The 70,291-nt window shown below is 43.1% G+C and overlaps 3 protein-coding genes and 1 non-coding gene across 11 annotated transcripts in view; 3 read left to right on the top strand and 1 right to left on the bottom strand.

The window, feature by feature from the left end:
* The window catches only part of RPRD2 (regulation of nuclear pre-mRNA domain containing 2), a 92,432-nt gene extending 63,405 nt beyond the window's left edge, over positions 1 to 29,027 (top strand). For 2 of the 6 annotated variants that reach the window (XM_041755114.1, XM_041755113.1), the window contains 6 exons: positions 382 to 557; positions 12,219 to 12,501; positions 14,655 to 14,915; positions 17,629 to 17,829; positions 22,358 to 22,777; positions 23,680 to 23,908. In XM_041755114.1, coding sequence (XP_041611048.1) covers positions 382 to 557; positions 12,219 to 12,501; positions 14,655 to 14,915; positions 17,629 to 17,829; positions 22,358 to 22,777; positions 23,680 to 23,768 — 1,430 coding nt within the window. In that variant the 3' untranslated portion in view covers positions 23,769 to 23,908. Of the gene's footprint in view, positions 1 to 381; positions 558 to 12,218; positions 12,502 to 14,654; positions 14,916 to 17,628; positions 17,830 to 22,357 lie in introns of all 6 variants that reach the window. The other 4 variants (XM_041755112.1, XM_041755111.1, XM_041755110.1 and 1 more) reach the window with 2 other exon arrangements.
* A 4,996-nt stretch (positions 29,028 to 34,023) lies between these two features.
* Positions 34,024 to 48,003, top strand: TARS2 (threonyl-tRNA synthetase 2, mitochondrial). 3 transcript variants are annotated; one of them, XM_041755752.1, is made up of 18 exons: positions 34,024 to 34,153; positions 34,455 to 34,651; positions 34,961 to 35,084; positions 36,562 to 36,686; positions 37,621 to 37,738; positions 37,852 to 37,916; positions 38,181 to 38,259; positions 39,296 to 39,442; positions 39,601 to 39,699; positions 39,973 to 40,184; positions 40,671 to 40,833; positions 41,056 to 41,193; positions 41,367 to 41,444; positions 43,098 to 43,198; positions 43,414 to 43,515; positions 43,668 to 43,740; positions 44,316 to 44,430; positions 47,633 to 48,003. In XM_041755752.1, the coding sequence occupies exons 1-18, from the start codon at positions 34,088 to 34,090 to the stop codon at positions 47,779 to 47,781; spliced, it is 2,151 nt and encodes a 716-aa protein (XP_041611686.1). In that variant the 5' UTR covers positions 34,024 to 34,087; the 3' UTR covers positions 47,782 to 48,003. The 3 variants fall into 3 exon arrangements, 2 of the variants coding, with proteins under 2 accessions (XP_041611686.1, XP_041611685.1); XM_041755751.1 differs by having other exon boundaries at positions 34,053 to 34,162; XR_005987893.1 differs by lacking the exon at positions 47,633 to 48,003 and having other exon boundaries at positions 34,053 to 34,162; positions 43,418 to 43,515; positions 44,316 to 44,384.
* A 774-nt stretch (positions 48,004 to 48,777) lies between these two features.
* ECM1 (extracellular matrix protein 1) lies at positions 48,778 to 54,232 on the top strand. The gene is given in 11 exon segments (XM_041755753.1): positions 48,778 to 48,912; positions 50,079 to 50,141; positions 50,215 to 50,316; positions 50,479 to 50,559; positions 50,656 to 50,733; positions 51,396 to 51,718; positions 51,988 to 52,362; positions 52,872 to 53,092; positions 53,258 to 53,345; positions 53,757 to 53,934; positions 53,937 to 54,232. Coding segments are annotated over 11 exon segments (1,629 nt in total). The 5' UTR covers positions 48,778 to 48,842; the 3' UTR covers positions 53,987 to 54,232.
* Positions 54,233 to 68,461: 14,229 nt separating this feature from the next.
* Positions 68,462 to 68,568, bottom strand: LOC121492226. The gene has a single exon (XR_005988138.1). It is a non-coding gene; the product is annotated as a U6 spliceosomal RNA (small nuclear RNA).
* Between the last annotated feature and the right edge of the window lie 1,723 nt (positions 68,569 to 70,291).

Below are 70,291 nucleotides of genomic sequence, written 5' to 3'. Positions count from 1 at the left end.
TCTGAACCTCCCATTTTCTCACATTCAACCGTGAATCTAAGGGAACAGAATAGAACCTCATCCTGTTACTCCTAATTAGCAGTTCAATATCCAATTTGTGAAGAAAACCAGTTAATAGACTTTCTTTTAGTTGAACTTGGTTTTCTTTACCTTAATGATAAACTTCATGATATACTATTGGCTGTACCCTAGCAGATTCACATGAATTGTTTTAATAATCTGTTTTGTGGGTTTTATAACTTGGAGAATCTCCTTTAAGGTGAAACTGAGACTAAGGTAGCAAGAACAGGTTCACAGATTATGTAAAAGGGGTTTTCTTTAAAACATTAAATTTTTTTACATTTTGTTTTATCCTAAAATGAATATTTCCTCTTATTTTAGATAAGACAGGTGGAAAGAAGTTCTCCAAAGAATTTGAAGAGGCAAGTTCCAAGCTTGAGGAATTTGTGAATGGATTAGATAAGCAGGTGAAAAATGGGCCTTCACTAACAGAAGCATTGGAAAATGCTGGAATTTTCTATGAAGCACAGTACAAAGAAGTAAAAGTGGTGGCCAATGTAAGTGATAATTGAACCTATCTTATATCAATTACTTACTATAAATCAGTGACTGTTTATATGATTTATCTAACTCAGTGAGGACATGGATGAAAAAATTACTTTTAAAGGTAAGTAGCCTTGTACAAGGTAATAGAGCCAGCAAGTGGAAGAGTCTGAATTAAGACCTGGCTCTTTTTGACACTAAAGCTCATGGGTACCATGACCATTAATCTATACTAAAGCCTTATGTCATAGCATTTCAAAGTGAGGGTGCCTGGTTATTGTTACAGGATATGGGAATTGGGCAGAAGTATACATACTTTACTGTCTTACCAGAAAACTTAATGGAAACATTGTTACTAGTAGCCTCAGAAAGAAACTGTTTTATAACGAAATTTTTTATAGTTTTATTTATTTTTCTAGAGAAGGAGTGGGTGGGAGAGGGGTAGAGAGAGGGAGAGAGAGAATCTTAAGCAGGACACTTAACCAATTGAGCTGCCCAGGCACTCTGAATTTTTTTATAATAGTTTTAATCACTGTGTATGGTCATAAAAGCAGATGGTAGAGTAGATCCCACCAGCCCCACTTCCTAGAAGCAATCCATTTTAACTCCTTTTGGGGGGGGGGGGGGCATTTGCCTCCGTGTTTGGTTTGGTTTGGTTTGGTTTTTAAGATTTTACTTATTTGGGATGCCTGGGTGGCTCAGCAGTTGAGCGTCTGCCTTTGGCTCAGGGCGTGATCCCACTTCGGGGATCAAGTCCCACATCAGGCTCCCTGTGAGGAGCCTGCTTCTCCCTCTGCATGTCTTTGCCTCTCTCTGTCTCTTTCATGAATAAATAAATAAAATCTTAAGGAAAATAAAAAGGATTTTATTTATTTATTTGAGAGAGGGTATGCACACCAGGAGGAGGAGAGGGAGAAGCAAACTCCCTGCTGAGCGAGGATTCCAGTGTGGGGCTCAATCCCAGGATTCTGGGATCAAGACCTGAGCTGAAGACAGATGCCTTAACTGAGTGAACCACCCAGATGCCCTAGCCTTCATATTTCTGAATAATATGCCTTATATTTCTTTCTTGATTTATCCTATTTAAGAAATATCTACTGACTTCTTGGTATGACAAATGAGGACTTAATTTCTACTCCACTGCCTTCCTTCTCCTCCCAATAGCCTTATGTAACTATTTTAAATCTGTTGATTACTATATTTGATATTTTTTGACCACTAACTCTAGACTCTTCACTTTATGAAATGAGGTTATTTACATCTTTCTCCTTTACTATTAGTTTTCATCTATCCCTTCAATTTCCCAACTTCAGTAAACTGTACTTTTACATCATCAAAGTTGACAATATTTATATTTTACTCTATAATCATAATTAAATGTTACTTCCTGCTTTAAAGGCTGAAAATTTGGGGTGCCTGGGTGGTTCAGCAGTTGAGCATCTGCCTTTGGCTCAGGGCGTGATCCCTGGGGCTTGGGATCGAGTCCCACATCAGGCTCCTCACGGGGAGCATGCTTCTCCCTCTGCCTATGACTCTGCTTCTCTCTGTGTGTCTCTCTGACTAAATAAATCTTTTAAAAAATAATAAAGGCTGAAAATTTATAAACAAAGCTTATGGTACAACTGTGTAAACATTGAACACCATACAGTCTATGATAGCTGTGGTTTTATTAGACAATTTTTTATTTTTTCCTAGAATTTTTTTTGCCTTTTCATAGCCTTTTGTGTCTAGATCTCACTCTAGGACTGCTGTTTACTGGTATTGAGTTGAGCTCTCTCTTTTAGAGTCTAGGTCTTCTTTAATTGGTTTTCTTTCTTGTTTTGATGGAGCACATCCTCAGTTAATTTCCCCATAGAGAGGGCTTATGGGAGAGATAAATTTTCCGGGTCCTTGGATCTCAAAATCTTTTTATTCTGTTTTCACATTTGCTTTTGTAGTTTAGTTGGTTGAAAATCACTTTCCCTCAGCTTAAAAGGCATTACTTCATTGTCTTTAATATTATTATTTTTTTGAGTTTCTTTTTTTTTTTTTAAGATTTTATTATTTATTCATGAGAGACAGAGAGAGAGAGGCAGGCAGAGAGAGAGAAGCAGGCTCCATGCAGGTAGCCTGACATGGGACTAGATCCTGGGTCTCCAGGATCACACCCTGGGCTGAAGGTGGCACTAAACCGCTGAGCCACCCAGGCTGCCCTGTCTTTAATATTATTGATGTGAAATCTTTGCAAGATCATTTATAGGTGACTTTTTTTTTCTGCCTGGGAGCTTTTAGGGACCCCATTATAGTGTCCTGAAATTTTTACGATGATGTACCTATATATGAGGTTTTGTTTTTCATTTATTATGGATTACTTGGAGGGCTTTCTGTCTAAAGGTTCTTCAGTTGTGGAATAATTTCTTTCTCTTTTATGTTCTCATGTTTTCTCAACTTTGATCTTTTTGTACTGCTTTCTGGAAGATCTTAAGTGTTTCCTCCTCCCCCACCCTCACCCCCATTATCTCCATCTTTGGCTTTTATAATTCTGGCTTTCATCAAAAATCAGATAATGGGGGCCCCTGGGTGGCTTAGTTGGTTAGGAGTCTGCCTTAGGCTCAGGTCACGATCCCAGGGTCCTGGAATCAAGCTCCATATCAGGCTCCCTTCTCAGTGGAAACCTGCTTCTTCCTCTCCCTCTGCCATTCCCCCTACTTGTGCTCCCTGACTCGCTGTCAAATAAATAAAGTCTTTTTAAGAATTACATAATATCTGTGTCCACTCATATTTAAGAATGAGGTATGAAAAAATTGAGAAGCTGTCTGTACATAGGTAGGTATTATTTACTTTTGGGTTTGACTAGTAAAGTCTGTGTAGGTGAGGAACTAGCATTATTTGGGGCAGGAGGGAGCCCTAAAAGAAGGCTGGAGTCTTCTTACCAGACTATTTTAACTCTTTAGAAAAGTCACAGTTTTTGCCCAAGGCATAGTGCCTTGGCTGCCAAGTGTGGAGATTGCAAGGGAAGTAGTATTGTTTGGTAGAGACGCTTTTAATTAATTTTCCTGATTTCAAACCCACCACTCATTCCACCCTTCTATATTCATCATGCCTTAGATGAGAGCTGCTCAGGGATTCTGCAAGTCAGATCAGCTGCTTTCTTAGGTGTAGCTCCCCCTCTGTACATTCCTAACCTCATTTTCCTTTCCCCTGCTTCATCCCTTCTTTTTCACTCTTCCAACCTCCTTTTGTCTTCTAAAAATTCATAGAAACATTTTTCCTGGGTATGCTTCTGGTTATTTGTTTATTCCTTTGTTGTTGTTGTTTTTAAAAAGATTTATTTATTTATTTATTTATTTATTTATTTATTTATTTATTTATGATAGAGAGAGAGGGGCAGAGACACAGGAGGAGGGAGAAGCAGGCTCCATACTGGGAGCCCGACGTGGGACTTGATCCCGGGACTCCAAGATCGTGCCCTGGGCCAAAGGCAAGCGCTAAACCGCTGAGCCACCCAGGGATCCCGTTTATCCCTTTGTTTTTGTTTTTATTTTATTTTAAATTTTTTTAAAGATTTTATTTATTTATTCATGATAGACATAGAGAGAGAGAAAGAGAGGCAGAGAGAGACACAGGCAGAGGGAGAAGCAGGCTTCATGCCAGGAGCCCGACGTGGGACTCGATCCCTGGACTCCAGGATCGTGCCCTGGGCCAAAGGCAGGCACCAAACCGCTGAACCACCCAGGGATCCCCATGTTTTTGTTTTTAACTATTCGTTTTATAAGAGTCCCGGCGGGGGGAGAGACAGTGAATGGGAGTGGTCAGTTCACCATTTTGACCCAGAAGACCATTTAATAATTTTTGAATACTGACCTGTGATCTCTTAATTAGGAAATCATTTAGGCTACTTTAGAGGATCTTCAACAAATGGCTGGGATAGGTTTATCCAGCAAGGATTTGTTAACTACACATAATTGCAATTCTGTATGATAAATGCTATAATAGAGGTACCTGTAAGATGCTATGTGAATAGATTGAATAGGTGCTTTAATTTGGGAGTCAAGATGGAGGATATGGGGAAAAATTTCTCAGAGGAACTAAATACTGAAATTACAGTAATTAGCTAAATGAAAGGCCATATTCTCGGCGATCCCTGGGTTGCTCAGTGGTTTGGCACCTGCCTTCGACCCAGGGCATGATCCTGGAGTCCCGGGATCAAGTCCCACGTCAGGCTTCCTGCATGGAGCCTGCTTCTCCCTCTGCCTGTGTCTTTACCTGCCTCTCTCTCTCTCTCTCTCTGTCATGAATAAATAAATAAAAATTTTTAATTAAAAAAAAATGAAAGGCCATATTCTCTGAAGAGTAGAGTTGAAAACATGCAAACATAAGAGTATGGCAAAATTGGTGGACCTGAGAGTAATTTTTTATAGCTGGGCATGTATGCAGAAGTAATAAATAAAACTAGAGCATTGCTTAGGAACATCGTTCTGAATGGTGTGTATTCATTCTAAGGTCTTGGAATTTCGGGCAGCCCAGGTGATTCAGTGATTTAGTGCTGCCTTCAGCCCAGGGCATGATTCTGGAGACCTGTGATCGAGTCCCGCATCAGGCTGCTTCTCCCTCTGCCTATGTTTCTGCCTCTCTGTGTGTGTGTGTCTCTCATGAATAAATAAATAAAATCTTTTTTTTTTTTTTTTATTTTTTTTTATTTTTTTTTTTAAATAAATAAAATCTTAAAAAAAATAAGGTCTTAGAATTTTACCCTGAAAGCAGTGAGAAGCAGTTGTAGGATTTTAACTTTGCTAATGATGTGATCAAGTTTGCATTCTCCTGATTCTAAAATCAGGAGAACAGAATGGAGAATAGGAGAGTATTAGAAGCAGGGAGACAAGTTAGGAGGTTATTGAAGTAATCCAGATTGATTTATGTTGAAAAGCTGAAACCTCTATGCAGTATTTTCGAAAAGATTTTTTATCACAATCCAGAATAAGGGAAGATTTTACATGGAAACTGAGAACTGTACACACATGCATGTACATATATACCGCAGAAGTTTTCATAAAACAAGATTTAACCCTTTTTTTTTTGATTTAACCCTTTTTTGTTCAGTACATTGAGAGAGTCTTCTATTTCCTGTACTCTAATTTCTTAAGATGGCTATTTAGATAATTGATTTCAGCTTTTAAAAAATGTATGCATTATTTAATACAATAAATTTCCCTCTAAGCTGCATCCCATAATTTTTTTTAATTGTAAATTTTAATTCTAGTATAGTTAATATACAGTTTTTTATTCATTTCAGGTGAACAATATAGTGATTCAACATTTCTGTATTACTCAGTGCTCATCATGAGAAGTGTACTCTTTAATTTCTTTCGCCTATCTCACTCATTCCCCTCCACCACCACTACCACCTCACCTCTGCTGTTTGTTCTCTATAGTTAAGAGTGGGGGGGGGGGAGCTGGCTGGAGACTTTGACTCTTGATCTCAGGGCTATGAATTCAAGCCCCATGTTGGGCATGGAGCCTACCTAAAAGAAATTTTTTTACATATCTGTCTTTTAAAAACAGCATGCAGTTGGATCCTCTTTTTGTTTTGTTTTTTAATCCTGTTTTTTTTATTGTTGTGTTTTAATTTTTATAATGTAATTACATCTTACCATCTTTACCTTTTCATTGGAGTGTTTATGGCATTTATTGATATGCTTGAATTTAATTCTATCATCTTGAGACTAGTTTTCTATTTATCCTATTGTCCTTTGCTTCCTTTTGAAACCTTTTCTCCTCCTTCTTTGATTAATCAAGTGTTTAGGTTTGATTTTATCTTTCTTTTGCTTTCTCTCTTTCCCTTATTTTCTCTCTCTCCTTCCTGCTCTCCTTTCCTCCCTGTTCACCTCTCACTCTCAGTAGTTGCCCTAGGGACTATAATATACATCCCGAACATTTCCTTAAGTGAGATTATCTTAATTTAATATTAACTTATTATTATATCTTAAATTAATATTCTGTTATTTCATATGCAGTTGAAGACCCTTAAAATAATAGCATTTCCTTCCCCCCAAGTCTTTGTGCTTTATTTACATATATTTTATAGTTTATAATTTTTTAAACAGTACACTTTTTTTAAGATTTTATTTATTAAAAAAATTATTTATTTATTCATGAGAGACAGGGAGAGAAGCAGACACATAGACAGAGGGAGAAGCAGGCTCCATGCAGAAAGCCCGATATGGGACTCAGTCCTGGGTCTCCAGCATCAGGCCCTGGGCTGAAGTGGCGCTAAACTCCTGAGCCACCTGGGCCGCCCCATTTTTGGTGTTCTTCATTCCATTTTACAGACCCATTTTCCATCTGGGATCATTTCCCTCTAGCATTTTTTGTTATAGAGTAAGACTTCTGATGAATTTCTTACATTTTGTTTATCTGACAATGTTTTTAATATTTATTTCTGAGAAATATTTTTCTTTCGATTAGAATCCTAAATTGGTCATTTTTTCTTTTATTACCTAAAAATGTTAATCTGTCTGGCTTCCCTTGTAATGGGAATTCAACTGTGCCTGGATGTATTCTTTGTAGTTACCCTACTTCGGGGTTCACTGAGCATTTTGGATCTTAAAGTTTGGTACCTTTCATATAATTGTGGACTATTATATTTTAAAATATTTCTTCTCTTCTCTGTTCTCTCTTCTCTTTCTAGGATTTAATTACATACCTCATGTGGTATTAGATTTCTGCTATTTTATTCATTCTTTTTTTCCCTCCAGACTAATTTTTTTTTAAGATTTATTTAGGACAGCCCAGGCGGCTCTGGTTTAGCACCGCCTTCAGCCCAGGGTGTGATCCTGGAGACCCAGGATCGAGTCCCACATCAGGCTCCCTGCTTGGAGCCTGCTTCTCCCTCTTCCTGGGTCTCTGCCTCTCTCTTTCTCTGTGTCTCTCATGAATAAATTAAAATCTTTAAAATAAATAAATAAATATTTATTTGTTTGTTTGTTTGTTTGTTTATTCATGAGGCACAGAGAGGCAGAGACCCAGGTAGAGGAAGAAGCAGGCTTCCTGCAAGTAGCCCAATGTGGGACTTAAACCTAGATCCCGGGATCACGACCTGGGCTGAAGGCAGGCTACCCAACTGCTAAGCCACCTAGGCGTCCCTTTTTTTGTTCCCCCCACTTTTTTTTAAAGATTTATTTAATTATTCATGAGAGACACACACAGAGAGAGAGAGAGGCAGAGACACAGGTAGAGGGAGACATCCAGACTAATTTTTGGCTAATTTGTACTTATCAATCTTCAGGTTCAAATATTCTTTCTTCTACTGAGCCAAGTGTGCTTCCTTGTCTTTGGTTTTCAGTAGTTATGCAGTGATATGTCTAACATGATCTTCTTTGTATTCATCTGGTTTGGAGTTTGCAGAACTTTTTGAATCAATGATGTATTTGTTTACTAGGGCTGTTGTAACAAAGTGTCTCAGACTGGGTAGCTTAAACATTAGTTTGTTGTCTGTCTCATAATTCTAGGAGCTAGAAGTCCAAGATCCAGGTATTAGCATGGTTGATTCTCCTCCCCCCTCCTCTTCCCCTCCCCCCTCCTCTTCCCCCTCCCCCTCCCCCCTCCTCCTCCTCCTCCTTTTTTTAAAGATTTTATTTATTTGAGAGAGAGAAAGAGGAAGCATGAGTGAGGGGCAGGATACAGAGGAAGAAGGAGGGGTATAAGTAGACTCAGTCTCAGAACCCCTAGATCCTGAGCTGAAGTCAGATGCCCAACTGACTGAGCCACCCAGGCACCACAGCATGGTTGATTCTTTCTGAGGACTATGAGGGAAGGTTCTATTCCTGGCTTCACAGCTTGACTTGTGGATGGCCATTTTCTCCCAGTATCTATTCACATTATCTTTTCTTAGTGTGTTTCTGTACCCAGATTTCCTCTTTCTCTAAGGATATTGGTCATTTTGGCTCAGGGTCCATCCTAATGACCTCCTTTTAACTTGATTACCTCTGTAAAAACTGGTCATATTCTGAGGTTATATAGAGTTAGCACTTGGACATACGACTCTGAAAGGTCATAAGAAATTCCTTTGTTTTTCACAATTTTGGGGAAATTCTCAACTGTTACCTGTTCAAATATTATTTCTATTTCATTCTCTCTCCTCTCCTCCTGGAACTCTATTAATATATATATTAGATCTCATTACTGAGTTCCAGGTGTCTTTTTCTGTTCCTTTCTCTATTTTCCATCCTTTTTCTCTTAGTGCTTCCTCCTAGATATTTTCTGTTAACCAATCTTCTAATTCATTAATTCTCTCTTTTTCTAGACCTTATCTGTTGTTAAACCCATGATTTAATTTCTCAAAGAAATAAAAAAAAAAAAGAAATCATCTGAGTATTAGATATACTCATTGATGTTGGGATGTCACAGGTGCCAGACCATATCAATATACAGAGCTAAGAAATAGATATATGTATATACATTTTAATCTATATGTTAATGCACATACACATTTACATCTATATTAATTTCTGTATCTATGTATATATTGAAAACCATGAGTTCATGCTGTTCTCTCCAATCCCAGTCCAACACACAGGATTCATTCGGGTTTTTTCCCTTTCCCTGTTTGTAATTGCTTTTTCTAACAATGCAAAACCTTGTTCCTCTTTCTTTTCTTTTCTTTTTTTAAGGTTTTTTTATTTATTTAATCGGGGGGGGGGGCGCGGAGGCAGAGACACAGGCAGAGGGAGAAGCAGGCTCCATGCAGGGAGCCTGACGTGGGAGTATCACGCCCTGGGCTGTAGGTGGCGCTAAACCGCTGAGCCACCTGGGCTGCCTAACCTTGTTCCTCTTATCTTCAACATAATCACTTATCTGATCAGTCCCTGTGTGTAGCCAGACTCCTAGCACTTCCTTTCCTCATCTACCTCTGGGTTTTCTTTCTTTGTATCTTGCTTAGGCTTCAACATCCCATGCAATGCCTTCCTGCCATGCATATATTTCCTTCACCCCATTTTGGCTCCATTATCTTGCTCTAGGCTACCAAGTCTTAATGAATTTCGGAGTGAACTGTTCAAGAAGGGATTTTTCTCTATTTTCTTGAACATGTGAAATGTAACTATTTGGTTTTTGTCAGTTAATTCCAATACTGGCTTCACTTGTTACAAGTCTGTTTCCAATGTCTTTTCTTTTAGGTCATTTGACCCTGTCTCTTGATGTGCTGGCTAATTTTGTATCGAGTGCTAACATTGTATATGAAAGTGTTTATAGAGTCTCTGGATGATTTAAAAACTCTTTCCTTTAGAGTGCAGATACTGTGAGAGCTGATAATGTTAATCCAATCTGAAACTGAACTGACTTGGGCTGAATTGTATGTACCCTGAGCATGAGTTTGTCTTCTGGTTCTTCCCAGCTTCTAGAACATAAGAGTTTTCCAAGACTGAGAGGCTGGGGTGAGAGAAGAGAGTACCTCTCTTCTACTGCATGATTTGAACTCTAATCCTTGTCTCCTTAGTACATGAGACTGTGTTAAACTACTCTTTTCAGAAGTTTTCTGCATAACTTCTTAATTCCCTCTTCAGAATTCAAGAAATACCTTGAAGGGATAAAGTAACATGTTGAGCCATTTCTGTCCTCTCTCTTTCACCAGAATCTTGGCCTTTCAGGTCTCTAATTTCTATCTCTATAGACCAGCAAGACTGTTAAAAAGTTCTCCTTTTTCTTCATATTTAGTAGTGGCCCTCTGCCTTGTCCTTTACCTGAATTCTCAGATTCTTACCTGGCTTCCCTAAATCAGCGGAACCCTGAGAGAAAAGGCAGCTGCAGAATGTCAGCTTAGCTTTTTTTTCTCATGGTTTCTCCCTGTTGTAGGATTTGCCACTTAAATTTTGGTTGCATCAGCACTACCTAGCACATTGAAGCACACGCGTGCACGTGTGTGTGTGTGTGTGTGTGTGCGTGCACGCACACGCAAGTATGTATGTCTATATACCTGGCTTTCCTAGTTGTTCTTGGTGGGAGCATTGCTCTACCTCAGGCTACTCAAGTATATCCAGAAATAACAGCTCAACTCTAGTATATTCTTTTCTGTTCCATTCTTTTTTCTTTTTTTAAGATTTTATTTATTTATTCGAGAGAGGCAGAGACACGGGCAGAGGAAGAAGCAGGCTCCATGCAGGGAGCCCAACGTGGGACTCGATCCTGGGTCTCCAGGATCACGCCTCGGGCTGAAGTCCTTCCTAAACCGCTGAGCCACCTAGGCTGCCCTGTTCATTCCTTTTTTAAAATAATGTTTCTCAGTTGATTAAGTGTCTGCCTTTGTCTCAAGGTCCTGATCCCAAGGGTCTGGGATCGAGTCCTGCATTGGGCTCCCTGCTCAGCAGGGAGTCTGCTGCTCCCTCTCCCTCAACCCCTCCCACCTACTTTTGCTTTCTGTCTCTTGCTCCCTCCCTCTTTCTCAAATGAATAGATAAAATCTTTAAAAATAAATAGGGACGCCTGGGTGGCTCAGCAGTTGGGTGTCTGCCTTTGGTTCAGGGCATGATCCCAGTTCTGGGCTCGAGTCCCACATCGGGCTCCCTTGTGAGGAGCCTGCTTCTCCCTCTGCCTGTGTCTTTCATGAATAAATAAAATCTTTAAAATAATAATAATAATAATTTTAAAATAATAAAATAAATAATGTTTCTTATTCATCCACCCAAAATGATTTCACAATCTAATGGTCCAAGACTCTTAACCAAAAGAAAAAGACACACAGTTTTAAGGTATTGACACTAAGATAATCAGATCAATAGGATTTAAGCCAAATGGTGAAGAGTAACATCAGCAATGGTATGTCATATTGATTATATGTAACCTTGATATGCCGTGATAACAATAGCACTTTACCTCTGTGGTCTTCCTCCCAAAAACCTATAACCCCAATCTAATCATGAAAAAACATCAGTCAAATCTCAAATTTGAGGAGCAGTCTATAAAATACCCGACCAGTACCAGCAAGGTTATTAAAAACAAGGAAAATCTAACAAGCTCACAAACAAGAGGGACCTAAGAAGACATGACTATTAAATGTACTGTGGTATTCCACATGGGATCCTGAAATAGAAAAAGAACATTGGATAATACGGAGGAAATCTGCATGAAGAATATGGACTTTAGTTAATAATTTTCAAAATTGGTTCACTAATTGTGACAAATGTATCATATTAATGTTAGAGTTTATAAAAGGGATAATCAGGAACTCTGTATAATCTTCACAGTAATTTTTTATATATAAAACTGTTCTAAAATCAAAAGTTTATTTCTTTTTAAAAATCCATACTATTTGACTCCCCAGACTGTACCTTATTTATGGATTTGTTTTTTGTCTGTATGCTTGCTCCTTGCCATGTCTCCAGTACCTAGAAGATGGGCCAAAACATTTAGGCTCTCATTAAATAGTGGGCTAGTTAGATTGGTAGAAGAGAGCCAAGGAGGATTAAGGATCTAAGTTTCTAACTTGGGCAACTTCATGGATGGTAATACTTCATTCAGAAAGTACAAAAAGCAGAGATTGGAAACTATTCCATGCTTGACAGATATGATATTTTTTTGTTTTGTACCAGAGATTATAGTTACCAGAGATTATAGTTAATAATAAAGAGAGAACCTGGTCAAAGTCAGAATGGTAGCATCTTGGTCCTTTTCTTAGAGAAATAACTCTTCTTTTCCTCTTTCAGGCATATAAGACCTTCGCTAATCGAGTGAACAATTTAAAGAAAAAGCTGGATCAATTGAAGTCAACCCTTCCTGATCCTGAAGAATCACCAGTCCCTTCCCCAAGCATGGATGCTCCTTCTCCAACTGGTTCTGAGTCTCCTTTTCAGGGAATGGGAGGTGAGGAATCCCAATCACCAGCCATGGAGAGTGAGAAATCTGCCACACCTGAGCCTGTCACAGATAATCGTGATGTAGAAGACATGGAACTCTCAGATGTGGAAGATGATGGGTCAAAAATCATTGGTATGTCATTATGTGATTAATAGGCAACTTACTCCTTATTTTGCTTTCCCACCAATGAATCTATCACAGGCTGGTATTAAAAGATAGTTCAGGGATGCCTGGGTGGCTCAGAGGTTGAGTTCAGCCCAGGGCATGATCCTGGAGTCCCTGGTATCAAGTCCCACATCGGGCTCCCTGCATGGAGCCTGCTTCTCTTTCTGCCTATGTCTCTGCCTCTCTCTCTCTGTCTCTCTCATGAATAAATAAATAAAATGTTTAAAAAAAAATCAATCCTTATAAGATTAGAAGAGCAAGGTATCATTATCCTGGTTCAGGATTTGGTATGCCACATGGGCTGAGAATCATTGCTCAAGATTTTGCTCTATTCAGTATGGTAGCCACTAGCTACATGTGACTATTGAACATTTGAAATATGGCTTATCCAACTTGAGATGTGCTCTAATTTAAAAAAATATAGAGGAGGGGCACCTGGGTGGCTCAGTTGGTTAAGCCTCTGCCTTCTACTGAGAGTCGTGAGATCGAGCCCCCACATGAGGCTCCCTGCTCACCAGGGAGTCTGCTTCTTCCTCTCCCTCTGCCTATCCCCCCACTCATGTGTTTTCTCTCTCTCTCTCTCAAATAAAATATTTTCAAAAATAAAAATACACAGTGGATTCTAGAAACTTAGTATCCAAAAAAAGTAAAAATATCTCAGTTATTTTTGTATTTGTAACATATTGAAGTGAAAATATTTGGGGGATCCCTGGGTGGTGCAGCGGTTTAGCACCTGCCTTTGGCCCAGGGCGCAATCTTGGAGACCCGGGATCGAATCCCACATCGGGCTCCCAGTGCATGGAGACTGCTTCTCCCTCTGCCTATGTCTCCACCTCTCTCTCTCTCTCAATGTGTGACTATCATAAATTAATAAAAATTAAAAAAAAAAAGAAAGAAAAAGAAAATATTTGGGACATAATTTTTTTTTAATATGGCCACTAGAAAATTTAAATTTATGTGTGTGGCTTGAATTACATTTCTGTTGAACAGCACTGTTCTGGAGAGAGGGGCACTTATACTGGAATTCCTTACCTCTGTCACTCTTGACCTTCAAGATTCCAAAGCCACAGTATTAAAAGGAATATATTGCAGAGACAATTTATTGCAGTTTCAAGTTAATGCTTATAATTGTATCCCACAATTAGGTCAATTTCGGGAAGTCAAAGGAAAATACAGTAAAGTATGTACAGTTCCTATGTCTTAGAAGGCTTTCAGATTAATGAAAAGACAGGATAATTTATGACTATAAATATCATTACTAAAAGAATACAAATGTGTACCAAATAATATGATCCCAGAAATGTCTAAATTTAATACACAGACAGTAAGAAAATGCAAAGAAATCTTTGAAAAGATAAAAAATGAATTTGGAAATTTTATTTATTTATTTTTAAAGAATTTATTTATTCATGAGAGACACACAGAGAGGCAGAGACACAGGCAGAGGGAAAAGCAGGTTCCACTCAGGGAGCCTGACGTGGGACTCAATCCCGGGTCTCCAGGATCACACCCTGGGCTGCAGGCTGCGCTAAACCGCTGCGCCACCGGGGTTGCCCCTGGAAAATTTATTTAAAGCAGGTATTAAGGGGTGCCTGGGTGGCACAGTTAAGTTTGACTGCTTTCAGCTCAGGTCATGATATAGCCCCAGAGAGTCTGCTGCTTCTTCTCCCTCTGCTCCTCCCCCCTGTTCATGCTCTGTCTCTCTCAAAGAATTAGATAAAATCTTTTTAAAAAAATTAATAGGGACGCCTGGGTGGCTCAGTGATTGTCTGCCTTTGGCTCAGGGTATGATCCTGGAGTCCTTGGATCCAGTCCCACATTGGGCTTCCTGCATGGAGCTTGCTTCTCCCTCTCCCTCTGCCTGTGTCTCTGTCTCTGTCTCTCTCTATCTCTCATGAATAAATAAAATCTTTTTAATAAGTTAATTAATTAATTAATTCAATATTGAAGGTGAGAAGGAACATAAAGAGTATGACTTATTTAAAATATCATGAAGTGAATGATTTTTCTTGAAAGCATAGTGCTTTATACCCCCAAATCAGGAAATATTAGGAAATCTGTCATCCTGGAAACAGAGTGTGGAAAGCAATAATGTAGTATCACTTCTTTTCTTTAAACAGTAGAGGACAGGAAAGAAAAACCTGTGGAGAAGTCAGCTGTATCTACTTCTATACCTACAAAGCCAACAGAAAGTATCTCAAAGGCCTCTTCATGTACCCCAGTAGCTGTGACCATGACAGCAACCCCATCTCTTCCAAAGCCTGTGAATACTTCTCTCCTGTCCTCTTCTCCAGCATTGGCTTTGCCAAACCTGGCTAATGTGGATCTGGCAAAGATCAGTTCCATCCTTAGCAGCCTAACATCAGTCATGAAAAATACTGGTAAGTAAGCCCCATAAAGAGAATAAAAAGCTTATTTCCATCTTTCTCATTGAACCATCAGTCTGGTTTTTTTGTTGTTGATTTTTTTTTTCTTAAAAGTATTTTTTCAAATCAAAATCAAACCAATAACAATAAAAAATAATAAAAAAATAAATAAAATAAAAAAACAAAAAACAATACATGATCGTTGTAGAAAAATTGAGAATAAAATAAATATCTGCAGTCCTGCTACCCCCAAAGGATACTACTTGTGCCTACTACGTGTGTGTGTGTGTGTGTGTGTGTGTGTGTGTGTAAGGGGGGGTTGATTAAATATTTGTAATTTTCTTTCAATAATTGAAGTATTTAAGTATACTATATATGAATTTATTTAAGCCTTTATTACTGGGCATCTGGTATGTTTCCAGTTTTCACTATTATAAAGAACATTGAACAACCTTGATGCTAAAACTTTATGCACAATCTTTCCTAAATGGTTGAGTATATAGGGCTTTTTTTCTCCCCATTCATGAAAATTTTTTTTTTAATTTTTATTTATTTATGATAGTCACACAGAGAGAGAGAGAGAGAGAGAGAGAGAGGGAGAGACATAGGCAGAGGGAGAAGCAGGCTCCATGCACCGGGAGCCCGACGTGGGATTCGATCCCGGGTCTCCAGGATCGCGCTCTGGGCCAGAGGCAGGCACTAAACCGCTGCGCCACCCAGGGATCCCTCATGAAAATTTTAATGAAAATATACAAAAATAGAGCACCTCCATGTACTCCTCACTCATCTTCAACAGTAGAAAACACATAACCAGTCCTATTTTACTCTGCCTTACCCAATCTTAATTATTTGGAAGAAAATCCCTATAATTTCATTTTTTATAAAAGCTTAAATATAATTTTCTAAAAGATAGAGACAAAATCATGTAGGTTTTTAATCTTTTTGTGTTATAACTAAAATGATCACCAAAAAAAGTACCACTTTATGTACCAAACACATGAAAGTTCTCATTGTTCCTCACCTCTGCAGCGCTATTTTGTCTTATTTTAATACTTTGTCAACTTCACTCTTAAAAAGTCATTTATTTGGAGATGCCTGGTTGGCTCAGTCGGTAGAGCATGCAAATCTTTTTTTTTTTTTAAACACGTAATCTCTACACCCAACATGGGGGAGATCAAGAGTAACATGCTCCATAACTCAGCCAGCCATGCGCCCCAAGCATGCAACTCTTGATCTCAGAGTCGTGAGTTCGAACTCCTTGTTGGGTATAGGGATTACTTTTAAAAGTCAGGCGCCCTGGGATCCCTGGGTGGCGCAGCGGTTTGGTGCCTGTCTTTGGCCCAGGGCGCCATCCTGGAGACCTGGGATCGAATCCCCGTCGGGCTCCCGGTGCATGGAGCCTGCTTCTCCCTCTGCCTATGTCTCTGCCTCTCTCTCTCTCTCTGTATGACTATCATAAATAAAATAAGTAAAATATAAAATAAAATAAATAAAATAAAATAAAAAAATAAAATAAAATAAAATAAAGTAAAATAAAATAAAATAAAATAAAATAAAATAAAATAAAATAAAATAAAATAAAATAAAAAGTCAGGCGCCCGGGTGGCTCAGTCGGTTGAGTGTCCTCTTGATTTCAGATCAGGTCATGATCTCAGGGTTGTAAGATTGAGCCCCATGTCAGGCTCCTCGCTGAGCATGGAACTTGCTTAAGATTCTCTCTTGTCCCTTCTCCAAACATCATTTGTTTTAATTTCTCTCTCTTTGATTAAGATGTTAAACTTTTTTTTTCATTTATCATTTAGTTTTCCTTGTGAAATACTTTCTCATATTCTTGATCATTCAAAAATTATTTTCTCAAAAAAATATTTTCTCATCTTTTTATATACCCTTTTTTTCTAAATTAAAAATTAACCCAGAAAAAATTTTTTAAAAAAATTTTAACCCAGTGTTTTAAAATATAAAGATGTAGGGGCGCCTGGCTGGCTCAGTCCCTGGAGGATGCAGCTCTTGATCTCGAGGTTGAGAGTTTAAGCCCCATGTTGGGTGTGGAACCTACTTTAAAAAAATTAAAATGTAAAGGTGTAAAGGAAGTTGCTTATATAATCTCATTTTAGGGCAGCCCTGGTGGCTCAGCGATTTAGCGCCTGCCTTCAGCCCAGGGTGTGATCCTGGAGATCAAGTCCCACGTCAGGCTCCCTGCATGGAGCCTGCTTCTCCCTCTGCCTGTGTCTCTGCCTCTCTCTCTCTCTCTCTCTCTCTCTCTCTGTCTCTCATGAATAAATAAATAAAATCTTTAAAAAAATAATAATAATCTCATTTTAAAGGTCATTTCAAAAGCAAACAACTTATTAATCACTTAGAATTATGCAGTGACTGAGTTACACAGGTGTAATGGCTCTGATCATAATCAGCCATTAAGATTTATTGAACTCCTATAGGCCTCTGAAGTATAGGTTCTTGGTATAGAAAAAAGAAAAGGTTCCTTTAGTCTCTTTCTACTGACTTTTTTAAAACGAATATGTATGAAAAGAGCTTGTTTATTTTAAGGGTGTTCCAAGTCAACAGGAGCAGATTTTAATTAATTTTCAGTTTTTCCTTTGTACAAGCCATGATATGCCTTATTTGTGGATCTGTCACAGAAGCATTCCTGTTTGAGTGAGTGGAAAGTATCACAAATTCAATGGTCATTTTGAGTCGAATTTTCTTGAGTTATTCTTTCTGCCACCAGGGGTCAGTCCTGCATCAAGACCTTCTCCAGGAACTCCAACAAGTCCCAGCAACCTCAGCAGTGGCCTGAAAACACCTGCACCTGCCCCAACAACATCTCACAACCCTCTGGCAAATATCCTCTCTAAGGTGGAGATCACCCCAGAGAGCATTCTGTCTGCTCTTTCTAAAACCCAGACACAGTCGGCCCCAGCGCTGCAAGGTAAACTGACATGGGCCAGAGGGACTGGAGTTGTGAATGCTTGGCTTAACCCTGGATTCCATTTCTGAAAAATCCAAAGCCATGAAATGTATAATACAGTTCGCTTATTATCTTCTTTATATTTATCATGGCATTGATAGAATTAGAAAATGTCAAAGCTGAAAGAGAATACTGTCTAGTCTAATCCCCTCTTTTTCAGGTGAGTAGATTGAGGCTAGTGAGGTGATGTGATCTGCTTAAGGTCACACATTTATCTATTCAGTGATGAGCTGAGACTAAAAGCCAGGTTTTTTTTTTTTTTTTTTTTTAATTTTTATTTATTTATGATAGTCACAGAGAGAGAGAGAGGCAGAGACACAGGCAGAGGGAGAAGCAGGCTCCATGCACCGGGAGCCCGACGTGGGATTCGATCCCGGGTCTCCAGGATCGCGCCCTGGGCCAAAGGCAGGCGCCAAACCGCTGCGCCACCCAGGAATCCCAAAGCCAGGTTTTTTGATTGGTGTCCAGTGTTCTTTGACCTACAGCATGACCCCTCACCCCCATGCCCAGGGGTTGCATTTATGTGAGCTCTTATGGAGCTATGTTGAGATTTACATTTTTAGTGTTAACCAAATCTAAAGAAAGTTTAAAAAGGTCACTCTACTATCAAAAATCTTATGAGATGGGTGCCTGTGTGGTGTAATCTGTTAAGTGTCCCACTCTTGGTTTTGATCATGACTTGATCTCAGGGAAGTGAGATCAAGCCCTGTGTCGGGCTCTGCACTTAGCACAGACTCTACTTAAGACTGTCTTTCCCTCTTCCCTCCACCCTTTTTTCTCTCCCTCTCTCCCTCCTCTTTCCCCCTCTCTCCCTCCCTCCTTTCTCTCTCTCAAATAAATGTAAAAAAATATTAAAAGGCATGACTTTCCTTTTTTATATCCTAATGTTTATAAAATTATAGAGGCCTGTATTATAGGTACAGCACATCTTTTTTGTGTTCACCTACCTATAGTATCTACCTTATTTGAACCTCTCTATTCACCTTTGCTAATTATGTACTTTGTGTCTAAAACTGTCTGCTTCTAACATTTTTTTCATTAAGTTTATCTGCTCTCTCTTCTCAGACCCTACAAATACCGACATAATCTTTATTTAGCACCTAAGTATAATTACGTAATGAATTTCATATAGCAGAGCAGTATATATATACATGTATACACATATGTATATATGTATATACATATATATGTATGCATGCATATATATGTATTGTGTGTGTGTGTGTGTATAGCCATTTAACTCTCTATAGAGGTTCTCATCCAGGAGCCTCCAGGGGACATTTGTCACTATCTGAACACATCTTTTGTCACAGCTGGGGTGGGGGTGGGAGTACTACTGCATCTAGTAGGTAGAGGCCAGAGATGCTATGAAACATCCTGCATTACACAGAACAGCCCCCACAACAAGAATAATCCAGCCCAGAGTGCCAGTAGTGCTAAGGTTGAAACACTCTGCTTTATATGAATATAAAACATAGCCATTCTGTAAATGGATCACACTAGATTATAGTGAACTTTGCCTTTAGATATTGGAGAATTCTGTTACACAGAATTAAATACTATTAACTAGTAATCCACAGCTGCCATATATTGGCACTAGCAATAAAGGATTAATGATATACTACAGCATAGCTAATAGTATGAATTTTAGAGTTAATTAGTCTGAGGGATTGGCATGGTTCTGATTCTCCTTTCAAGGCCCTCTTCTGTCACCATCCTGCAGTTAAGGTAAAAATGTTGAACTCATTTGTTTTTATTAGCCTCTTACATAGATATAATAATATTTACAGCTTTTCCTTTCAGTAGATTATTGTACCAGTGTTATGTGGACTTTCTCATCAGGCAATCAGGCAACATTTGAACAGAACTAGGTGTGTTCTGACAGAATGTGTTTCTGGAGACCCCAGAAAACCACCTCTGTGGAGTAACAGCGTAGTTCATCACCTTTCATTTCCTTGTGGAAAGTAGAATTCTTGACTTTTAAAAGAATTTGTCCGGCAGCTTAAATAGATGCATTCTTAAAAGACTATAAAAGGGATCTCTTACAATCTGATTGTGTCACCCACAGCTATTATTCACAGATATTTAACACAAAAGAATGACTTCAATTGGCAAAAGGTCCATAGAGTATGGCCTGTAAGATTGAAGAAAAGTAATATTTAGTAGTAAGAGACTATCTCACCTATTACCAGAAATCTGAGAGTGTCTATCTTTACAAGATTTCATCCCACAATATCCGAAAGATAAGCTAAAATATCTTTTAAAAATCACATGACATCATATATCACATTCTAGTGCTTGAGGACTTCTGTTTTTGGTATGAACAGTGGCTACTAAGAATTAAATGAAACTGTTAGTGGTGGAAAGTTATATAGCCAGAGAACTTTTTGGAAATGAAATGTGGATTTTATTTTTTTGGGGGTAATTGAAATAAACGATATTTCAATTATTCAGATATTAGTGAATATCTAATCATGCACTTATTATCTAGAAGTAGTTGGCAGTTAAAAATATTCCCAGGTTGGGGGCGACCAGGTGGGTGCAGTCAGTTGAGTGTCTGACTCTTGGTTTTGGCTCAGATGGTGATCTCAGAGTCGTGAGATCAAGCCCTGTGTCAGCCTCCTCACTTAGCACACACTCTCCCTCTCCCCCTTCCCCTCCTTTTTTTCTCTCTAAAATAAACAAATAAATATTAAAAAAAAAAAAAAAACTGTTCCAAGGATGGAATGATCTCAGAATTCTTCAGAGCTTGAGTCTCTTAGTAAATATCGGATTAAAATTAAAATGTTGAAGTGTTTCTTTGTTTATTAAAGTATCCTATGAAATACTATTTTCTTTGACCATAACATTATGAAGGAATAGTTTTAGTATATGACTAAAAGCTATAAATTTTGGTGAAGTATGCACAAAAAGTTTTCATTTATAACCAGAAATTGGGTGAATTTTCCAAAATACGAATTTTCGGATCCCTGGGTGACGCAGTGGTTTGGCGCTTGCCTTTGGCCCAGGGCGGGATCCTGGAGACCCGGGATCGAATCCCACATCAGGCTCCCGGTGCATGGAGCCTGCTTCTCCCTCTGCCTGTGTCTCTGCCTCTCTCTCTCTCTCTGTGACTATCATAAATAAATTAAAAAATTTAAAAAAAATTAAAAAAAAAAAAAGGGATCCCTGGGTGGCGCAGCGGTTTGGTGCCTGCCTTTGGCCCAGGGCGCGATCCTGGAGACCCAGGATCGAATCCCACATCAGGCTCCCGGTGCATGGAGCCTGCTTCTTCCTCCGCCTGTGTCTCTGCCTCTCTCTCTCTCTCTCTCTGTGACTATCATAAATAAAAAAATAAAAAAATAAAAAAAAAAAAAACGAATTTTCCAAAACACTTTGTCAAGTATTTTTGTAAAAAATTTTCTACAGGAGCAGTTTGCTTTGATGGGACTTCATCCTTTGCCCCAAAGAATTCTTTCTCAGAGCTTCTGAGGTTTTGTCTTATCAGTGAGTAGGGTTGAATCTCATCAGTGTCAACCTGGGTAGATGAATAATTTGTGAATTTTCTAAGCTATTAGGTGGTCTAGCTTTATAATTCTTTGTAGTGTGTGTTTGTATGTTTACTATTGCTACATTTTACAACCAAAAATGATAGGTAAAAGCATTGTTTCCCCAAAATCTAGCAAGAGATACTTGAAAAAAAAATGACCCTATTGAAATAAATTTCAGGGGCAGCCCGGTGGTGCAGCAGTTTAGCGCTGCCTGCAGCCCAGGGTGTAATCCTGGAGACCTGGGATCGAGTCCCACGTCGGGATCTCTGCATGGAACCTGCTTCTCCCTCTGCCTGTGTCTCTGCCTCTCTCTCTCTCTCTCTCTCTCTCTCTCTCTCTCTCTCTGTGTGTGTGTGTGTGTGTGTGTGTCTCATGAATAAATAAAATCTTTTAAAAAGACATTTAAAAAAAAGGAAATAAATTTCAGTGATGCGTATTCTCTCCACACACACACCCCCCGGTCTCTCCCTCTCTCCCTCAACAGTGCCCATTAACTTATTAGAGATAATTGCAGAGGCTGGAAAGGAAGGATTGGACAGAATATCTATTTGCACTTAGAGAAACAGTTCCACAGATCAAACATTAAGAAATACTGGCTTAAAGTGTTATTTTAAGGATAATTTTGCCTCCTTTCTTTTCCTGCCTTGTCTTGTTTAAACCATGAATGATTCTGACACGAAAATCTCCCCTTTCCTGTTGCCTTTATTGTGCCACGTTGAACTTATTTAATGGCTGTACTACAAACATTTCAATAATTTGCTCTCTTTATATTGAGAAATAGGTCCAGTATTTTCTATGACAGTTCACCATTGGTTGATTGGTCTAGATTCCCGTTGGCCTCATATTTTAATGTCTGTCTGGTTCCCACTGGAATGAATGGGAATATCCAATCAGCCTACATTGTTTTTATTATAAGGTAGGCAGTTGTTCTTTTTAACTCCTCTAATCTGTTTCTACAGGCCTGTCATCTTTACTTCAGAGTGTTACTGGGAACCCAGTCCCAGCCAGTGAAGCTGCATCCCAGAGCACTTCTGCTTCCCCTGCCAACACCACGGTCTCTAGTGTAAAAGGAAGAAATTTGCCCTCCAATACCCAATCCTTTATTCCCAAAAGCTTCAGCTATTCTCCTAATTCATCAACTTCTGAAGTCTCTTCAACATCAGCCAGCAAGGCCTCAATTGGGCAAAGCCCAGGGCTTCCAAGCACTACTTTTAAGCTACCATCCAACTCGATGGGGTTTACAGGAACCCACAGTGCTAACCCTGCTGCCGCACCTACTGAAGTTGCCATATGCCAATCTTCAGAGATCTCCAAGCCAAAGCTGGAGTCCGAGTCCACCTCTCCAAGCCTGGAAATGAAGATCCACAACTTCTTAAAAGGTAATCCTGGTTTCAGTGGCTTAAACTTAAACATCCCAATTCTGAGCAGCTTGGGGTCCAGTGCCCCAGCAGAAAGCCACCCCTCAGACTTCCAACGTGGCCCTACTAGCACGTCAATCGACAACATTGATGGAACCCCTGTGCGGGATGAAAGGAGTGGGACACCCACCCAGGATGAGATGATGGACAAGCCCACATCCAGCAGTGTAGACACCATGTCCCTGCTTTCTAAGATCATTAGCCCTGGTTCCTCAACACCCAGCAGTACAAGATCACCACCCCCTGGGAGAGAGGAAAGCTACCCCCGGGAACTCTCCAATTCTGTACCTACATATCGACCTTTTGGCTTGGGCAGTGAATCACCCTATAAGCAGCCTTCTGATGGAATGGAGAGACCATCTTCCCTGATGGACTCTTCACAGGAAAAATTCTATCCAGATACTTCTTTCCAGGAAGATGAGGATTACCGAGATTTTGAGTATTCAGGGCCTCCACCCTCTGCCATGATGAACCTAGAGAAGAAACCAGCCAAGTCTATCCTGAAGTCAAGCAAGCTTTCTGATGCCACCGAATACCAGCCAATCCTCTCCAGTTATAGCCACAGGGCCCAAGAATTTGGGGTAAAGTCTGCCTTCCCTCCATCTGTAAGGGCCCTCCTGGACTCTAGTGAGAATTGTGACCATCTCTCCTCTTCCCCTGGGCTATTTGGTGCCTTCAGCATAAGAGGGAGTGAACCGGGGGCTGACCGGTCGCCATCACCGAGTAAGAATGATTCATTTTTCACCCCTGACTCCAACCACAATAGCTTGTCTCAGTCTACCACTGGGCATCTCGGTTTGCCACAGAAGCAGTACCCAGACCCTCCTCACCCAGTCCCACATCGTTCCCTTTTCTCTCCGCAGAATACCCTTGCCGCTCCCACGGGCCACCCACCCACACCAGGCGTGGAGAAAGTCCTGGCCCCCACCATTTCCACCACGTCGACGATTGAGTTTAAGAATATGCTTAAAAACGCCTCCCGAAAACCCTCAGATGATAAGCATTTTGGCCAGGCCCCCAGCAAGGGCACTTCAAGTGACGGTAGCGGTCTCTCAAACCTCACCCAGCCCAGCTTGACAGCCACTGATCAGCAGCAACAAGAAGAGCACTACCGCATAGAAACCCGAGTCTCGTCCTCCTGCTTAGACTTGCCTGATAGCACCGAAGAGAAGGGGGCCCCTATAGAAACCTTGGGTTATCATAATGCAGCCAATAGGAGGATGTCAGGGGAGCCCATACAGACCGTAGAGTCCGTCCGAGTTCCTGGGAAGGGAAATAGAGGACACGGGCGCGAGGCTTCAAGGGTGGGTTGGTTTGATCTGAGCTCCTCAGGCAGCTCCTTTGACAATGGCCCCTCAAGTGCCTCTGAGTTGGCATCCCTTGGGGGTGGGGGCAGCGGAGGCCTCACTGGCTTTAAAGCAGCACCATACAAGGAACGGGCATCCCAATTTCAGGAAAGTGTCGGCAGCTTCCGTTCCAACAGTTTCAACTCAACATTTGAGCATCATCTCCCCCCATCCCCCTTGGAACATGGGACACCCTTCCAGAGAGAGCCAGTGGGGCCGTCATCTGCCCCACCTGCCCCTCCTAAGGATCATGGTGGTATCTTCTCTCGAGATGCACCCACTCATCTACCCACTGTGGATCTTTCGAATCCCTTCACAAAGGAGGCGGCCCTGGCCCATGCCGCCCCACCCCCTCCTCCTGGAGAACACAGCGGAGTTCCTTTCCCCACCCCACCCCCTCCTCCACCCCCTGGGGAACTTAGCAGCAGTGGTGGGAGTGGTGTTCCCTTTTCTACTCCACCTCCTCCTCCACCCCCTGTTGACCACTCTGGGGTTGTACCCTTCCCAGCCCCACCACTGGCAGAGCACGGAGTGGCGGGAGCTGTGGCAGTATTTCCCAAGGACCATAGTTCCCTCCTTCAAGGGACCCTGGCTGAGCATTTTGGGGTGCTCCCAGGACCCAGGGACCATGGGGGCCCCACCCAACGGGACCTCAACGGCCCTGGTCTTAGCCGTGTACGAGAGAGCCTCAGCCTACCCTCCCATTCTCTGGAACACCTGGGCCCAGCCCATGGAGGAGGAGGTGGGGGAGGCAGCAACAACAGCAGTGGCCCCCACTTGGGTCCCTCACACAGAGACGCTATCAACCGGAGTGGTATGATTTTGCGGAATCCCCGGCCAGACTTTCGGCCTAGGGAACCTTTTCTCAGCAGAGACCCGTTCCACAGTCTAAAGAGACCCAGGCCACCTTTTGCTAGGGGCCCTCCGTTCTTTGCACCAAAACGCCCATTCTTCCCTCCCAGGTACTGATGGAAACCAAGGGAAAAGCATTTTGAACACTCTAGAGAGCATTGGAAGTAGGAGTTTGGTTTATTGTTGTTTTGTTTTCCTACCTTTGATTTTTTTTTTTTTTTAATGACAAAGGGCCTCCCTTCCAAATTAAAAAGTCATACATGCTTACATTTCACTATTCCATTCAGTCCTCCCTCCCACTGCACTTACCAACCTTCCCCAAGCTACTTGTATTTTAAAGGGATGGGGGGCGGGCAAAGAAACACAACCAAAGCCACTTCATTGGCTGGGGGTTTGAGGGGTGGGGGTGGGGGGACAAATCTTATTTTGCCCCATTTATTGAAGAGTATTACTACATTTGAAATAAAATTTCCATCAGTACAGAGAATAACATGTGCAATGTTGGGATGTTATTTTGGGCTTGGCTTATCAAGTAGCCAATAGAAGGATTCCTGTCCCCTTCTCTTTCCCATTAAGTAACTACTGTGACCAGTGTGGCTCCTTTTCCTGTATGCTCTGTGCCCTGCTGACAAGCCAAAAGATGTTGCAAGGGAGGATAGGTGGGAAACCATAGACCTGTCAAGTTTGTTTTGTTTTTAAAGACATATTGAAATTGGATTCTTTACCTTTCTCCTAAAATCCTAATTAAAAAAAAAAAAAATCAGCCTCTTCTTCTAAAGAACCATCAGTGTGACTAACTTTGTGAGATACAGATTTCATTCTATCCTGGTAAAAATTATTCCTCTTTATCCTTGGCATGAAAGAGCGGTGGCTGGATATAATCTCCAGGTTAAAATAAGGTGTAACTCCAATACAGAGTTACAGAAAGGAACCATCAACCGTGTGATGTGACCTGCCCATCCCTCATAAATGAGAATGGGAAACTCTGAGTTAGTTTGACATGTCTTGCACCAAGCTCTTGCTTCCTGCTTTTTTTTTTTTTTTTTTTTTTTGTGAATGACTTTTTCCCTCTCAGTTTTCATTTCTGCTTTCGCCAGAAAGAAAGCCATGTAAGTTGACAACTGATACAGAGGCACAACTGAAATTATTCTTAAATTTTTTATTAATGTAATAAGTAGACATTTTTATCATGGTGCCTCCCTAATGTGATATTTGTTGGTGATTTTTACAAAGGTTAACTACTAGGGGAAAGGAACTATTGGTCTGTATCTTTCCTCCTTGCCCTAGTCCTGGATTTACTCCTGTTCTTGTTATTTCAAAGGAGGAGGTTCAATAGCCTCTTCCAGTGCTTTACACCTCTTTAGGTGTGTCTTAATGACAAGTGGGTATTACTATGCATTTCTTTACAGAGAACCAGGAGGGCCTGAGAAACCCAGACTACCCCATTCTACAGCTAGCAATCTGTCACATTTTAAGGCTCAAGGCTTATCCTCACCTTCCACTCCCAATAGGAAATAATGTTTCTGCCCTTAGTCATTTTACACGAGAAGGATGTGCTTTCCTTCTCCCCAAACAGAAAGGCTTCTTTGTATTTCTACAACTAAAACTGGGAAAAAAGACAATCAGTATGCTTTTAGTGTCTGTTAACTTTAAGAACACTGAAAAGCAAAGATTGCTTTACTATTATTTTGTATTATTTACTGTCTTACCCCAGGGTATACACACTGGTAATCTCCAACTAGATAAATAAAACCGTATTGGTGTTTTTTTTTAGGGAATCCTAGCAAGTTTCATATTTTCTTCCAAGGGAGCATAGAACTAACTGTAGGAAGTATGAGAATTGTTTTGGATTCCTCTAGTGAAATATTTAAAGATGGGGGAGAGTGGACAATACAGCAACAGAAGATGATTCTTTGTGTCAGAATAAACCTGGTTTCAGAGAGCAGCTTAAACCAGTTGTGGGTCCTAGTTTGGGAGTTTTTGTGTAATTTATTCCATGTTATTTATTTGGGCTTGCCATGTGTTCTGTGGTTAGGAGGCTGCAAGTCCTTCATCTTCCTGATGGCATTTCTGGTCTTAAGTCAACTGTTCTGTCTTTGACCCTCTCCAGCCTCTCTGCCCTGTAGCTCTCCCCACAAAAATGCATGATACCATGACTTTATGTGTGGGATGGGGTATATAGTGTAGCAAAGCAAAGAAACAATATAGTTATCTTGAGTCCTGAGACATTTGTTTAGGGGAAAGTGTGATTGAGAATAAGGGTAAAGGTTGGGGGAGGGGAGGGGAGTTCTAATTGACTCAAAACTGAAACTTTTTTTGCAGAAATTAAGTGGGATGTTTTTCATTCTAGAATAAAAGAATGTGAATTCCTTCTGCTGCTCTTGTTTAAGCTAAAAGTAGTGTTTACTTGAAAAGGCTCTCTATTTGATTTTATCAGAAAATGTGGGATGTCAGGAAAGTGGCTTCCTAAATGTTGAGGCAGGGTAATTGTCCTCAAAAGCATGATGACTAATACATGGAAAGGAAGACCTTGTACAGTTTAAAAGATGGACTTTAAAGGGTTGGTGTTTTTTTGCAAGGTGTTTTGTTTTTTAAGCTACAAAATCCTCATTGAGTTTGTTTCGGGATGGAAGTGAGGATTTGTATGTGACTGTCAGCTGTTAACTTTAAGTCTGTCTACAGCAGTAAATGAAGACGACAATGTATATATGTGATATAGTGAAACAAAAAAGACAATTCTGGTATTCATAACATGAAACAAAGGGGTTTTATCCTTTCTGTGTCTGTGATTTAAAACTCCATGCCCATGCTCTGACTTTTGTATTTCAACCTGAATTTAAAAATGTAATAAATAAGATTTTTTTAAAGAAAGCATAATATAGTGTGTCTTGGCAAGGACATGATATATATGAAAGCAGAATATGCAGAGTTGTTACTAAGGTCCTTGGTGCTCACTGTAAAATCACAGACAGAGAATTGGTCGGGGGGTCGTGAATACACTGGTACCACTTAAAGCTCAGTGATACTATCAGAAATCAAGTCCTTAAGTATTGTATAAGAGTTTACTCTTAAGTCAGCTTAGATGAGAGCCCTCTCTCCCTGCTCCCTTTTCCCCTCCCAAAAGGTGAGCATAAATAGAATTTGGTTTGATGCCAGGGAAGGTAAAATGATCAGAGAGTAGGACTTTGATCCTTTCCGATCCCAGGAATACAATGTTTGTGATATATATATGGTACAGCTAACCTATCTAGATAATGTGAATATGCTAAACTTCCTAATTGCAGAATATTCACTATCAAGCCTGGAGTTACCGGTTCATGCAGAATTAAGCTTCAGCTGTTAATTGTTTTGAAGCCGCTGTAAATTACTGCTTTTTCCCCCTTTTCCTCCCTTCCCCCCTTTTTTGAATGGGCGGGAATGCCTGTTAAGATTAAAATTAGATATGTTGGATGATACTCTCGACGTGTTCAGTGTGGAAAACAAAACAAGTACATGCTTTAGAGGCAACAACAATGAAATCCTTTTGAAATGTGTATTAATATCATTTAATAAAATAACTAGTTCTGAAGGTTTGACATTTTTCTTTGAGATTTGGGGCTTTGACCAAGGGCTCCTGGCTTCTGTGGTGAGTGCAACTAGAACGGAACTTCTCCGGAAGCTGAAACTGCTGCTTTGCGGAGCGGGGCTATGGTTGGAAAATTTAAATTTTCTACGGCAAAGACCCTACTACATGACTGTCCAGGGCTGAAGGTGAAACCAACAACAGGATGCAGAAAGAAAGCCTGGATAGATCTCTGAAGATCTGATTGTATTGGCTTTTTGATCTAAGTGCAAGAGGTATCATGGGGACCATGTGTGCCTGCACATTTCTGAGGCACACAGATACCACAGACCACCCTTGTCCCTTCTTTGTGACCTTGCCTCTCTCCCAGCCATTCTTCCTTTTTTCTTTTTTATCTTTGTCCCCAATACTATGTTTTTGTTCTCCAGTTTAATAAAGTATGGTTTCCTTTGTTGTGTGGTTGGCTTCCCCCCACACACACACACATTGATCTCATCCAGGTGTCCCCTTTGACTTCAGCATTCAGTGTTCCTGAAGGCAATTTGAGCCTCTCAGATCTCCATGACCTTGTGGGTTTTCTGTTTGATCCTTTGTGTAACTCACTTTTGGAAAGGGATGGTGGGTGGGGTGAAATCATGTTCAAGAAGTGGTTGATAATGAAGCGGGATAATACTGTATGGATAATTATTTGTGTATGTCTTCAAAAAGTTGTACAATTGCCAGCAAAGAAGTATTTTTAAAGCAAGCATAGAAGGGGCGCCTGGGTGACTCAGTGAAGTGTCCAACTCTTGATTTTGGCTCAGGTCATGATCTTCAGGGTTTTGAGATTGAGCCGCACATCGGGATCCACACTGGATGTAGAGCCTGCTTAAGATTCTCTGCCCACCTCCCTCAAAAAAAAAAAAAAAAGATTAAAAGCACGCATAGAGTTGGCAGGAGCGGTGGTAGTAAGGGGTTCCTTCTGGTCAATTCTTTGCCCACATCTACCCGTCTTGCTGTATGTTGGCAATCTGTCATACGTAAGCCACACTTAACCCCTCTCTTGCCCCATCCCTTTTTCATACCCCAGTGAGGTTTAATAAATGGAATGTTGGTGTTAAGGGATAAAGAGTCACCACGTCTAGAGCCCACCTGGGTCAGTGGCAGGGTAGAAGGCTTTAAATAGCAGCCTTCGTTACATGAAGCTACATGCGTGTGTCACCAGACACTTAGGAAATAGCCTAGGAACACACCCAATATATAGGGTGTACAATTGTACTGGCTGCTTCTGGAATCTGGCTCACCCTTTTTCTTGTCCCCACTTGGAACCTTGACTTGCCCAACTGATTTCTTTCTCCATCTCCAAGGAAGCCACAGCTTTTAGACTTCTATAGTGGTCTTTCTGGGCGTGTTGAAAATGCCTAATTTCATCCCCCTAAATTGTCTTATTTAAGCCAATCTTACATAAGAGGGATGAGTTACCCCTCATGTATGTAGACAGTAACAAACACCATCCAAATGGGTGTTGGAGTATTGGGGCGTTTCTCATACTTGCTTATGAGTAACTGTATAGATGAGTCCCATCCCCTGCTGTTCACAATTGCTGAGTAATAACTCATTAAGTCTTCATAGACAAAGCCACAAGAGATTCACCTGAAAGTGAGATAGCAGCTCTTAAGTAAACATCCTATTCTCCCTTCCCCCTTGTACAAGTAAGGAGAAACACACACTCTTTAAAGGAAAGAAGCAAAGTGCAAGTTACATCTGGCTGTTAGGGGGAGAGGAAAACATTTTATGCTTAGGAGTCTGCAGGAAAGCCGGTAAGAAGCCTGGGATCTATTTAGGAATTGATACTGCAATTACTTTATCGCACTTTATCGTATACCTTTATTTCTTTTTTTCTCTCTCCCTTTGTTCATACTGTAACAAGAGTCAAAAGTTGAAAATACAGATGTGGGTGGAGGGACTAGTGAGCAGTGGCCAACAGAAAACACAAGTGCAGGCTGCAGGTTTCTGTTTGATTCAAAAGTGTCCTGGCTAAACCAGTCGGCCCTGGGTCTGTTGGGGTCATAGCAAATTCGATGTTCCAGCAACTTTACTTCCTCATCCCCACTCTGTCCCCTTTATTTTTGTGAATTACTCAAATCCTTTGCTGCATAATTTGTGGGAAAAATGAGCTCAGATAACTTGAAACATTCTACATTTTCCTAGCTGTATTTTGGCTGCAGTGGGTAGAAAGAAACAGATGCAGCATCCAGTTCCTTGTTTCTTCCCTGGCTAGGAATCCTTTACACTTAAGATCCTCTATCTTCCAGATAGCCAATCATTGTCATGGGCACTAGAGATTAGTAAAGGATTAATCTGAAACTTTGATTATTGGGTAATGGGCCTTAGTTGTACATTGCTTTATAGAAGTGTATCTAAGACCTTTCACATTACTTTGTGCTTGCCTTTTTATCTCATCAACCTAAGCTGACATCCCTGCACTGGCGCCAGACAAATAGAGTTGTTTTGGAGAAGGGAAGGTGTAGTAGAGATTCTAGATAAGCCAAAGGCTCATCCCTGTGCCTTGGTAGGAAGCTTCCCCCTCCTTTTTTATCAGCAAGTGTGGCTGGACTTACTGTTTTTGGCATCTTTTTGTTTGTTTGTTTTTGGCATCTTAAAGCAAAGTTAAAAGCTTGGCCCCATCCTACATCTCATCACTAAGGAATTTGTGTGTTGGGGGCGGCGGTTGTTTTTTGCTTTTAAATAAATCTAACCTCTCTACACCACCTACTGCACTTTTAGCCACTTGGCTAGTTCTCTGGGCTTCAAAATTATTTAGTGACAATGACATAAACCTTTATATATTCGACTCTCTTACGTTTCCTTTTTTTTTTTTTTTTTTTACACCTCTGGTATCTTTTCTACTTCTTGGGTGCAGGGAAATTTTGCGAAGAGCTAAGATAGACTTGGAGGTATATGCCAATGACAAGAGGAATTGGACTTTACCTTCAATGGAGAATATTCTTACATATAGTTTAGGAATACAAAAATAATACTTGTTCAACCAAAGCTTTAGCTAATTTGTGATGCTGATTCTAAGAGTAAAGCTGAGAATTTTTAAAAATGTGACCAGTGGTCTTGGATACCCTTAATTGAGGATTGCCTTTTCTCTGGACTCTGAAATCTGCTGGCATTATTTTCTCATACTTACTTTTCCTTAACTTTGATTAGAGAAAATCTAGTTAGATGCTTTTCTTGGCTTATCTTCTCCCTGTATATTTAAGGCCTCTTTGGCCCTCCAAGTGGCGTACCCTGCAGAAAAAGAGCTCTGCGATGCATTAGGACTATTCCAGTTGCTGAAAGGTGGCATGACATAACGCAGGTTTTGGATTCAGATGGGCTAGAGCTAGGGCTAGGATTTGACTTCTCTGAGGATCATTTTCCATGTTTTAAAGGGAGCATAGGAGGAGCATTTGTCAGGGTTGTTCTTGAAGTCAAATATGATAGGTGTAGCACTTGGCACATAGTAGGTGTTCAGTGATATTCTGGGTGGAAGGTAAGAGCAATTTTAGGGATAGACATTTCCCAGACAGACTAATGGGTTAAAATTCCTGAGGCTGACACATGGTAGTCAGAAGTCAGAAATTGTAAAAGAACTGGTGATTAATGAATAGGCTGTAGCTAGCTTGCTATTCCTTGATGGCTGGCTGGCTTGTTGCTACAAAAAGAATAAAATAACTCCTAACATTCCTTCCTCCACTGCAACACAAGTTACATAGGTGATGATGTTAGTCATTGATTGATGGGCATCCTATGAGCCCTCAGTTCAGGACATTGCACACAGTAAGTCAGTACATGTTTGAGGGATGAGTACAGGGAGCCGCCATGATTGTGTAGCCTATTTATTCTACCATCTTTCTACTATCCTAAAAGAGGACAGTGATTAAAGAATGTATGTGTCAAATGTATCCTTTGGAGTTTTAGGTCAATACAGTTATTGATACATTCTTAATTCAATAATTATTGAGAACCTATCACTTTGTTACCTGCAATATAACATTCCCATTCTTTTGGGTGCAAAGCCATCGGAAAAGTTCTGCCTGTTGTTACACTTTCTGAATGTCATTTTAAATCCTGTCTGCCTTTTTCCAACCCTCCAGACCACCCCTCCCACACACAAGTAATCTTCCTCTTCCACAGTCTTGTCTATTTCTTTTTGTATTACAGGGTGTCAGCAGATGGAACCAGATCCAGAGTGGTGCCTGTGATTCACGTCAACTACTGCCTTCACCAGAAAGAACCTCTGGCCTCTGGAAGCCTAGATTAAACAGCTTTCTCTGACAGCTCTTCCTCCACAATCCTTGATTCTATCAGCACTGGAAACTTGAGAACCATCTCTAACCATCCCCACCCCCAGGTGAGGGGATGAAGGGGAGTTATTGAGAACATTACAGCTGCCCCCCAAGTCCATTTCCCCTCCTACTTTACCACAAATGTGACCGTGTTTCAGTTTTTACTTTGCAAAATAAATCAAACATGCCTAGTCCTCTGTCCTAGATATTGCAGGGAGTGGGGAAGAGATCAAGGAAGTGGAGAGCTAGGATGGAAATGAGAGGCAAGGTCTTGTGCAGGAAGCAGACAGCTGAGGTTCTGGGGTCAGGCATCTCTTTCTGAAGTGATGGGGAGTACATTTGAAATCAACCCTACTTTTAGAGAAAGCATGGTGTGATAGAAGGGTGTACAAATTGGATTCAAAATCTTGAACCAGCACTTACTCTTTGACCTTAAGTCATTTATCTTTTCTGACCTTAAAGTCTCCCATCTGTAAGATTAAGAGGTCTTTAAGGTCCCTCATAAACACTAGGACTGTGAAGAGATTCCAACAAGTGCCCCCCGCAGATTCTCGGCTCCAGCCTCAAAGTCGTTGAATTCATTTATTCTAATTGCTTGTCACCATTGTGGCGAGGCACGGTTTCCATAAAATTAACCTCAGCAGCTGGAAGTTTTATTATTATTCCCATTTTATAGATGAGGAAATTGAAGCTTAGAATAAATTAAATAATCCACCCAAAATTCCACAGTGAATGGCAGACAGATCTAAGATTTACAGTGTCAGGTTCCAAGGACTATGCTCTTACCTCTTTTCTACCTGCCAGTAAAGACTATGTAAAAACCTATGGTTAAAAGGAAATGACTAGCTTCTCTTTCCCGTCCGTTTTTCTCCCACTCTCATTTCTCAGGCGTTTTCCTGCCCCTGTCATCAAAGTTGCAGAATACGTTATTGCTACTTTGGGCTGGGATTTCAGGTTTCGGGATTGCGGGTGTGTGTAACAGTTTAGGTCTTCCGCTCACCCGGAACCACCCGCACCGCGGCTCGCGCTGTGTGGGGCGTACCTCTGCGGATTTCCTGAAGGCGGGCCCAGACTAGAGTGGCAGCCTCAGGAGCCCATAGGCGTGGGTGGTGTTGGGCCAGCAGCCAATGAGGAATCCGGTGAAGGAGAAACGGCGACAATTTGTTTAAGGATGTAGGCACCGGTCTGAAGGAACATGGGGTTGTATCGCAGGTGGCGGCAGCTCCGGCTCCCGGTCTTGCAGATCTGCGGGCTACGCACGGTGCGTGAGGTACCCAAAAGTTATGAACCGCTCGGATCCAGCCCAGCTGTGGGCTGAGATGTAGGCTCTCAGCCCAGCCGGACACCCCTACCCCTGGACGGGCTTCCCAAGTCCTTAGGTGCAGCCATCTTTTCCCTAGGGTCAACGGGTGGAGGAACAAGGGCTCCCAGCCCTGTGTCACCCAGTTCTCTTTCAGACGAGGGATCGGGACCAAGACCACTTCCATGCCCTCATCTCCCACCAGCCCCAATCCCAAAAAGGAATGATGGACCCTGTTACCTCCTAGCATCTTTCCCTCCAGGCACCGGTGCCGAACCCGCCACATTGGTTGGCAGAGCGGCTTGGCCTTTTTGAGGAGCTATGGACTGCTCAGGTGAAGAGGTTAGCGAGCAGGACACAGAAAGAACGGCAGACTATTAAGATAACCCTCCCTGGAGGCCAAAAGGTGGACGCTGTGGCATGGAACACGACTCCTTACCAGCTAGCCCAGCAGATGAGGTACCAGACCCACCAGGAGTATCCTGTCTCTGTACTTCGCAGGACTTGAGCGGGGAATGAAAATTCTGCTTGTTTCTCTTCCATTCTTCTCGAGATCGCCTTTTCCTGAGGATTCATTTTTATCTGCATTAGTTTCAGAGTGCCTGCCCTTCATTTATTATCCATCAGGAAAAGCAATTATAGATTTTGTTGCTCTGGTTACACCTTTCCCCATTTGCAAATTTGGAGTTTTGAGAGATTAGTCCCTCTCTTCCCCTGTGGATTGTAACCATGTCTTTTTCTTTATCCTCTCCCCTCCCTTCCACCAAGTTCAACAGTGGCAGATACTGTAGTGGCTGCTCAAGTGAATGGAGAGCTTTATGATCTGGAGCGACCCTTGGAGACAGATTCTGACCTCAAATTTCTGACATTTAGTTCTGCAGAGGGCAAAGCAGTAAGTTTCTTTGTTTTTGGGAATGCCATAACAACCAAACTAAGGGATATGTGTATATTTTAAAGATTTTGTTTATTTGACAGCGTGCACAAGCAGGGAGAGTGGCAGGCAGAGGGAGAGGGAGAAGCAGGCTCCCTGCTGAGCAGGAAGCCTGATGCAGGACTTGATCCCAGGACCTTGGGATCATGACCTTAGCCGAAGGCAGATGCTTAACTGAGCCACTCAAGGGCCCAATATGTATTTTTTAATTTAAAGGTTTACTTACTTATTTTAAAAAGAGAAAAAGTTGTAGGGGGGTTACAGAGGGGCAGAGGGAGAAAGAGAGAATCCCAAGCAGTCTCTGCGCAGAGCACAGAGTCTGACACAGGGCTCCATTTCAGGACCCTGACATCACAACCTGAGCCCAAACCAAGAATCGGACACTTAACAAACTGCATCACTCAGGAGTACCTAAACTAAGTGATATTTAAGTAAACATATTTCTAGTATTTCTTTTGCCTCAGTTTCTCCATTTGCAATTAGGAGGGAGACATACCACAGATAGCTTGTCTTGACTAGCCCTGCCTAAGCTAGAAACTTATGAGGGACGCCTGGGTGGCTCAGTCAGTTAAGTGTCTGCCTTCAGTTCAAGTCATGATCCCGGGGTCCTGGGATTGAGGCCTCAAGTCAGGCTCCGTGCTCAGCAGGGAGCCTACTCTCCCCTTCCCCACTCCGCCTGCTTCTGCTCACGCTCTCTCTCTGTCAAATAAAAAAGTAAAATCTTAAAAAACAGCTTATGATGAAAGTTTTCAGACTGAGTCTATTAAGTAGACATCATTTGTGCTAGTAGAGAGGAGGGATCATAAGCTGAAAATAGAAGGATATAATGCCAGTTCAGTCCCTTTGATTTTATAGACATAAACATTATAAGTTCTCTGTAGCATATATTTTTTAATTCTAACTTGGCTTCCACCGCTGACCTCCTTCCCACTTTGTCTTCTTCAGGTCAGCTTAGGTAATATGGACCTCATCTATTAGGATCCAGAAAAATGGAATTTTGTCACCTACAAGTGGTGACAAACAATAGAAAAGGGGTTGCATCACTAGATTCCTGGGATAGAAAAAAATAGAACTCAAAGACCAAACAGAGCCCTTAGGAACTACTATCTTAAGAAGGTAGTTTACTCTGAAGCCCTAAAGGGGTTATAGGACCCCTATAGGACCAACAAAAGAAGATTGGGCTTGTGCTTCTGAGCTCCAGGACTGGGAAGCACCAAGGAGTGGCGCTGAGGGTTACTCTCATCTGTGCATTGCCTCTACTAGCTTTTCGTTCTCTTTTCTATTCAGTTTTTTTGTTTCTTTTTATTATTTAGCGTTCACCCCAAGGTCAGGTTCCCCATTTTCTGGTAGTTTTCTGTAGAAGAGCCATACTGATTTCACACCAGCTTCTCTGAGGGCTTGAAGGAGGAGGGTATGAATTCCTTCCTTGTGAACCCAGGTGTTCTGGCACTCCAGCACCCACGTCCTTGGGGCAGCAGCTGAACAACTCCTTGGTGCTATCCTCTGCCGAGGTCCAAGTACAGAATGTGGCTTCTACCATGATTTCTTCCTGGGAAAGGAGCGGTGAGTAGTGCAAGAAAAGAGAATGATTCTGGGGTGGTTTCTTTTTTAGATATTTAACTGTGTTTTATTTCATTTTTCAACTTTTTAGAGTATAATTGATAAAGTAATATATTTCAAGTGTATAGTGCTCACTTTGATAGCACCTATACTAGAGTGTGCAATGTGAGGGGAGCCTGGCTGGCTCAGTCAGAAGAGCATGTGACTTCATTTTGGTGTTGTGAGTTCAAGCCCCATGTTGGGTGTAGAAATGACATAAACAAACAAACAAAATTTTAAATATAAAAAAGTGTACAACCTGATAATTTGATGTTTGTATACATTGTGAAAGGAGTCTCACAATTGGGTTGATTAAGTGTGTGTATGTATAAATGCTTAAGGTTTACTCTTACAAATTTTAATATATAAACAAAACAATTATCAATTATAGTCACCATACTATACATTAACTCCTCAAACCTGATTCATTTTATAACTGAGTGTGTACCCTTTCACAGGGGTGTTTTCTGCCCCTTTTTTCTGGGGTGTCAGGCATGTTCAGTTTGGAGGAGAAAGTTTGGGGAAGGGCTTCTAAAGGCCTCAGCTGTGACATTGGTGCCATTTTCTCCACTGGTCTTTGCCTTTCTTTTCCTATCTAGTTCTGCTTGAAATTCTCTAGTCTTTATGAATTCTTTAATTTTACTTCATCCTTCATTACTGTGGCTCCATTTTTGTCCATTCATATTGCCTGCGTCCAGCTTTTAATTTCATACATAGAGCTTTTGCTCCTGCTGGAAAATTTATACCTGATTTCCTGATTATGTTTTCTCTCAGTTTGTCTCTCTTTGCCAATAATTCTGAATGTCTCTGGAGAGCAGGATTTCACCTCCGATCAGCAAGTTTGGCACCAGGTGATGCTTCTCAGCAGATGCAGGCCAACCAACTATCTTCTTTTCAGGACAGTCCGGGGCTCAGAGCTGCCTGCTCTGGAGCAGATTTGCCAAGAACTTGTAGCTGCTGCTCAACCCTTCCGGAGGTTAGAGGTGTCCCAGGATCAACTTCGCCAGCTATTCAAGGTAGGGTGGAGGGGCACACATTTAGGAGGAAGATCCAGAAGCATGAGGGAAGGGGTAGCTCTCTTCCAGGACATCTTTATGGGAATAAAAACTTATCCTCACTCTCTTTCCAGGATAACCCCTTTAAGCTTCGCCTGATTGAAGAGAAAGTGACAGGTCCCACAGCAACAGTATATGGGTGAGAGTTGTCAAAATGGACAGAAAGAGGGAGAAGCGGGATGCACCAAAGAAACCCAGAGATGGGATGAGGGAAAGAAGGTAGAAAGTAATCTGTTCCTCCAGAAAAGGAATAGGAACAAGAAATAATTTTATCTCCCATTGTTCTTGCTCCCTCTGTAGAATAGTTCTTTACTTTCTTTCCTGTCTATTGAAAGCCGTGAAAAGGAGAAGACTAGAAGCTCAAGAATTTGAGAACCACTAAGTGGCCTCTTCTTTCTCCCAGGTGTGGAATGCTGGTTGATCTTTGCCGGGGCCCCCACCTTCGGCATACTGGACAGATTGGAGGACTGAAGCTGCTAACGGTCAGTTGTGAGGGCAGGGTTAGGTTGAGACTCCTGTGTTCACTGGGATAAGCAGAGGAATAGGGAATATGGTCTCTTAGCCCCTCTCTCCTCTTATAGCTGAACGAGGAATCCAGAAGGAGAAAGATTTTTCATTCATACCTTCTGCAAACTCCCAGTCTGATGGTAGATGCTGGGCACCCTGCCGGGACCCAGAAGCCAATTCACATTCTGTAGTTGGACCTCAGTGGTAGGGAGATAGGGAATATGTGAACAAGTTGGACAAGGTCACATAGGGGAGGCTTCTGTGGAGAGAGGGTATATACAACACCATTTGAAAGGTGCAGGGAGTATACTGTAAGTCAAAGGCATGCTTTTTATGAAAATACTGTTCCTGGGTCAGGCGAGTTATTTATTAGGTGGAATGGGAGTTGGGAGCAAGGGGAGAGGCAGGTATATACAGCCAAAAGCCCTGGACTGAAAACCTAGCCATCTGTGCTTAGTCCTAGCTCTCCCACCAGTGAAGCATATGGCCTTGGGTGAATCTCCTTACTCATTTTCCCCATCTCAAAATCAGGTTATTGTTCTTCTTTTCCTGCCAATAAATCCACATCACTGAGACAGAGTCAGCTAACACAGGAGAAAGTGTGAGGAAAAACTAAAAGTGCTATAAAACACAGGCAATTTCTTATTAAATTGTTCAAGAAAAGAGCAAGCAGAGGCATTTGAATTTCATGTGGCTAAGAAGAGTAGGACATAGTGTGGGAGATTGATAAGTGGATGGATAGATGGACATTTGACTAGAGCTTAGGGTTACTCCCATGAGCAGTCATTGATTAGAAGTTGGGGAATGGGTGAGCATCTCTAAGGCTATAAACATGGCAGGGAGTCTGGGGGGATAGTAGTCTGGTGATGGCAATGGGAAACGGAGTGAACACTGAGACGGGACAATTGTGCTTAAGCTCAGTATCAGATTAGCACCATTGAAGGAGAGCTTAGGTGCCTGCAGTCCCCGCCCCGCCCCATCTTCCCTTTGACTCCCTGTGTCCTCTCATAGAACTCCTCATCCCTGTGGAGGTCTTCGGGTACCCCAGAGACACTGCAACGAGTGTCAGGGATCTCCTTTCCCACAGTAGAGGAGCTGAGGGCCTGGGAAGAACGGAAGGGGGAAGCGGAGTTACGGGACCACCGGCGCATTGGGAAGGTACAGAGATTGGGAGAAGGGGAGTTGGTGTGAGGGAGTCTGATGGCAAAGTTGGGAGCAGATTCCAAATCCAAGAGATTGAGCAGCTCCATCAGTTTCTTCTGGATTCCAAAGTCCTCACTTTCTCCCTTGAGTGACACCGCCATTCCTGCGCACAGGCACAGGAGCTCTTCTTCTTTCATGAACTGAGCCCCGGGAGCTGCTTCTTCCTGCCTCGAGGGACAAGGGTGTATAATGCACTGGTGGCTTTTATCAGGGTAAGGGGGACCCACGTTGAGAGGAAGGAAGTCCAGGGAGGAAATTGGGGCCCAGAAGAGGCCAAGTGTTAAAAGAGCGAGATTAAACATAAACATTGTAAAGTGCAGGTGACCTTTAACAAGGTCCTAGGAATGTGTGGTCCACAGGATGGGAGTGCAGAAAGAGAATATGGTACTTAACAGATTGTGGCTAAGATCTCAGGAGAATCATATCCCTGCCACCCTGCCTCCTCCCCCAGTCACTCTGACCTGTGTCTATATCCTCCTCTGCAGGCCGAGTACACCCGCCGTGGTTTCTCAGAAGTGAAAACCCCCACACTGTTTTCGGCAAAACTCTGGGAACTGTCAGGACACTGGGAACATTATCAGGAAGATATGTTTGTCCTGCAGCCCCCAGGCTCTGACAGGCTTGCCAGCTCCCTGAGTGTCTGCTCTACCAGCCATTCCACGCTTGCCCTCAAGCCCATGAACTGCCCTGCACATTGGTGAGATAGGAGTCAGGAGGTCTGGGTCCTCCCAGGGCTGGGATAGGCAACCAAGTTGTCAAATATGAAGTAAGAGGAAGCACTTTGGCAGAGCCCTGGGACACCTGATTTGTGTTCTGAATCTGCCCTTCAGCTAACCATGTGGAGTTGGGAAAACCATCTTACCTCCCTAAGTCTTAGTCCCTTTGTGTAACATCTGGAGTTTGGAGCTGCTGTCCAAAGTTCCTCTTTCACCTCAGTCGCTGTCACAGAATAGCAGTACAGTAAATGAGGTCTGCTACTGTTGTTTCTAAGAAATGAACTTTCAAACAGGTCAGGTTCAAACTGTGCTGAGTGGGGTGGACAGGACTCAGTGGGAGGGCATGCCAAGGCTGGAGAGGTTGTTCACTAAGGGGCAGAGAAAGGAAGCAAGCACATTACATAGAGGGGCAGTCTGCAGGGGCTACTTTTTCCTGTGGCCCTGACCCTCCCATACCCCATCTTTAGCCTGATGTTCGCTCACCGGCCCAGATCCTGGCGAGAGCTGCCTCTGCGACTGGCAGACTTTGGGGTCCTGCACCGGGCTGAGGCCTCTGGTAGTCTGGGGGGACTGACCCGGCTGCGGTGCTTCCAGCAGGATGATGCTCACATCTTCTGTGCACCAGATCAGGTGACCTTTCCCCAGCTCCACCAGAGCAGTTCTAAGCCACTTTCTGTGTTCCGTATGAACTGCCAACATTCCCAACTGCCAGTCGCCCTCTTCATATACTACAGCTCGGTTACATGGGAGCCCTAACCATTCTCTATTTTTGCCTTGTGTTTCCTCCCCCAAACTCCCATCACTCCTGCACTCGGTAGTGTACAGCTCACCCACTGTTTTTTCTGCCTCCAGCTTGAAGAAGAGATCCAAAGCTGTCTTGATTTCCTGCGTTCTGTCTATGCTGTCCTTGGCTTCTCCTTCCGCCTGGCACTATCCACCCGGCCGTCTGGCTTCCTGGGAGAGTCTTGCCTTTGGGACCAGGCTGAGCAGGTAAGCAGGTGAAGAGGCAGATAAACCACTCTCTCATAGGGGTGGGGGAGATAGGAATCATGGTCCTCCATAGGGGCATATGCTAAGCAGGTCATTTGTTGGGGACTGGAAGGCTCTATTGCTCATAAACTCTAAGATGACACATTCCTCTCCTATCTCATTCCCTCTGAAAGGTCCTTCAACGGGCCCTGGAAGAATTTGGAGAACCCTGGGACCTCAAACCTGGAGATGGTGCATTTTATGGGCCTAAGGTATGCAGGGGACCCTGCTACGAGTTTTATTTATTCATCTCTTGTTTTGTCTTATTACATATTTAGTAGGCACAAAGGGAACATTTTTAAACTTGTCTAGGATATAAAGAAAAGCAGTATGTCTCCTGTCCACGTGGAGCTTATGATCTTGTGAAGGGTGTGGGAGGTAAATAGGCATTTTGGGGCCACCGAATCCACACTGTATAGGTATCAAGGAAGCATGTCATTCAGGAGGGTCAGGAAAGGCTTCTTGCAGGATAATAACCTGGAAGGTCATTATTGGCCAGGTATGGAGAAATTCCAGAGCAGGCTGAGGGCAGGGTAAAAACTTGCAGGGCAAGCTAGAAGAAGTTAGGGGGAAAAAGGACTGGAAAGGACTGTCTGCTGGTTTCATTGAAAAGGCTGTTAGATGTTGAAGGACCATTTTTGGTAAAGTAGGCTGGAGTTGGGAGTCAGAGGTGAAAAATGAACTTAACTCTTTTGAGAATTTTGGCTCTTGAAAAAGCAAAGGAGAGTAGCCAAAGGGGCCTGGGTAGTCAAAAGAGATTTTGATAGAGGGAGAAATTTGAGAATGTTTAAGTGTTCTGATGAAAGAGAATCTGTTTGGGTCTGAGAGAAGTAGAAGTTGTAGAGGGGTTTCAGTAGAGGGAATTTCCTGGTGAGGCTTGAGGAGTAGGATTGAGAGCCTTCAAAAGACCACCTTTGCCATTGTTCCGGAGGCAGGAAGAAAGGTGGGGGTACATGCAAGGAAGTCTAGGTGTGGTGACAAGAAATGGAGACATTTTTCCATCTCGTGACATCATTATCTGATTTCACTGTGAGATAGGAGACAGGATCATTTGCTGAGATGGGAGTAAGGCAGAGGGGGAGTTGGCAGTGAGGGCAGTGACAATAGGAAGAAGAGAAAGCTTGAAAATCCTTGAGAACAGGACACAAAACTGACTTGGGCAGCAGAGGATTGCTAACAATAGCGAGGGCTCAGTTGAGGTTCAAAACAGGGCAGCAGTCCCCATTTATGCATTTGTGTGGTATAGGACATGTTGGGCAGCTCTGAGGGGTTCTGTTGCAGGGCCAAGGAGGTGGGAGGCAAGAGTGCCACCAGGTTAGGGTATTGCCATGGAGATGTGACAGGAGAACAATGGTAGAAGGGAACCAGGTTCCATCTGCATGGGGAAAGAAAGGTGGGTAGGGGCTGTGAATGGGAAGGAAAAAGAGGAGTTAAGGAACCTAGAAATTGAAGAGCCATTGGTAGGAATAATTGTCAGAGCCAAAAGACCAAAAGATAGTAATCAGAGCAGGGTGTGTGATGCACTATTGCAGAGGTGCAGCCATTCTGAGCAATGACAAGATGAAGGCTGTATCCATGCATGAGTGCACATGAAGATCTTTGAGATGACAAGCTTAAGGAATTCAGAGGCCAGGGTGTGGGTGGGTCATTCATGTCGGTGTTGATGTCCCTTAAAGTTCTGCCATTACTGAGTAGAAAGAGCCACCGCTGGAGTGCCCAGTGAGTGATTTAGAGTATATTATAGCTGGGTGATAAGTCTCCCAAAACAGCCTGGGATGTGGGTAGGTAGAGGGTGGGTGGTACATTCAGTAGAGGGTATATGCTGCTTCTGGTTGCTCTTCTGTCCTCCCGTCTGTCTCTTCCAGATTGATGTGCACCTCCATGATGCCCTGGGCCGGCCTCATCAGTGTGGCACAATCCAGCTTGACTTCCAGCTGCCTCTGAGATTTGACCTCCAGTACAAGGGGTACAGAACCTTGCCCCATCTCCTTTACCCTTGGCTGCCAACAGAATAGGTGGAAATCAATTTTCCCTTCTTTGTCCCCAAAAATGAAACCCCAATCCTCTACACCTTTGCTGGAGCTGAATATTTCTTGGAAACCTGAATATTTCTTGGAAACCTTTTGGGTGCACATTTTGTGCACTTTCTTTATTCCATTCATCTCCCTTTTTCCCTCCAAGGCAGGCGGGAGTCCTGGAGCGTCCAGTCCTCATTCACCGAGCAGTGCTAGGTTCTGTGGAAAGGATGTTGGGAGTGCTGGCGGAAAGTTATGGGGGAAAATGGTGAGACTGCTGGCCCCAGATTTCTGTCAGTGCATGCTCCAGATCCTGGTCTCCTCAGACTCCCTCTTCCATTTTCCTCTCAAGTTGACTCTGTAGCCACACTCATGGTCAAAGCTGGAGTAAATAGTTTGCCTTCCTCTCCTCTCCACCAGGCCATTGTGGCTGTCGCCGTTCCAGGTAGTGGTCATCCCCGTGGGAGCTGAGCAAGAAGAATATGCCAGGGAGGTGAGGGGAAGCAGGGCTGTGTGCACAGGCGCTGAAGCAGGACTAGCTGTAGTCCAGGGCTGAGCAATGGGTAGGCCGGGGTCACACAGAATAGCACTTGGAGCCCAAGGCTGGGCTCAAATGGTTGCCAGCCTTTATGCTAGAAATTCCACATCTGAGAGTTGCCTGTGGAGATGCGTGAAAATTAAACAAATTAACAAATGTTAAACTCTGACAGCAGAGTACTTGGCACAAAAGGGGCTTAGAGAAATGTTGGTTTTGCGTTTGCTTTCTAGAGAGAAGTAAGAATATGGATGGTACCAGAGTCAAGTAGCTGGTTGGGTGGCTGTGTGGCTACAGCAGGCAGAATTGGGGAATTGGTCACAAGCTTGCCTCCAGAAGGAGGCAGACCAAACTACAGGGCTAGGGAGGGGCCTCGGTGTAGAGATGAACAAGGAGTGGTTGTCCACAGGAAGTGAGAGGCTTGAGGCAGAGGACGGAGGAACAGATCCAGTGCATGGGGAAGATTGGTTTTAGACTATTCTAGCTCCTCAGCTTTCAGTTCCTGTCATCAAACCTCTGCCTCTCTGCCCCAGGCACAGCAGAGGCTACAGGCTGCAGGACTGGTTTGTGACCTGGATGCCGACTTAGGACTGACCCTCAGCCGGCGAGTCCGCCGGGCTCAGCTCGCCCACTACAACTTTCAGTTCGGTAAGAAACCAACAGCACATGCACTTGGAGCCCTGCATTCTCCCACTGGCTTCCTGCACTGCTCTTTCCTTTTATTTTATTTTATTTTATTTTATTTTTAATTTTTATTTATGGTAGTCACAGAGAGAGAGAGAGAGAGGCAGAGACACAGGCGGAGGGAGAAGCAGGCTCCATGCACCGGGAGCCTGATGTGGGATTCGATCCCGGGTCTCCAGGATCGCGCCCTGGGCCAAAGGCAGGCGCCAAACCGCTGCGCCACCCAGGGATCCCTGCTCTTTCCTTTTAAATTTGGTCATCTGCATATTTGGGTTAATTACTGAGCTGGATTCAGGACACCTGAGCCATTTGGACCCTCGGGTCGTTCACCCTCCTAGCAACCAGTTCTCATTCTCAGAAGAATTTTTCTTTTTTCCTACTACTGATTTATTCTTTGCATTTGTGCCAAGTCATAGAGAATTATGGCACGAATTCGTCACAGGCACGAAAAGTACTTTTTCACTAACACATAGTATAGAATATTCTCAGCAGAACAAAAAATATATATAAAAGACATTTGAGAAAACATTTGATGAGATTTAGGTTATTACAACATATGGTAAATAGTGAGCACCTTCAAAACTAAGGCTGGGGTTTTTATGTAGCCAGCCAGTATTTGAATTTTACCTGCTGGGCCCATATTTTCAGACATCTCCACTAAAGTGCCCCCCCCCCTTTTTAAGATCTTTTTTTATTAATTTATTCATGAAAGACACAGAGAGAGAGAGAGGCAGAGACACAGGCAGAGGGAGAAGCAGGCTCCATGCAGGGAGCCCGATGTGGGACTCGATCCCGAGTCTCCAGGATCACGCCCCAGGCTGCAGGTGGTGCTATACTGCTGCGCCACTGGAGCTGCCCTAAAGTGCCCCTTAATCTTGAGCTGGGATAGTGTGAACCACATTGGCTCTGGGGATATTGCCCAAAGCTATCAGCATTTTGCTGCAAAAATAGCATTTCTTTTTATTATTATTTTTTTTTAGCATTTCTTTTTAGACTCACATTTTATCCTTTAAATTTTTGTATATTTTGCTGGTTATTCTTAATTATATACATAGTAACTTTAACATTAATCTATTTTTTTTTTTTAAGATTTTATTTATTCCTGAGAGATCGAGAGAGGCAGAGACACAGGCAGAGGGGGAAGCAGGCTCCATGCAGGGAGCCCGATGTGGGACTCCATCCCGTGTCTCCAGGACCACGCCCTTGGCTGAAGTTGGCACTAAACCGCTGAGCCACCGGGGCTGCCCCATTAATCTATTTTTTAAATTAAATTTAAAAATTTTTAATTGTAGTATAGTTGACACACAATGTTACATTAATTTCAGGTTTGCAGCATAATGATTTGATGCGACTATACATTACTAGGTGCTCATCACAATAACTGTAGCTACCATCTATCTGCATATAATGTTATATTATTGACTATCTCTATGCTATATGTTTCATCACTGTGGTTTACTTATTTTATAATTGGAAGTTTATATCTCTATTCCCCTTCACCTATTCTGCCCATGCTCCTACCCTGCTCCCCTCTGGCAACCATCACTTTTTTGGTTCTCTGTATTTATAAGACTGTTTCTGTTGGGAAAGTGTGTGTATGTATTCATTTGTTTTGTGTTTTAGATTCCATGTAAAAGTGAAATCATACAGGGTACCTGGCTGTATCCATGTGTCTGTTGATGGCCACTTGGGGTTGCTTCCATATATTGGCAATATATATTTTTAAGATTTGTTTATTCGTGAACCCTCCATCCTGTTTTTTGTAGTAGCTGCACCAGCTTGCATTCCCACCAACAAGGGTCCCTTTTTTCCCCATCCTTGCCAACACGTGTTATTTCTTGTCTTCTTTATGACAGAGAGACAGAGAGAGAGAGAGAGAGGCAGTGGCGCAGGCAGGCAGAGGGAGAAGCAGGCTTCCTGCAGGGAGCCCAACATGGTACTCAACATGGGACTTGATCTTGGGTCTCCAGGATCACGCCCTGGGCTGAAGGCGGCACTAAACCACTGAGCAACCCGGGCTGCCCCTCTTGTCTTCTTGATACTAGCCATTCTGACTGGTGTGAGGTGATAACTCATGTGGTTTTGATTTGCACTTCTGTGATAATTAGTGTTGTTAAGCATCTTTTTAAGTGCCTGGTGGCCATCTGTATGTCATCTTTGGAAAAATGTCTATTTAGGCCCTCTGCCTATTTTGAACTATGACTGTTGGGGGTTTTTTGGTGTTGAATTGTAGGAGTTCTTTATATATTTTGAATATTAACCTCTTACCAGATATATCATTTGCCAATATCTTCCTCCATTCAATAGGTTGCCTTTTCATTGTGTTGATAGTTTCCTTTGCTATGCAAAGCTTTTTTAGCTTGATGTGGTCTCAGTAATTTATTTTTGGTTTTATTTCTCTTGCCTGAGGAGACACATCCAGAATAAAGTTGCTAATGCCGGTGTCCAAGATATCACCACCTATGTTTTCTTCTAGGAGTTTTATGGTTTCAGGAAAAAAGTTTTCATCCTAGCTTTTGATGTCTGTTAGGTTAATTAACCAAAGGAGCATTACAGAGAAAGGGACAGGACGAATTAATAAGGTGTTAATTAGTTAGCTTTGTTTATTCTATACCCAGAGGGAGTCAACCCTAAGGAATGATGAGAAAGACCTTGAGTAAAGTCAGGCCACCTTGTTCCTTTTTTCATTTCTCCACTCAGAGCTCTGTCTTGAAGACAAGGAACAGAAACGCCTCTTACTAAGGTTACTCAGTTCTCGTTTTACACTCTCACTCACCCAATGGCACTTAGAGCAAGTTGCCCATTACCCCCTGGACTTGCCTTGAGCTTTGTGCCCCTACTACCTTCCCCTCTCTCTAATGTCCAAACATACAGTTTCTGAGTCTGCTTCTTGGTCTGTTTGTCTTTCTCTGGCTGACCCCACTATCTGTACTCCCTAGGCTCCTTACTGAAAGTGCTAAGGCATGTGGAGCATGTCTGGAACATTTCCTTATTTAATCAGGATGATCGGGGAACTGGAGAGCAGGAGGCATCTAAGTATCTCCTTTTCCTGAACTATATCTGGGCTGTGCTCTCACTCTTCCTAAAGATTCAGGTCTCTTAATGTTTGCATATTCCATGTGGATAAGTGTACCCTAACAATCCCAAACCTCCCCTCTTCCTGCAGTGGTTGGCCAGAAAGAGCAGAGTAAGAAAACAGTGAACATTCGGACTCGAGAAAACCGCCGGCTCGGGGAGCGGGACTTGACTGAGGCTGTGCAAAGGCTGCTGGAGCTCCAGAACACCAGGGTCTCAGATGCTGAGGAAGTGTTCTGAGCTTTTGTATATGGATGTGGCAGGAGCCGCCCGCCTCCCTCCATGCAGGAGAGCCTGACCTCACTGCCAGAATCTAGAGGCACCCCCACCCCCCCACCCCCTCAGAATCATGTGGAGGCATGAGTTTGCTCTCCTGGAAAGTCATTTGATGTGGGGAATGCTGTAGCTGTTTGGATGTGGGGAGAGTGAAAGTATAAAGAATAAACTTGAAGCTCTCAGGTATATGTCTTCATCTTCATCTCTGACTCCTAAGCAGAGGATAAAAGGGAGTTTAAAAAAAAAAAAAAAGGGGGGGGGGGAGTTTAACTCTGCCTCTCTCTTTTGTCCCGGGGCCCTGGCGAAACAGAGAGGAGGTAGCCATGGCCTCTCACCAGTAGGGGGCTTTTGGGGTAGCTGTCCTGTCCCCCACCCTGGACTCCTTCGTACCCTGTTTCCTCAACCCCAGTCTAGCAGGTTGTACTGCTCCACAGCGGGCAGCATGCACAGAGGAACTGAGGCGTAAAATGACATCTCAACATCTTTTTTTTTTTTTTAAGATTTTATTTATTTACTTGAGAGAGAGGGTGCCCAAGCCAGGGGGAGGAGCAGAGGGAAAGCAGACTGCTCACTGAGCAGGGAGCCCAACTCTGAGCTCAATCCCAGCATGCTGAAATCCTGACCTGAGCCAAAGGCAGACAGACGCCTAACCAACTGAGCCACCCAGGTGCCCCATGTCTCACCATCTCTTACTCCATGAGTTTCAGAATCCATTTCTCTGAGGATCAGAAGAATGCTCTCCTCCCCTCAGCCCTGTTCTCCTCAGTCCTCTTAGGAGGCTGCAGGGTGAATTTGGGAGGAATGGCTGCCAGAGGAGGAGCAGCTGGGACTGAGTCATGGCAGGAAATAGGAGGGAGGGAGTTATCCCCAGATAGCCGTATAAAAGGAGAAGGAACCAGCCCTGAGGTTCACAACAGCCGTAACAGCAACCGGAGAAGCAGGCTCCCAGCAGCCCAGCCCTTCAAATCCAGATCTACCTGAGACGACCCACCTCCTGGCTGCCACTGGCCAGTCTTTGCCCCAGGATGGGGACCATGTCCAGAGCAGCCTTGGTCTTGGCCTGTCTGGCTGTTACTTCTGTAGCCTCTGCAGGAGGTGAGTTGGGGTTGGAGCCAGCTCTTGGGAATAGGCCCTGGCCAGTGTGGGCCTGGAGCCAGGGGCCAGTCATCCCCTAAATAGTTCATCACCAGCAGGGTGATTGTATACTTGGCCTTGCATTTCTGAGCAGACTTAGGGTGGGCCTGGGCCCTAGAGCCTTTAACCAGGGAGGGGAGCAGGTGCACCAAAGGAGAGCAGTTCCTAGAGATTGCTGCCGGGAGACATGAAATTGAAGTCAAATGGACAGCTCTTCAGTAGGCAGGTGGATTCCCAGAGTGAGGGAGGTCTGCCTCAGGAAGATAGATACAGGGCCATCAGGCAGGGGAGGGAGAAGGAATGGGACCCCCAGGCGGCTCAAAACTGGTTTACTGACCCAGAGAGCCTTGGCTGACTCCTTGCCCGGTTAGGAGAGGAGTTGAGAGGGTGTCCATCCACAGGGGATCAGACGCAGTCACTCACACATCTGCTGGATGCTGGACAAAATGCTTCCAAGGGAAACTTGATATTTGGTCCGTATCTCTGTAAAACCCGTGTCATTGTCCCGCCTACATGTTAGTCTTCTGTGACAGATCAGCTACAGACAATTCCTTTCCCTGTGGCTGTGGGGCGATTTGCCTCAGAAATTCTGAGTCATCCCAGTCTCCAGGTCCTAAATTGAGACCTAAGCTAAGGAGGATCTGAGACCAGCTGTAGGGGAGGCACAAAGTTCAGGGTGGGCTTCTTATCGGGAGGCCCACAGATGTTTAAAGGGCCTAAGGAGGTGAGCAAAGGAAGCCCCAACCACTTCAAAGTCCAGAGAGAGGCTGAGAGGAAGCAAGCCCAGAAGCCCTGAGGGAGAGACACTGACAGGAGATTGGGGCCTCCACCACCCCACACCCCCTACCCTTAACCCATTATGTCCCATTCCCTTTAGTCTAGACTCAGGAGACCCAAGGCTTTGAGCCTGGTGGAGGTGAGGCTGTCTCAGAACCCGATTGGTCATGCCTAGGTCGGTTTGGGTGGAGTGGATCCATCCGGAGACAAGGGATAGGAGGAATACAGAAGGGCTTCTGGTGTCTCAGTCATCTTGTCTACACTCTTGACATCTACTGTCCTTGTATCCTGTGCTTGGAGCCAAGAAAAGGCTCCTCAAAACCACCCATGATTCACCCTTCATCTCCCAGGCTCCAAGGCTCCAGGGAAGAGGGAGATGGGGCCTGAGCCCCTTGCCTATCACATTCAAGAAGGTAAGAGTGTGGGGGAGCATGGGATGGGGGACCAGGAGAAGCTCAATTCTGACCATCTCCCTCTTACCTCTAGTTGGCTATGCAGCACCCCCCTCCCCACCCCGGACCCAAGCCCTCTCCTTAGATCACCCTGCCACCCCTCAGCATGGCTTTCACTCTGTGGGACAGAGTGAAGGTAAGTCCAGCACGCACCCTCACACCCTTTCCAGTTACCCCTCCCAGGTTTCTAGTCTGGATCACTTCCTATTCTCCAGGTGGGGAGCGGGAGAAGGCCCTGCCCACTCCTTGCCCTGATTAGAAGAAGGGGTGGTCTGCTCACACACTTCCCCTTCTGTAGTGCAGCCCCTTCCCTCTCTAGAAGCTGTCCGTGCTCCAGAGAAGGAGCTGCCCCCTCGCCAGCTCCCTGTGGAAAAGAAAGGTGAGTTCTTGCCCATTTCCTCCCTCTCAGCCCACAACCATCTTACTGACCTCAGTCTAATCCTTGCTTCTTCGTGCCTTCATTCCTGTCTTGTAGTGGATCCCCCTCTCCCTCAGGAAGCCATCCCCCAAGAAGAGCTGCCCCGTCCCCAGGTCCCTGTTGAACAGGAGGAAAGTAAGTGACTCCCTCTCCTCTTTACCTCCTGCCTGACGAGCACGGGCTTTGTAGGCTCTGCCCCTCACTAGCTGTGTAAGTTTGGGTAAGTCACCTCTCCAAGCCTTAATTTCCTCATCTGTAAAAATGGGGAAATACGACCTATTTTATAAAGTTATGAGATTAAATGGCATAAAAGTAGTATTTATTTTTCACTTGCTTCTGTACTGACTTCCTCTTCATGAGTGGTAACTGGCCAGGTCCCTCTCTTCGAGCCCATCCCAACTTGGCTTCTGCTTACACATCCTTCTATCCCAGTAGACCCACCTTTCCCACTTCAAGAGGAAATGACCTTCCCATCTAAGCAGAGAGAGGGTGAGTGACAGCTCCTGTCTGGTCTGTCCATCCCTCTGCTTTAGCGCTCAGGATCCTGGGGAGGGAGGGCAGGAGCTGGTCTGTCTTGTAGGGGCTATAAAGGTGACATGTTTCTTGCCCTAGTTCTCTTTCCTTTCCATCAGTTATTCTGAAGGTAAAGGCCACCAGTTCATTTCTATGTCTTCCCCCCCTCCGTATCTTCCCAACCCTTTCTCCTCAACCCCCATTTCCTTTAATCCTCCCAGCTCATTCAGACTTTCTCTGCCTCCCTACTCATTCCCTTTTCCATGGTGTTTTTCCCGTTCTAGAAAAGCCAGCTCCTCCCATGGACTGGAGCTCTCCTGAGCCTGAGTCTTGGAATCCAGCCCAACACTGCCAACAGGGCCGACCCCGAGGGGGCTGGGGCCACCGGCTGGATGGCTTCCCCCCTGGGCAGCCTTCTCCAGACAACGTGGACCAGATCTGCCTTCCTAATCGTCAGCGTGTGGTATACGGCCCCTGGAACCTGCCACAGTCTGGCTTCTCCCACCTTACTCGCCAGGGTGAAACCCTCAATTTGCTGGAGACTAGATATTCCCGCTGCTGCCGCTGTCACAGCCACACAAACCGCTTGGACTGTGCAAAACTTGTGGTAAGGATTGGGCTCTTGATGCCAGGGGTGTCTTTTAACCTCCAGACGGTATGTGTGTGTTTGAAGGACTAGAGGCCTAGGCCTGGGTATGTAGGGAACTCAGATCCCTTTTCTTGGCCCTCCCTTGGGCCTCCCCAGTGTGCTGGGAGGGCAGAGGACAGCCTCTGTGTCTTTCTTATCTACCTGTCCAGGGTCCTTTTCTGGAACCTGGGAGGAAGACAGGAATGTGGACAATGGGCTGCTGGGCTGATCCATCCCTCTCGCTCTAGTGGGAGGACGCAATGACCCGATTCTGTGAGGCCGAGTTCTCGGTCAAGACCCGACCCCACCGGTGCTGCAAACAGCAGGGGGAGGCTCGATTCTCCTGCTTCCAGGAGGAAGCCCCCCGGCCACACTACCAGCTCCGGGCCTGCCCCAGCCACCAGCCTGGTATTTCCTCGGGCCCTGAGCTGCCTTTCCCCCCTGGGGTACCCACACTGGACAACATCAAGAACATCTGCCACCTAAGACGCTTCCGTTCTGTGCCACGCAACCTCCCAGCTACTGACCCCATCCAAAGACAGCTGCAGACATTGATCCAGCTAGAGGGGGAGTTTCAGCGCTGCTGTCGGCAGGGAAACAACCACACCTGTACATGGAAGGCTGTAAGTGGGTGTCCTAGTCCCAAGAGCCTGTCTGCCTGCCCGTCTCCGACCTCTGATCCTGCTGGTCCGTTCATCCATGCGCCTCCCCATGTGAGCACGTCTGCCCGTTCATCATCTTGCAAGTGTCCGTCCATCCATTGTATTGGTCATCTAAGTCTGTTCATCTTGAGCCTTCATCCTGTACTCCTGGCCTCATCCACCCGTGATCCTACACATGTACCCATGTGCCACCCATCCATCCAGCTCTGGTTTATCTGACCCCCTTGTCTACCATCCCAGCTCATCTCCTGTGATCAGCTCCAAGCCTCATTTGTGCTTCCATCCTTCTGCCTCCCCAACACCGTACATCCACAGCTGCCAAATCCTTGCCCTCTGGTTCTTTGCCCTTCCCTTTAGGTACCTGTGGCCAGGTCCCTCATCTCATAGCATAGGGCAGTAAGGGGAGCAGAGGGTCAGAAGAGAAGGGACCAAGTGTGCAGGCATCTGACTTCCCTTTCTCTGGCCCACAGTGGGAGGATGCCCTTGATGGATACTGTGATCGGGAACAGGCTATAAAGACCCACCACCACTCCTGTTGCCACCACCCTCCTAGCCCTGCCCGCGATGAGTGCTTTGCCCGTCAGGCGCCATATCCCAACTATGACCGGGACATCCTGACCCTTGATTTCAGCCAAGTTACCCCCAACCTCATGCACCATCTCTGTGGAAATGGAAGACTTCTCACCAAGCAGTGAGTCTTGCCCAGTTCTTCCTCAACTCTCTTCCCTTCCCCCAAACCTCTCCTCTGGGGCACCCTCTGGGGCATTCTTGTTAGGAGCAAAACCATAGTCTCCACCATTCTGATGCCTAGGAATGCCTAAAGACCCTGACGCCTTCCTCTTTCCCACCAATATAGTAAACAGATTCCTGGGCTGATCCGGAACATGACTGCCCACTGCTGTGACCTGCCATTTCCAGAGCAGGCCTGCTGTGCTGAGGAGGAGGTGAGCGGGGGCAGCAGGAGGTCATAGTTTCCAAAGAAAGGCAGAGGAGTGGGGAGAGAAGGCTAGAACTGCAGGCTACCCCTTCTCTTTAGTACCTCAGACCTGCCCACAGAAAGAACTAGTGGGGAAGATCTTTTCTTGATTCCAGAAATCTTCATTCCTGACCTGATCTGCTCCCCACCTCTGGGTTCTTATTACACTTTTTCTGGGCCTCAAGCTTCAGGCATTTCCAGATGTGCCCTTATGTCTGTCACAAGGAATCTAGCTGTGCAAGGCAGCCTTGCACTCTCTCTGGGCTCCAGGAAGGCAGCACTAGAAGTTGAGGGAAGGGGAACTTTGAACACCCAAGTATTGATGCTTGACCTCAGACACCACCTACCCCATCATCTCTGCTTTACTTTTCTCTTTCAGAAATCGGCCTTCATTGCAGACTTGTGTGGTTCCCGACGTAACTTCTGGCGAGACTCTGCCCTCTGCTGTAACCTGAATCCTGGAGATGAACAGACCAACTGCTTCAACACTTATTATCTGAGGAATGTGGCTCTAGTGGCTGGAGACAATGGGGATGCCAAGGGTCAGGGGGAGCAGGGCCAACTCGGGGAAGAACTATCAGCCCCACCCCTGAGCCCAAAGAAGAATGAGTCACCCCAGAGCCTTGGAGGATCAGATTGGGGGAACCCCACCCTCCTTGAACACTCATTACAGTAAACACCTCTTGGATTTGGCATCCTCATTGTCTTTAACATCTCACATACAAACACACCCTCCTAAGCCTGCTTGGATTTTCTTCAGTGACTGGCCCCTGAGGCCCACTGCCCTGCCCCTACTGACTGAGCAGAACCATTCCATAGGCTATGATGGTACCATAACTAAACGGCTTAACTTCACTATTTGTCATCTTGAACTTATTCACATACTTCAAAAGGAGAGCCACCCTGTTAGCTAACTATCATCATTTAAAGAAAAACATATGGTTTTGTGTCTTTGGTGAGCTCCAAAAGTACCACAGCCCAGCCTAATATTTTTTACTTTGTTTTACTTGGGGGGAGGAGGAGCAGAGAGAGAGAATCTTAAGCAGACTCTGCTGAGAGCAAGGCCAGTTGTGGGGCTAGATCTCACAACCCTGAGATTATGAAATCAAGAGTCCAGTGGTTAACGGACTGAGCCACCCAGGCACCCCCAAGCCTAACATTTTAAAATCTCCATTTTTGATCCTTATAGTCCATGCCTTGATTCATTTGATATCCATTTATTGAACATTTAGTGTGCACTGTGCTAGACCAAAGGATATACATCCAGAAAACAGCTCCTTCAGTCAAGTTGCTCATATCCCAGGAGCCTAGCAGGTGTGTTGTATAGGGCTGTCAGATTGCCAGTATTCTCGGGGCACCAGATAAGATGGTCCAGAAGTGGGAGCAGGGCTGAGGGCAATATGAGTACACTGGGGAAAGCTGTGGGATTGAGGTCGGAGCTTCTCCAGAAGTACAAAGTGCAAATGGGCAGAGACAGTCCAGGCCAAAGGACCATTCAGGCAGAGAAGCACAAAGCCTGAGAGGACCTGAGGCTTTGGTGGCCTCCTTTGGAGATGTAGCTGGCATAGTAAGCAGGATGTAATTACGAATGCCTCATCTGCAAGGGTTTAAAGTGGATCTTGGCGCCCACAGAAGCACTGGTGGTTTCAAGCAGATTTGCCTTTTCCAACCTCTAGTGGACAGCCAGCCAACTCTCCAGCTCGGAAAGTATCGGGCCCATGCCTGAGGGGAGGGGGCTGGGCTACAGGGTGGCAGGACTCTTCAGCCCTTGGAGGCTGTCCCCAAGAAAGCAGAGCTGAAAGGATCGAAATGAAGACTCCAGAAAGTGGGGCTTTCCCGGCCCCAGTTACGGCGGAGGAGGGTGAGACAGAGACCGCCGTCCCGACCCACCCTGAAACAGGCAGAAAGCCAACGACTCCCAGATACCCGCCGCTCCCTCCCGAGCCTCTCAGTTAGCTACTTTATTTACACTTTGCCGGAACACTGTTTCTAGGCACGCTGCGTCTCAGCCGCTCCGTGGCCTTGTCCGTCGGCACGAGGTCCAAACAGCAAGCGAGAGCCGCGCTGGGTCCCGCCCCTGCGGCCTTAGCGCTGGGGTCACGCGCTGGAACAGCGTCACTGCGCCTGCGCAGATGTCCGGTGGAAGTCTCGCGACTTTCCGGCCTCCTCCGGGACCGGGACCAGGCACGAGAGGCAGGCCCATGCTCCCCTCACCTCTCGGGTACGCCTGCGCACTGGGCCCGGGGTCCGACTGGCCCTGGCGGGGGGGAGGGCGGAGCTGTCGGCAGGGAAGTCTCTAAAGGGCTCGTTCCCTTCGGGAGCTTCCCGGAGATGGCTTTACGGCGGCACTTGTAAGGCGCAGTGCCAAGTGCTGCGTGGCGGGGGGGTTCGGGGGTTCGGAAAGGTAGGGCCATGTTCCCAGCTCCTAAGTGGTGTCAGTCTAGGGACGGACTGAGAGGGAGCCGGGGAAGCGGTAGAAGCAGCGGTCATGAAAGAGTATTGGGCGCTTAGACTGTAAGCGTCGTGAGCTGAGAGTTAAAAGAAGTAATTCGTTCAAGGGATCAGGGCTTGGGTAGAATGAATGAAAGGAGGAGCAGGTTTTAACAGGAGGATGGTAATGAGCTCAGTTTTGGATCTTCAGTAGCTGGTGTCTTTAGTGAAAGCACCTTAAGAAGGAAGATTAAAGCCACATTCTAGGAGTGCCCGGGTGGCTCAGTCAGATGGGCCTCTGATTTTGACTTGGGTCATGATCTCTATGTCCTGGGATCGAGCCCCATGTCAGACTTCCTGGGGGGGGGGGGGGGGCTGAACCCCTCCATCACCATCTCCCTCTGCCCTTTCCCTCTCTCCCCTGCTTGTGCTCTTTGTCTCTCTCACAAATAAAATCTTAAAAAAAAAAAAAAAAAAAAAAAAAAGCGCCACATTCTAGGGGCCCCTGGCTCGCTCAGTCAGAAAAGCATGTGACTCTTGATCTCAGGAATTTAAGAGTTTAAACCCTATGTTAGGTGTAGGGATTACTTTAAAAATAAGTACCGTTTTTTTTTAAGACCCAATTCTAGGGAATTGAATATGAATGGGAGGTGAAGAAGAGATGGCAGCTTGTGCAGCCTACTCTTTATTATTTTTCAAAAGATTTTATTTATTTGACAGAGAGCACAAGCATGGGGAATGGGAGAGGAAGAGGGAAAAGCAGACTCCCTCCTCAGCCGGAGCTCCTTGTGGACGGAATCCCAGATCCATAGGGTCTGTGACCTTAGCTGAAGAGAGTTGCTTAATCGACCAAGCCACCTAGGTGACCCCAGCCTGCTCTCTAAATGTACTTCTGTACTCTATCTAGATCAGTAGCCTACTAGACATGATACTTGGAAGTCTCTTAGATACCACAAATTCAACTTATTCAAAAATGAATTCCTCTGGGTAAGTGGGGAGATATGAAAAAAGAAAATGTAACAGTAAGTGAGTTGTAGAAATTTGATGGTAGGTATATGGGTGTCCACTATATAATCTGTCAATTTCTCTGCATTTTTGGAATTTTTCATAAAATATTGAGAAAAATAAGGAATCATCTCTACCCTCCATCTGTTCCTACCTCAGTGGGCCCCATCTCAATAAACTGAACCACTATCTACTCAGTTGTTTAGGCAAGAGATCTGAGGATACCATTCTTCAATTAATCTTTCTCCTTCTTCCTTTTATTCCAGTGAGTCACCAAATCTCCTAAATATCTCTTAAAACCATCAACAGTAGAGTTGTACCTTACACCAAGGTTAGGTTCTTTTTTTTTCCCCCAAGGTTAGGTTCTAAAGTCAGTACATAAGACAAAAGTTACATAGTTAACATAACCTTTGGAAATCTCTTTTTTTTTAATAATTTTTTTTAATTTTTATTTATTTATGATAGTCACACACAGAGAGAGAGAGAGAGGCAGAGACACAGGCAGAGGGAGAAGCAGGCTCCATGCACCGGGAGCCCGACGTGGGATTCGATCACGGGTCTCCAGGATCGCGCCCTGGGCCAAAGGCAGGCGCCAAACCGCTGTGCCACCCAGAAATCTCTTAAAATATCCAGAAAAGACAGTGGCCATAGTCTTGTGTACATAACTCTGTACAAAAAAATGTATGTACAAGTTTATATGTATATGGTAGGTTGCAGGATGTAACAGGATAAACAGTAGGACGTTAAGATATTTTTAACTTCATAAAAAAAGGAAGATAGTGCTGCATATAGTTGAACAGAGTTGTTAAATGAACACAAGGCCCAAGGACACAGTATTCCTCACCTCTCTAGAGTCTCCACTTACTTCAAACTTCTCCCAACCCTCACAATCTTTGCAATGGCTTCCTAACTAGTTTCCTAGTGCTGTACAATCCATTCTCCAGGCAGAATGACCTGCTAACTGATGTTATCAGGCCACTTCACTGCTTTAAAATACTTCAAGTTTATTTGTTTTCTCTTTATATTTTTACCACCTAAATATGAATCCTAAAAACAGTCATTTAGGGTTTTAGGGTTTTTTTCAATAATCATTTAGGGTTTAAAAAAACTTTTAAAAAATGTTTTCTTTTTTTTTACATATTTAATGCACAGTTAGTTACTTTAGTTTCAGGTGTACAGCATAGTGATTTGACAAGTTTATGCATTTTGCTGTGCTCACCACAAATGTAGCAACCATTTAGGTTTTTTTTTTTTTTTCTTTAGAAAGCTCTTGCCCACCTCCCCCCAGCCCCTGGTAACCTCTCATCCACTTTCTGTCTCTGTAAATTTGCTTGTTTTAGGAACTTGATGTAAGTACTTCAATAATTGGAAGTACTTCTGTGTCTTGCTTATTTCTTTTAGCATAATGTTTTCAAGGTCCATCCATGTTGTAGCATGTATCAGACTGAATAATATTCTGTTGTATTGCTATACTACATTTTGTTTATCCATTCATCCGCTGATGGACATTCGGGATGTTTCCACCTTTTGGCTATTATGGAGAATGTGTAGACACTTAATTTTACCCATTCTTTAGAACTTTATAAGAATGGAATTAGGCAACATTTTTTTTTGGTCTGGCTTTTATTTATTTTATTTATTTATTTATTTATTTATTTATTTATTTATTTATTTATTTATTTTTAAGATTTTGTTTATTTAGGGCAGCCCCGGTGGTCCAGCGGCTTGGCGCCACCTTCAGCCCGCGGTGTGATCCTAGAGTCCCGGGATCACACCGCGGGCTGAAGGCAGGCACTCAACCGCTGAGCCACCCAGGCGTCCCTATGTCTGGCTTTTTAAGCATGTTATTCCATATACCATAGTTCATTCATTTTCATATAGAATTCCATTTTAGAAATATACCACAAGTATCCATTCTATCCTTATTGGATATTTGGCTTGCTTCCAATTTTAGACGATTTCAAATACGCTAAAAATTTTTTTTAAATGCATGTATTCTGTTGTGTATACAGTACAGCTAGGAGTTGAATGCCTGGGTCATAGAGAGTCTTCAGCCTAACAAAATAAAGCCGAAGTGGTTGTACTAATTTTTACTCCTATCACTGGGGTTTGAGTGTTTTTGTTACATATCCTTACCAACTCTTCCAGTTGTCTGTTTAGCTATTCTGGTGAATTGTATTGAGTTTAATTTGCATTTCCAGGGACATCTGGGTGGCTCAGTGGTTGAGCGTCTGCCTTCAGCCAAGGATGACTAAGGATGTGATCCCTGGGTCCTGGGATAGAGTCAGCATCCGGCTCCCTGCAGGGAGCCTGCTTCTCCCTCTGCCTATGTGTCTGCCTCTCTTTCTCTTCATCTCTCATGAATAAATAAAAGATTAAAATTTGCATTTCCATGTCTATAAATTAAGTTGAACACCTTTTTATATGTTAATTGGCCATTTGGGTATCTTCTGTGAGATGTCTCCTTGAATCTTTTGCATATTTTTCTACTAGACTTCTCCTTACTGATTTTTATTTTTATTTTTTTTAATTAATTTTTATTGGTGTTCAATTTACCAACATACAGAAAACACCCAGTGCTCATCCCGTCAAGTGTCCACCTCAGTGCCCGTCACCCATTCCCCTCCAACACCCGCCCTCCTCCCCTTCCACCTCCCCTAGTTCGTTTCCCCGAGTTAGGAGTCTTTATGTTCTGTCTCCGTTCCTGATATTTCCCAACATTTCTTTTCCCTTCCTTTATATTCCCTTTCACTATTGACTTATTTCACTCAGCTCCTTACTGATTTTTAGTTCTTTATTCCAGATAAGAACTCTTTGGCAGATAATATATTAGAAATATATATATCTTACCCACTTTTTGGCTTGCCTGTTCATGCTCTTAACAGTATCTTTGATGAAAAGATGTTTTTAAGTTGAATGTCATTGTAATTATGTTTAGTGCTTTTTCTATTTTTTTAAAGTAGGCTCCACACTGGGTGTGGAGCTCAACTCAGGACTCGAACTCATAACTCTGAGATCAAGATCTGAGATCAAGATCCAGAGTCAGATGCTTAACTGACTTAGCCACCCGAGTACCCCTCTATCTGGTTTTAAAAAATCTTCTCTCACCTTCATCCTATCTCACTTAAGACTAGTATTCACCTGATTACTCAGTCATTAGAAACGACAAATACAAAAAAAAAAAAAAAAAAAAAAGAAACGACAAATACCCACCATTTGCTTCGACGTGGATGGAACTGGAGGGTATTATGCTGAGTGAAATAAGTCAATCGGAGAAGGACAAACATTATATGGTCTCATTTATTTGGGGAATATAAAAAATAGTGAAAGGGAATAAAGGGGAAAGAAAAAAAAGTGGGAAATATCAGAAAGGGAGACGGAACATGGAAGACTCCTAACTCTGGGAAACGAACTAGGGGTGGTGGAAGGGGAGGTGGGCGGGGGGTGAGGGTGACTGGGTGACAGGCACTGAGGGGGGCACTTGACGGGATGAGCACTGGGTGTTATTCTATATGTTGACAAATTGAACACCAATAAAAAATAAATTTATTATTAAAAAAAGACTAGTATTCACCTGGAGTTGATTTTTATTTATACTAGGAGATAAGGATCATGATTCATATATCATTCCATCTAGAGATTCACTTTCCCAACACCATTTGTTGGGGAACTGTTATTTCCCCCCTGCTCTACAGAGCCATATCTGTGATAAATCAAGTGTCATGTTTGCAGGGGTTAATTCTGGACCCTCTGTTATATTACTTGTTCATCCTTGCACAATATTACACAGTCTGTAGCTTTGCTTTTTTTATTTTTAGGTAGGCTCCACACTGGAGCCTAACATGGTGGGGGGTTTGAACTCATGACCCTGAGATCAAGAGTCAGATGCTTAACCAACTCAGCCATCCCAGTGCCTCCACAGTCTGTAGCTTTTTTTTTTAAGACTATGTATTTACTTGAGACAGAGCACGCACATGCAGGGCTTGATCCCAGGACACTGAGATCATGCATGCCCTGAGCTGAAATCAGACACTTAACCCACTGAGCCACCCAGGCGCCCCACAGTGTGTAGCTTTACAACAAATTTTGTTATCTAAGGCAAGTCCTCCCACTGAGTTCTTTTTCAAGAGTGTCCTGGCTATTGTGTAATGATCAGTATTAAATGTTAGGAATAGCGGGATCCCTGGGTGGCGCAGCGGTTTGGCGCCTGTCTTTGGCCCAGGGCACGATACTGGAGACCCGGGATCGAATCCCACGTCGGGCTCCCTGCATGGAGCCTGCTTCTCCCTCTGCCTGTGTCTCTGCCTCTCTCTCTCTCTCTCTCTCTCTCTCTCTCTCTATCATAAATAAATAAATAAATAAAATTTAAATGTTAGGAATAGCCTGTACGGGGGATCCCTGGGTGGTTCAGCGGTTTAGTGCCTGCCTTCAGCTCGGAGTATGATCCTGGAGTCCCCGGATCAAGTCCTGTGTCGGGTTCCCCGCAGGGAGCCTGCTTCTCCCTCTGCCTCTCTCTCTGTGTCTCTCATGAATAAATAAATAAAATTTTTTTAAAAAGGGATAGCCTGTACAAATTATTTTATATAAATATTAAAAATAGAAAGCCCAGGGCACCTGGGTGTCTCAGTGGTTGAGCATCTGCCTTTGGCTCAGGTCATGATCCTGGAGTCATGGGATAGAGTTCTACATTGGGCTTCCCATAGGAAACCTGCTTTTCCCTCTGCCTATGTCTGCCTCTCTTTCTGTGTCTCTCATGAATAAATAAATAAAATAAAATAATGATAAAAAATAAAAATAGCCTAGGTTGTTGTAATCTTTTTCTGAATAGTTATTCTAGTGACTTTTTAATTTAGTAGCTGGTCATGCTGTCCAATAGAGTAGCCACCAGTCACTGTGGTTATTGAGTACTTGACATGTGGCTGGTCTGAATTGCAATGTCTTGTAAGTGTAAAGAACACCAGATTTCAAAGACTCTGTATGAAAAAAGAGAATGCAAGGTATCTCAGATATCTTGTTAATAATTTTTGTGTTGGGGCACTGGGTAGCTCAGTGGTTGAGCATCTGCCTTTGGCTCAGGGCATGATCCCAGAGTCCCGGGATCGAGCCTACACCGGGCTTCCTGCACGGAGCCAGCTTCTCCCTCTGCCTATGTTTCTGCCTCTGTGTGTGTGTGCGTGTGTGTGTGTGTGTGTGTGTGTGTGTGTCTCATGAATAAATAAATAAAAATTTTTAAAAAATAATTTTTGTGTTGATTACATGTTGATATGATATTTTGGGTATATTGTGTTAAATGAAGTAGATTATTAAAATTCTTTTCACCTGTCTCATTTGACTTTTTTTTAAATTCCAGGGTATTTAACATACGGTGTTACATTAGTTTCAGGTGTACAATATAGTGATTCAACAACTCTATACATTACTCACTGCTTATGATAAGTATACTATTTTATCCATTCCCATACATCTTCCCTCTGGTATCCATCAGTTTGTCCTCTATAGTTAGTTAAGAGTCTGGTTTTGGGGGGTGCGCCTGGGTGGCTTAGTTTAAGTGTCTCATTTGATTTCGGCTCAGGTCATGATGTCAGGGTCATGAGATTGAGCCCTGTGTTGGGCTTTGTGCTGAGCGGGGAGCCTGCTTAAGATTCTCTCTCTCTGGGTGACAGAACATGAGAGACTCCTAACTCTGGGAAACAAACAGGGGGTAGTGGAAGGGGAGTGGGCGGAAGGATGGGGTGACTGGGTGACGGGCACTGAGGGGGGCATTTGACGGGATGAGCACTGGGTGTTATGCTATATGTTGGCAAATCGAACTCCAATTAAAAAATATACAAAAAAATAAAAATAAGGCAGCCCCGGTGGCTCAGCGGTTTAGCGCCGCCTTCGGCCCAGGGTGTGATCCTGGAGACCTGGGATCGAGTCCCATGTCAGGCTCCCTGCATGGAGCCTGCTTCTCCCTCTGCCTGTGTCTCTGCCTCTTTCTCTCTCTGTGACTATCATAAATAAATAAATTAAAAAATAAAAAAAAAAAACATATCCACATAAGGCTTTCCACACAAATGTTCTTAGCAACCGTATTCATAATAACCAAAATGGGAACCAAATTGGAAACATTGTAAATGCCCATTAACTGGAGAACAGATAGACAAATGTGGTATGTCCATACAATGAACTACAATTAAAAGGATAAAATACAGATACAAGCCATGGTATGAATGAGCATCAAAGCCATTCTGCTCAATGAAAGAAGTCAAGAGACCGTATGGCATGATTCTGTGTATATAAAGTACACAGAAAAGGCAAAAGTCTCCCTTAATTCAATATGCCCCTAATTTATTTGTTTGTTTGTTTATTTATTTATGTATTTATTTATTCACGAGAGACACACAGAGGCAGAGACATAGGTAGAGAGTCCCCTGATGTGGGACTCGATCTTGGGACTCTAGGATCACACCCTGGGCCAAAGGCAGGCGTTTATCCGCTGTGCCACACAAGCTTCCCAATATGCCCCTTATTTATATACAGAACAAATCAATAGCTTCATAAAAAATGAAGTTTACATTTATCTAGATTGGTAAGAAAATCATGAGTTAGAATTTCCTCCTTCTTGAAAACTTTGTTTTTAGCTACTAAAAGACCCTAAAATTTCATTTCTGGGGCTACTAAAATGTACGTTTACAAAACAGTTTATAAACTATGTTGAAGGACCACCAAAAACTGATGCAAAATGCCCCAGATTTGGCTTCCTGTCTCCTGTGTACCACCTCCTGTGTACCTCATTTTCAGTGTCTCTGTTCCCTAGTGGGTCTTCCTTCCCTCCTCCTTCCTTTCCTCTGACGTGGTCTTCACACCATTCTTGGTTTTGTTTTGTTTTGTTTTTTTCTTATTTAACTGTCTCTTTTGCTTTTACTTCTTTTTTATTTTAAGACTTTTTTTAATCCAAAGACTTATCTTTTCCTCTTTTTTTTTTTTTTTAAGATTTTACTTATTTACTCATGAGAGACACAGAGAGAGGCAGAGACACAGGCAGAGGGAGAAGCAGGCTCCATGCAGGGAGCCCAATGCGGCATCTATCCCAGGGGCCCCAGGATCACAACCTGAGCCAAAGGCAGACACGCAACCACTGAGCCACCCAGGCGTCTCCTTTCCTGTCTTTTTTGACTTAGCTTCAACTTTTTCAAAGCAACCTTGCTCTCCCCCTCAGTGGAACATGCTTTCAATGGAATTGGCTTGTGAAGAACTACAAGGGAACTCATGTTTGGGCATCCTGGGTTGGTTGTGAGAGGGGAGGGTACATCTTAGCTGTAGAGTCTTTGGGATTTTCTAGGCACACAATCTCTGTAAATATCAACAGTTTTGTTTCTTCACTCTAATTCCTTTGCCTTTCTTTCTTTCTTTCTTTCTTTCTTTCTTTCTTTCTTTCTTTCTTTCTTTCTTTCTTTTTAAGTAGGCTCCGTGCCCAATGTGGGACTTGACTCAGGACTCTGAGATCAAGAATCACATGTTCTGCTGACTGAGCCATCCAGGTATCCCAATAATTTTGCCTTTTATTTCTTTTTCTTTTTGGCTACCCTGGACAGACGTCCAAGTAATGGGAGGCAGGAAGTAGAGATAGAGGGCATCCTGACCTTGTCTTGTTCCTGAGTATGGTAGGCAGCCTCCAAATGGACCTCAATGTGAACACCTCCTACTGGTATTCACACCCTAGCATAGTCCCCTTTCATATTGTTTGTGTGACCAATGGAGCATAATAGATGGAAGGGTACATCATTCCTGAGACTCGGACATAAAAGACATGGGGGGAATTTGCCTCTCTCACTCGGAAACTAGAGCTTCTGTGGGAAGCCAGCTATGATCTTGTGAGGAGAGGTCAGGTCCACGTGGTGAGAAACTGAGGACTCTAGCCAACAAGTAAAGAACTGTGGCCTCCTGCTAACAGTCATGTGAGTGGCCTTGAAGGGATCCTCCGACCCCAGTTAAGTCTTCAGATGACTATAGCCCCAGTTCACTTTGGAACTGTGACCTCATGAGAGACCCTGAGCCAGAGCCACTCAGTTAAGCCACTTCCAAATTCCTAATGCACAGAATCCATAAGATAATATATATGTGTTGTTTTAATCCACTAAGTGTTGAGGTAATTAATCACACAGCAATAAATCACTGATCTCAAAGGAAAAGCTTTCAACATTTCACCATTAAAATGATGTTTGCTACTGGTACCTTGTAGTATCCTTCATCACATTAACAAAGTCTCCTTCTAGCTCTAGTTCATAAGAGTTTTGTTTTGGTTTGTTTTAAGTAATCTCTACCCCCAACATGGGGCTTGGATTCACGACCCCGAGATAGAGTCACGCACGCTCTACCAATTGAGTCAGCCAGATGCCCTCACTAAGAGTTTTGTATCATAAATATATGTCAGTTTTTTTATTAAATATTTTTCTTGCAACTATGGAGATGACCTATGATTTTTCTTGTTTGGTTTGTTGATATGGTGAATTCATTAACTGATTTTTAAAAAAATTAAACTGAGCTTGCATCAATAAAATAATAATAAACACAACCTGGGCATAACATTCTTTTTTACATATTCCTAAATTCAACTTCCTGGTATTTTCTTTAGAATTTTTGTGTCACTGTTGATGAATGAATTGTCCCTGTAATTTTCCTTCCTCACAGTGTCTTGATCAGGTTTTGATATCAAGATTACATATTTTGTGGGTTTTATAAGTTAGCTGGTCGAGTGCAACCACAGAGGAGACAGAAAAGAGTAGAGGAGAAGAAAACCCCAAAACGCACAGGTCGTAGAGACAGGAGACACAAACCCATTTCTGCTAATGAAAAAAAAAAAGAGAGAGAGAAAGAAAGAAAGAAGAAGAAAAAGAAAGAAAGAAAGAAAGAAAGAAAGAAAGAAAGAAAGAAAGAAAGAAGAAAAGAAAAGAAAAGAAGAAAAGAAAAAAAAGAAAAGAAAGAAAAGAAAAAAAAAGAAAAGAAAAGAAAAGAAAAGAAAAGAAAAGAAAAGAAAAGAAAAGAAAAGAAAAAAGAAAAGAAAAGAAAAGAAAAGGCTTTTACAGAGCCACTTTGGAAAGACAGCAGGGTGGCCAGGAAGTAGAAGACAGTGGAATGTGGGAAGATTTAGGCCAGAGCCTTCATAAGGGTGTCTGGGGGAGAATGTGTAATAGGGCTGGTCCCTAGCTGCCTGGCACCTGGCCCTGGGATGATGAAGGCAGAGGAGTATTGTTTCCCAGGATGCAAGGGCCAGACAGAGGAGGGATGGCTCTGGATGATGCTCCCAACAGGGCACTTTGCCATTTCTTAAGAATGATCTCTTCCAAGCCAGGAAAGGTTCTTCTAGGCTATCAAAACATAGTAATATATAGAAAGTTTTAGGGACACCTGCGTGGCTCAGTGGTTGAGCATCTGCCTTTGGCTCAGGGCATGATTCCAGGGTCCTGGGATTGAGTCCCGCACTGGGCTTCCTGCACAGAGCCTGCTTCTCCCTCTGCCCATGTCTCTGCCTCTTTCTGTGTCTCTCATGAAAAAATAAATAAAATCTTTTTTAAAAATAAAGTTTTAGGTTATTTACATTGATGTTTAACTAGTTGTATCCATTGAACAAGGTGAGCTTAAGGTCCTCCTACTTCTCCATCTTCCCTTTCTTCAAAAATTTTAAAAATATATATTTATACCACATTATACAAGGCTCAAAATGAGTTGGCTAAAGTAATTGCTTCTCTTCTCCAAAAGGATTTGTACAATATTGACTTATATCTTCCATAAATATTTGATAGGAGTTGCCAATGAAGTCATGTGGGCCTGGAACCCGGTTTGTAGGAAAATTTTATTTTATTTTATTTTTTTTAAAGGGTTTCATGTTCTTTTTTTTTTTTTTAATTTTTATTTATTTATGATAGGAACACAGTGAGAGAGAGAGAGGCAGAGACACAGGCATAGGGAGAAGCAGGCTCCATGCACCGGGAGCCCGACGTGGGATTCGATCCCGGATCTCCAGGATCACGACCTGGGCCAAAGGCAAGCGCCAAACCGCTGCGCCACCCAGGGATCCCTGTAGGAAAATTTTAAATTGGTGTTTCAATTCTTTTGAGTTATTGGTCTATTCAGAATTCCTGTTTCTTTTTGGGTATTTTATAAACTGTCCTTTCCTCCTTGGGAATTTATCCATTCTGTAAAAATTTTCCAATGCTTTAGCATAAAGTTCATAATATCCTGTTGGTTTTTTCTGAAGGTCTATCCAGACTATAGTTATACTCTGTTTTTCATTCCTGAAAGGGTTCATTCCTGCCTCCTCTCTCTCTCTCTCTCTCTCTCTGTCCCCTATTTTATTTCACCAAAGTGTTATGTTTTATTAGTCTTCTCAAAGTGCCAGCTTGTTTTATTTTTATCCTATTGTGTGTATGTGTGCTTTCAATTATCTTTATTATTTCCTTATTTCTAATTTCAAGTTTAATTTGCTATTCTTTTTCTACTTTTTGATGCATGTTTAGTTTATTAATTTTTTAATTTTCTTCTTTCTGATTTAACTACATAAGGATGTAAATTTCCATCAAGAGAATAGTTTGTATCCCACAACTTTTGATATGTAGTGTTTTTAAATTATTTATTTCAGACTCTGTACTTTCATTATAATTTCTTCCTTGATTCATGAATTATTTAAAAAATTTTTTCTTATTTTGATTCATGAACCATTTAGAAATATATTGGGAGCACCTGGGTGGCTCAGTTTGTTAACCGTCTACCTTCAGGTCATGATCCTGGGGTCCTAGGTAGATATCTAGCTGGAGTCGGGCTCCTTGGGCTCCCTGCTCAGTGGGTAGTCTGCTTAACCCTCTCCCTATGCCCCACCCCTGCTTTTGTACCCTCGTGTACTCTCTCTCTCTCTCTCAAATAAATGAATACAATCTTTAAGAAAAAAAAGAAGTAATAGGGACATCTGTGTGGCTCAGCAGTTGAGCACCTGCCTTTGGCCCAGGAGTGGAGTCCTGGAGTCCCGAGATCAAGTCCCACATCAGGCTCCTTGCATGGAGCCTGCTTCTCTCTCTACCTGTGTTTCTGCTGCTCTCTCTGTGTGTCTCTCATGAATAAATAAATAAAATGTTTAAATAAATAAATATATATATATTATAGTTTTATTTCCAAACATCTAGGGTTTTCTAGCTATCCTTTTGTTTTTTATTTCTAGCATAATTGCATTGCAACTGAAGAATGTCTCTGAATGATTTTATCCTTTAGGTTTGTTGAAACAACTTTTATGGCTTAGTATATGGTTGATTATCATAAATAATAAACTCTACCCCCAACATGGAACTCAAAATGACCCTGAGATCAAGGGTTGCATGCCCTACTGAGCCAGCCAGGTACCCTTTCTTTTCACTTTCACTTTCTTTCTTTCTTTCTTTCTTTCTTTCTTTCTTTCTTTCTTTCTTTCTTTCTTTCTTCTTTCTTTTTTGTATATTCTTTTTATTGGAGTTCAATTTGCCAACATATAGCATAACACCTAGTTCTCATCCCGCCAAGTGCCCCCCTCAGTGCCTGTCACCCAGTCACCCCACCCCCTGCCCACCTCCCTTTCCACCACCCCTTGTTCATTTCCCAGAGTCAGAAGTGTCTCATGTTCTGTCACCCTCACTGATATTTAATAATATGGAATGCTTCATAAATTTGCATGTCATCCTTGCGCAGGAGCCATGCCAGTCTTCTCTATATTGTTCCAATTTTAGTATGTGTGCTGCCAAGGCGAGCACTCTTCACTTTCTTGATGGTATCCTTTGAACCACAAAAGCTTTCAATTTTCATATAGTCTAATTAATGTATTTTTCTTTAGTTGTTTATGCTTTTGGTTTCCTAGCTAGAAAACCATTGCCTAAGGGCAGCCCCGGTGGCTCAGTGGTTTAGCGCCGCTTTCAGTCCAGGGCATGATCCTGGAGACCTGGAATCGAGTCCCACGTTGGGCTCCCTGCATGGAGCCTGCTTCTCCCTCTGCCTGTGTCTCTGCCTCTCTCTGTGTGTCTCTCATGAATAAATAAATTAAAAAACAAAAACATTGCCTAACTTAAGGTCACAAAGATTTACTCCAATGTTTGTTTTCTTCTAAGATTTTTATATTTTAAGTGCTTACACTTAGGTCTTGTCTCATTTTGAGTTAATGTCTGTATATTATATGAGGTGGGGTCCACTTTCATTTACTTGTATGTGGATATACAATTGTCCCAGAACTGTTTGTTGAAAAAACTATTTTTCCCCTTTGAATTTTTGGCACTGGCATTGAAAATCAATTGACCATAAATGTGAGGATTTATTCTGGCCTCTGAATTCTATTCCATTGACCAGTATATCTACCCTTATGCCCACACCACACTGTCTTGATTACTGTTGCTCTGTAGTAAGTTCTGAAAAAGGGAAGTGGGAGTCCTTTGAATGTTATGGCTTTTAAAGGTAATTTGTCCATTTACTTTGAGTGTTTTTACTATTTTCTTTTTGCAGAAAATTGGTTTTCTGCAATTTTACGGACATATAAATTTCTTTTTTATTTATCCTTCTTAGTATTTGTTAGATTCTTAAATGTATGATTTCTTGTGTTTCATCAGCTCTGGAAATCTTTGAACCATTTTTCCTTCAAATATTGCCTATGCCCATTCTTTCCTTTCCTCAAGGACTCTTTCTAGACCTTTTCATTGTGACATCCATGTTTCTTACCCACTTCTCTGCATTTTCTTTCTTTTTACTCCATTATGCATTGTTCTGGTTATTTTCTTCTGACCTATTTTCCCTTCTACTATATCTAATCTGCTGGCAAAACTGTTTTGGTTCTTTTTTTTTTTTTAAGATTGTTTAATTTATTTATTCATGTGAAACACTGAGAGAGAGGCAGAGACACAGGCAGAGGGAGTCTGATGTGGGACTCAATTCCGGGACTCCAGGATCATGCCTTGGGCTGAAGGCAGGTGCTAAACTGCTGAGCCACCCAGGGATCCCCATCTCAGTTCTTTTTTTTTTTTTTTTCCCCATCTCAGTTCTTAATTTTGGTTATTGTGTTTTAATTTCCAAATTTACCTTTTTTCCCTGTTTAACATTTGCAATATCGTTTTTTAAAAATTTCTATTTCTGAGCCAAATTTTCCATTCTTGGCTTTTATTCCTTGAACATAACAAGCATAATTGTTTTGTGATCTATACTGATCATTTCAGTATCTCGAGGCCCTGTGAGTCTGTTTCTATTACATATTGTATCTACTGTTTTATTTATGCTGTCCGATATCCTTGGGTTATCTTTGTGTACTGGACATTGTTTTAGAAAGTTATTTATAGAAATACCCTGGCGTTCAAGATAATATTGTCTTCCTCTAAAGAGAAGTTATCCTTTGCCAGTTCCTGAGGGCACTGCCAGTCAGAACCACTTGACTTTGAAATTTCCACCCTAGCCCCTGGAGGCTGCCAGAATTGCAGCTCAGCCTTTTCCAGAACAAAG

The sequence above is a fragment of the Vulpes lagopus genome, chromosome 5 (assembly GCF_018345385.1).
Source record: "Vulpes lagopus strain Blue_001 chromosome 5, ASM1834538v1, whole genome shotgun sequence".
Classification (NCBI taxonomy): domain Eukaryota; kingdom Metazoa; phylum Chordata; class Mammalia; order Carnivora; family Canidae; genus Vulpes; species Vulpes lagopus.
This window is presented reverse-complemented; position numbering and strand designations above follow the sequence as displayed.

Bases quoted from the DNA above. Each gene is read 5' to 3' on its own strand.
- TARS2 (XM_041755751.1), top strand. From the start codon at position 34,088: ATGGGGTTGTATCGCAGGTGGCGGCAGCTCCGGCTCCCGGTCTTGCAG. The intron at 37,739-37,851 runs GTAGGGTGGAGG...CTCTCTTTCCAG, and splicing joins AACTTCGCCAGCTATTCAAG to GATAACCCCTTTAAGCTTCG. The intron at 40,185-40,670 runs GTGAGATAGGAG...CCCCATCTTTAG, and splicing joins ATGAACTGCCCTGCACATTG to CCTGATGTTCGCTCACCGGC.